Here is a 72089-nt window from a genome sequence, read left to right as displayed (position 1 = left end):
AAAATACGACCGTTTGAAGATGGCAACCGCCAAAATACTCTGACCTGTGCAAGGCTGCAGCAGCAAGTGATGTCATAGACAAAGCCTTTTACACCTGCTAATTTTTTATAACTGTATGTTTTAATGTAACTGTGAAGCACTTTGGGCAACAACATTGCAATTAAATGTGCTATATAAATAAATACTAACAGTTACTCCGCCCACTCTAGTTGTAGACTACTGATGGAGGCAAGAACACTTCACACAATTTCCCCAGAAATTGTAGCTTTTCTAGTTATTATTATTATTATAGCCAAATTTGCCACCCTAACTCCTCCCACAGTTTTTAAACTACATAGACAAAAATTTACCAAAACGTGCAGATTGTTCCCGATCGGATTGCTATTACTTTGTGGAACGTTTCGGCGAATGGTTCTCGGAATATCGTCGTTCTTGTGGCAAAATTTGTCCCATAGGAATGAATGGCAAAGCTAGAGTGGGAGCTGGCAAAAGCTGAAAAATCAGGACATGATTTCTAAACTGCCATCACTCCCTCATTTTCAGGCCCACCTACACAAATCTTATATCAAAACGTTCAGCTATCCCTGCTGCCACTAAAAATGTCCACAGCTAAGCCATAGTCCTGATCGTTTTCACAATATGACCATTTGTTTGCAACTCACGCAGTCCATTGACATTCATTGAAACTCCACTCTGCAAAGTTCACATTTGAAGGGCAATTTCTAAACTGCGACTGTGCCTTCATTGTTAATATCTCAGAGACATACTATGCATCAAAATGTAGGTCTGGGTCTTGTGATTCTCACAATATAAAGCTCTTCACTGTAGGATTTATAGTTTTTAAAATACGCAAAAATACTCTGGCAACCGCAAAAATACTCTGACCTGTGCCAGGCTGCAGCAGCAAGTGATGTCATAGACAGGGCCTTTTGCACCTGCTAATGTTTTTATAACTGTATGTTTTAATGTAACTGTGAAGCACTTTGGGCAACAACGTTGCAATTAAATGTGCTATATAAATAAATAATAACAGTTACTCCGCCCACTCCAGTTGTAGACTACTGATGGAGGCAAGAAGACTTCACACAATTTCCCCAGAAATTTTAGCTTTTCTAGTTACAATTGTATTATGTAAAAATCTTTCAAATAAAGATTGTCAAAAAACAAGACAAAAAAACAATTGGAATGCTTTGCTGCTCCATTGGTTTACGGGTGATAGGCTGCTTCTCGCACAACACTCTCACCATAGCGTGGAGGAAGTGACCGGCTTTCACTTTCTCCCAGGCTGCTGATGTGAACAAGGTCTGTTTGTTCTGTTAAATTACCTGGCCGGGGCCCTGTTCAGGAATACCCATCGGGTTGCCCTAAGTGCACCGGTGGCAGTTCCACTGCGGAGTCCTTGGCTTCTGAGGAATAGGAAGAAGTTGTAATAGGTAACATTAGGCTAACTTGGGAATTTTCACCGTGGCGCATAGGATACAAGCAGATACAAACACAGAGATGTATTTTCTAAAGATAATATGTTATAATATAGTTCTATATGGACAAAAACATTGCCCATCTTGCTTGTCTATGATTATGTTTTTTGGACTCGCTCAAATACTGAAGGTTCTTGTGGTCAGTCAAATTGGTACTGGGAACAGCAGTCCAATAAGTGTCTCCATTCTACCAAAGCTAAAATGCTAGTAATCCCTTTTTACCCACATTGTAATTGCATTCTGATTTAGAGAATTTCTTAGAAAAGAAACCACAGGTTCACAAAGGAGCCATGTGAGAGACTCATTGAGACAACACAGCCCCAACTCTAATTTCAGAAGCATCGAATTTGTGTGTGAAAAGTAAGGAGGCGTGAGGATGGGTAAGTATGAGAGCACTAGAAAAGGCTTTTTTAAGTTTCTCAAAAGGAGCGTGTGCAAGTGGAGTCCACGCTATAGTGTTGGCACCTTTCTTAGTTAAAGCTGTGAGAGGAGCTACAATCTTAAAATAAGCATGTAAGAATTTTCTATAGTAGTTCAAAAAACGTAGGAATCATTAAAATCATTTTGAAACCTTGCCTGAGTCTCAGCCGTAGACAAAGGATTATACCCTAACTTGCAGCGGCATAGTACCAGGTAATACATCTATCAGACAGTTGTAGAATCTATGAGTGGTAGTGTGCCGGATTCATTTTTTTTATCAAGTAGTCCTCCTTATATACATCAGGAATAGAAGAGATAGAAGGAAGCATATTAATGACGAGAACCTCTTTGCTGTAAGAAGAAGGTCCCAAGCTTTTATTTGTGCTGACTGCCAGTCAAAGATTGGATTGTGGAGGCTTAACCAGGGATAACCTAGAACTACAGAACAAGATGGGGAGATAATCTGTAGACTAATGGTTCCGTAGTGGAGAATCCATACTGTTAGTTCTAAATCATTGGTTTCAGTAGTGATAACAGCTGGCATGAGAGGTCTGCCATCAATAACCTCTATACCAAAAGTACTGGACAGAGCGCAAGCTACAGTCTTGGGATCAGTTCCTGCTAATAAAGTGTGCATAGCTTGAGTCAATTGATACACAAGATGGTCAAGGTCAAAGATTCTATTCTCGCAATGAGCCACTGCTTGTCCTACAGCTGTGGGATCCATAATCTGTCCAGTTTATCAATGCCAGATTAATACCTAAATGCATGGCAGAACAGTATAGATGAAATATTACCAGGCCTTAGAGTTACTGGGCTTAGAGGGACACTGTAGGCACCCAGACCACTTCAGCTAATTGAAGTTGTCTGGGTGCTGTGTCCCTATTGCAATGTTTAAATTGCACCTCTATGTCTGCCCTCGAGGGACATCGGGGCTGGATTCAGGTAAGTGGCTGAAGAGGATTTAACCCCTTCAGCCCTGCGGGAGAGGGGGCGCGAAGGAGGGGGGAACCTATTAAACCTATAGTGCCAGGAAAACAGCTTTGTTTTCCTGGCGCTTTAGGATCCCTTTAACTTTGAGAAATACAGCGAAATGTGAAAATAAATGAGGCATTATTTAAGTACATAAATTCTAAAAAAAACAAAAAATTAAAGTATTGGTACAATAAACACTGGAATGGGGGTGTTAATGAAGACAAGGAAAAGGCAGGAATTTTAAATAACTATTTCTCCTCCGTATATATTAAGGAAGAACCCATTGCAATATATGTGCAAATTATTGCTGCTAAAATCTTGCAGAAAAATTGTAATTGGTTAACTAAAGACAAGGTGCTGCAGCAACTAAAGAAAGTTAATATAAACAAAGCTCCAGGGCCTGACGGTATTCATCCACGGGTACTTAAGGAACTAAGTGTAGAAATAAGTGAACCTCTGTTTTTAATCTTTCAAGATTATTTTCTTTCTTTTGGAGGGAGGCAGATGTGGTTTCTATATTCAAAAAGGGATCAAAATCCTTGCCTGGAAATTATAGACCTGTGAGCTTAACTTCTGTGGCTGGAAAAGTATTTGAAAGATTATTAAGGGATAATATTCAAGAATTCCTTGAGAAGAACATGAGAAGAACATGGTTATAAGCAAAAATCAGCATGGTTTTATGAAGCACAGGCCATGTCAAACTAACTTGATTGCATTCTACGAAGAAGTAAGTAGAACTATAGATCAGGGTGTTGCAGTGGATGTGATCTATTTGGATTTTGCCAAGGCATTTGATACAGTTGCACACAATAGATTAGTGTTCAAACTCAAAGAAATCGGTCTAGATGAAAATGCTCCCCCCTCCCCTCTTCTTACTCTCCCCCCTCCCCTCTTCTTACTCTCCCCCCTCCCCTCTTCTTACTCTCCCCCCTCCCCTCTTCTTACTCTCCCCCTCCCCACTTCTTACTCTCCCCCTCTCCTCTTCTTACTCTCCCCCTCTCCTCTTCTTACTCTCCCCCCTCCCCTCTTCTTACTCCCCTCCCCTCTTCTTACTCCCCTCCCCTCTTCTTACTCCCCTCTTCTTACTCCCCTCCCCTCCCCTCTTCTTACTCCCCTCCCCTCCCCTCTTCTTACTCCCCCCTCCCCTCCCCTCTTCTTACTCCCCTCCCCTCTTCTTACTCCCCTCCCCTCCCCTCTTCTTACTCCCCCCTCCCCTCTTCTTCTTACCCCCTTCCCTCTTCTTACTCTCCCCCTCCCCTCTTCTTACTCTCCCTCTCCCCTCTTCTTACTCTCCCCCCTCCCCTCTTCTTACTCTCCCCCTCCCCTCTTCTTACTCCCCCCCTCCCCTCTTCTTACTCTCCCCCTCCCCTCTTCTTACTCTCCCCCTCTCCTCTTCTTACTCTCCCCCTCCCCTCTTCTTACTCTCCCCCTCTCCTCTTCTTACTCTCCCCCTCTCCTCTTCTTACTCTCCCCCCTCCCCTCTTCTTACGCTCCCCCCTCCCCTCTTCTTACTCCCCCCCTCTCCTCTTCTTACTCTCCCCCTCTCCTCTTCTTACTCTCCCCCCTCCCCTCTTCTTACTCTCCCCCTCCCCTCTTCTTACTCTCCCCCCTCCCCTCTTCTTACTCCCCTCCCCCCCCTCTTCTTACTCCCCTCCCCTCTTCTTACTCCCCCCTCTCCACTCCCCCCTCTTCTTACCCCCCCCCCTCCCCTCTTCTTCTTACCTCCCCTCTTCTTCTTATTACCCCCTTCCCTCTTCTTACTCTCCTCCTCCCCTCTTCTTACTCTCCCCCTCTCCTCTTCTTACTCTCCCCCTCTCCTCTTCTTACTCTCCCCCCTCCCCTCTTCTTACTCTCCCCCTCCCCTCTTCTTACTCTCCCCCCTCCCCTCTTCTTACTCCCCTCCCCCCCCTCTTCTTACTCCCCCCTCTCCACTCCCCCCTCTTCTTACTCCCCCCTCCCCTCTTCTTCTTACCTCCCCTCTTCTTCTTATTACCCCCTTCCCTCTTCTTACTCTCCCCCTCCCCTCTTCTTACTCTCCTCCTCCCCTCTTCTTACTCTCCCCTCCCCTCTTCTTACTCTCCCCCCTCCCCTCTTCTTACTCTCCCCCCTCCCCTCTTCTTACTCTCCCCCCTCCCCTCTTCTTACTCTCCCCCCCTCCCCTCTTCTTACTCTCCCCCCCTCCCCTCTTCTTACTCTCCCCCTCCCCTCTTCTTACTCTCCCCCTCCCCTCTTCTTACTCTCCTCCTCCCCTCTTCTTACTCTCCCCTCCCCTCTTCTTACTCTCCCCCCTCCCCTCTTCTTACTCTCCCCCCTCCCCTCTTCTTACTCTCCCCCCTCCCCTCTTCTTACTCTCCCCCCTCCCCTCTTCTTACTCTCCCCCCCTCCCCTCTTCTTACTCTCCCCCCCTCCCCTCTTCTTACTCTCCCCCTCCCCTCTTCTTACTCTCCCCCCCCTCTTCTTACTCTCCCCCCTCCCCTCTTCTTACTCTCCCCCCTCCCCTCTTCTTACTCTCCCCCCCTCCCCTCTTCTTACTCTCCCCCCTCCCCTCTTCTTACTCTCCCCCCTCCCCTCTTCTTACTCTCCCCCCTCCCCTCTTCTTACTCTCCCCCTCCCCTCTTCTTACTCTCCCCCCTCCCCCTCTTCTTACTCTCCCCCCTCCCCTCTTCTTACTCTCCCCCCTCCCCTCTTCTTACTCTCCCCCCTCCCCTCTTCTTACTCTCTTCCCCTCCCCTCTTCTTACTCTCCCCCCTCCCCTCTCTTACCCTCCCCCCTCCCCTCTTCTTACCCCCCCTCCCCTCTTCTTACCCTCCCCCCTCCCCTCTTCTTACCCTCCCCCCTCCCCTCTTCTTACCCTCCCCCCCTCCCTACTCTCCCCCCTCCCCTCTTCTTACTCCCCCCTCTCCACTCCCCCCTCCCCTCTTCTTACTCCCCCCTTTCCTCTTCTTCTTACCTCCCCCTCCCCTCTTCTTTCCCCCCCCTCCCCTCTTCTTCTTACCCCCTCCCCTGTAGCGTGGCCGAGCTGCTCTCCGGTCCACGGTGCCCGGAGTGATGGGAAGGTGCACGCTCAGTGTGCACTTCCTGTCAGTCCGGCCGGTTACAGGAAACAGAAACTCCGCGCGGAACAGGAGTTTCTGTTTCCTGTAACCGGCCGGACTGAAAGGAAGGTGCACACGGAGCGTGCACCTTTCCATCACTCCGGCCGGGCACCGCGGACCGGAGAGCAGCTCGGCCACGCTACAGGGGAGGGGAGAATCTGTTCTGCAGCCGCCTGAGCGCTCTTTATAGAGCGCTCAGGCGGCTGCAGCATTTAAAGGGCCGGCCTGCCGCGGCCGCTCTTAATGGGATTTAGGGCGGCCTGGGGGGCAATTGCCTCCCTGCCCCCCGGCCCAGTGCGCCCCTGTTTGGCAGTAAGTATCCTTATGCATCTTTGAGTGCAAATCTGTATGTTTGTGTGTATCATGACTGTGCCTGCGATGCATAACTGTGTATCTCTGTGTCTCTAAGCATATGTGTGGAGGGAGTTGCTTGCAGTGTGTTGTTTGTATGGGAACCTGCTTGTGGTCTTGCTGTGTGAACTGGGTTTACGATGGAGCTGTCTTGTGTGTGAGAGGGGGTACTGTGTGGGTATGAGGGTGACTGTGGCAGGGTGGTTGTGACCTTGAGTGTGAAGATGACTTTAACAGAGTGACTGTGACTGAGTGTGTGTGGGGTAGATTGTATTTGGGGAAGCTGTATTTCCATGTCGAGCCTCCATACACATTGCTGCAAGTAGTTTTTTATTATTATTTATAGGTGAGCCCTTCTCTTTTTGCAGTAATGGGGCCTCTGACAGTCTTTCCCTAGTAGTCCAGGTTTTCCGGTGGGCTGTCAGTGGAATCTGTCCCTCTGTCTGAGAGAAAACACACCAGAGAGCTGCTCAGAGCCAGAGAGGCAGTCTGCAGAATGCGTAGCACAGCAGAGATCTGTAGATCTCCCTACCAGCCGGAAGCTCAACAGAGCCAGTGCTTACATGGTATCGCAGGCTCTGGAATCAGCACAGCCATTGCAAACAAAATGTTTGCAATGAATTTATTTTATTTTCAAAGTTATAATTGTGTATACATGATTGCATGGTATGGGTGTATACATCATTGCTGACATGAAGGGGATGGAAATGTAAGCAACATAACCACAACAACAGTGGCGTACTAAGGGGGGGGGTGCGGTCCGCCCCGGGTGCCACCAGTTAGGGGGGTGCCACCAGGTAAGGGGGTGCCTCCAGGGCTTGTGACTCTGTGAGCTGTGTGGCTGCACAGGGCGCCGGGAGCCACACAGCTCACACACGCAGGGGCTGGGAATTCAGCAGTACAGTGTACTGCATGGAGAAATGGGGGCGGAGCCAAACCGGATGCGGGGGCGGAGCTACAGCCAGCCTCCATTTGCTGCCTTTCACTGCAGCACACTGAGGGGAAGCAGGAAGGAGGCCCTGCTCCCCCAACTCCAACACACCAGGGACTCACTGACTCCACTCCTCCACCAGTAAGTAAGAGAGAGAGAGAGAGAGAGAGAGAGAGAGAGAGAGAGAGAGAGAGAGAAAGAAAGAGTGTGTGTGTGTGTGTGTGTGTGTGTGTGAAACTGCTTGTGACTGTGTGCGTGAATCCCTGCCTTTGACTGTCTGTGACTGTGTGTGTGAATGTCTGCCTGTGACTATCTGTGACTGTGTGTGAATGTCTGCCTGTGACCAGTGGCGTACACACACTCCATGGGGCCCCGGTGCGAATCTGATCTGTGCCCCCCCCCCCCGACCCTCTCCCCCCTGACTGTGGGTCCTTACCCCCCGACACATACAGACACAAACACATTCACACCCCCGACAGACACATACATACAGAGACACAGACACATACATACATACACAGCCATACATACAGATACACACATACAGAGACAGACACACACATACAGAGACACACACATACACACATACAGAGACACAGACATACAATCATACACACATACAGAGACACAGACACAAACATACATAAACACACACACACACACACACACACACACACAGAGACAAAGACACAGACAAACATACACACAGAGACACACACATACATACAAACACAGTCACAGACATACATACGGATACACACGACAGACACATACATACACACATGCAGACACATACATACAGAGACACAGATACACACATACATACACAGCCATACATACAGAGACAGACACACACATACACACATACAGAGACACACACATACATAGACACACACATACACACATACAGAGACACAGACACAAACATACATAAACACATACACACACACACATACAGAGACAAAGACACAGACAAACATACACACAGAGACACACACATACATACAAACACAGAGTCACAAAATGTTTCCTACCATGTGTGACTTCCCTGGGGTCCAGTGGTGGCTCAGCCTGATGGGAGTCAGAGTTCTCACTCTGACTCCCTCCTCCTTTCTGTTTCCTCCCGCGCGGGCTCTCAGTATGCTGGGAGGAGTGACAATCCATGTCCCCCTTACAATCCATGTCCATCGGGTGGCCCTGACAGCATAGGCCACCTGATGGACCCCTTAACATGCGGCCCCGGCGGTTTGCCGCACGGGCCGGGACGCAAAGCATGGCAGCTGCTACCCGGTCGCAGGGGGGCCGCAGGGCGGCCGGGCCCCCTGGAGTGCCGGGCCCGGTCGCAGCTGCGACCCCTGCGACCGCGGTACGTACGCCACTGCCTGTGACTATCTGTGACTGTGTGTGAATGTCTGCCTGTGACTATCTGTGACTGTGTGTGAATGTCTGCCTTTGACTGTCTGTGACTGTGTGTGAATGTCTGCCTGTGACTGTTTCTGTGAATGTGTGTGAATGTCTGCCTGTGACTGTTTCTGTGAATGTGTGTGAATGTCTGCCTGTGACTGTTTCTGTGAATGTGTGTGAATGTCTGCCTGTGACTGTGAATGTCTGCCTGTGACTGTGTGTGTGAATGTCTGCCTGTGACTATCTGTGACTGTGTGTGTGAATGTCTGCCTGTGACTATCTGTGACTGTGTGTGTGAATGTCTGCCTGTGACTATCTGTGACTGTGTGTGTGAATGTCTGCCTGTGACTATCTGTGACTGTGTGTGTGAATGTCTGCCTGTGACTATCTGTGACTGTGTGTGAATGTCTGCCTGTGGCTATCTGTGACTGTGCGTGAATGTCTGCCTGTGGCTATCTGTGACTGTGCGTGAATGTCTACCTGTGACTGCGTCTGTGACTGTCTGCCTGTGCCTGTGTGTGTGAATGTCTGCCTGTGACAGTTTACCTGGGACTGAGTGTGACTGTCTGCCTGTGACTGTGCATGAGACTGACTTTTGGTGACTGTGTGTGTGACTGTCTGCCTGTGCCTGTATGTATGAATGCCTGCCTGGGACTGTCTGCATGTCACTGAGTGTGTGTGACTGTGTGCTGCCTGTAACTATGTTATAGTCTGCCTGTAATTGTGTGTGTGTGAGAGAGACTGTGTGTGTGTGACTGTCTGCCTGTAGCTGTGTGTGTGACTGTCGGTCTGTAACTGTGTGTGTTACGTTCTGCCTGCAGCTGTGCATTTGACAGTGTGCAAGTGACTATGTGTTTGGTACGGTGTGCATGTGGCTGTATTTGACAGTATATGCGTATAACTGTGTACATCTGACTGTATCTGACTGTCTTCGCCCTGCAGTGAGTCGGCACATAACATCATCCAAGCATCGGCGTCATATTACAAGATGTGCAAGGGACGTGTGCATGAAGAGCACAGATATCCCAGCAGCAACCACTGACTACCAGGGACTGAGGATCCACTCTAGCCCTCCCAGAGCAAGGTAGGGAGGCTGGGTGGACCTCTTAATTATTAAATGTGTGTATGTATGTGATGTTTGCGTGTGTATATCTAATTATGTGTGTTTGTAATTGTATGTGTGTGGGTCTGTGATTGTGTATGTCTGTGTTTATGTGTGTGGATCTCTGTAGTTAAGTATGTGTGTGTGTGTATATATATATATATATATATACACACACACACACTTAACTACAGAGACACACACACAACCACACACATACACAATCACAGACCCACACACATACAATCACAAACACACATAATTAGATATACACACGCAAACATCACATACATACACACACACACACACAATCACAGATATACACACACAGACATACACCTATTGTGTTATTGTGTGTGTATATACATGTGTATGTGTTTGGTACATAGCTCCCTTATTTGATGTCCTTAAATATTGCAATCCCACATAAGGATAACAAATAAGGGCGTTATCTACTAAACAACTGAAATTAGGAAAAGTTTTTTTTTTTTTTTAAATTCATCTTTTAGCTGTTTAGTTGATAATTCTCTAAATTGGTGTCCTTATGTGAGATTTCCATATTTAAAGATACCAAATTAGGGTTCTGTTTAGCAGATAGCTCCCTTATCCTTATTTGGTGTCCCTAAATATGGCAATCCCACATAAGGATAGCAAATAAGGGAGTTATCTGATAAACAAAGATCGACTTTAAGAGGTGTCAGCTAGCCCACGAACAAGAAATCTGTGTGGCTAATGTGAATTATATGCAAATTTGTTGACTGATGCCAACGTGCACTGCATGTTGCCAATGGAAGCACATTACCCCATCCCTTAGTGAAAAGTTTTAGTGCCCCCCCCCAGTTTGGATTGTGGTATCTTACCCCCTATATATTGTTCCTATGTGTCTATGTATCTGCATGTGTGTCAGTGTGTATTTAGGTGTGTGTATGTGTATATGTGCATACATCTCAGAATCTCGCCAACACTACACACAAATACACCCCTGCATTTCAACGTCACCATTATATATAACCACACCACTGCCTTCAAAAACCACACTACATAAAAATGCATGCCTGCATTCAAATGCCAACACCACATACAGACACACATCCTACATTCACTCAAACATACTCCATACAAAAACATGCTTACATTTAAAAGCATAAACACTGCTTAGGGCTAAATACATAAAAAAAAAATTGTGGTTGCTTTTTACATTTTAAAGTTGAGGGGGGGGGGGGCAAAAATAGGACCCGCCCCGGGTGCCAAATGCTCTAGGTACGCCCCTGCACAACAACTAACTGTTTTTTGTTTTATTTTGCTTACAGCATCCTGGTAATGCCCATCAGTTGAATGTCAACTATTTAGAAACAGTTTAAAATAACAGGTAGTGTTCTGTTCCAGACTTCCTGTAGTTCAGCTCTTGCAGGAATTTGCTTTAATTCATTTTTTCTTCCACTTTGAAATTTGAGGATCTTTTTGTGACTACCCTGGAGCTCTTCAAGATAACAGAATGAGGACATTTAACAGTGATTGACAGAATAAATCTATATTGCACTGCAATTAAAGGATTATATAAATTTCTTTAATCCATTTTAACCAAGATGAAAGGAAGAAGTGTCAGGCGTTACATATAAATCTTAGAACCAAATCTATATTTGCTATATGGACTTCAAGAACTTGTTTATTAAAAAACCTGAATTTCAAAATACTCTAATATATATATATATATATATATAGCGTCTTGCGAATTAAGTCCTATAGGATCATATAAAACAAGCATGTCAAACTCAAAGTCTAGCATGGGCCACATAAACAATGTTTAAGTTTATGTGGGCGGCAAAAAAAAAAATCCTTACATTTTCATAGAAACGTAGGTTTATTTTGAAAAGTACAGTATATATATAAAAAAAAAACAGCAGACCCCGCTACTAAATCCCAGTCCACCCCCCACTACTAAATCCCAGTCCCCCCGATATACGAAATCCCAGTACCTCCCTCTAGCCAACAAGCAGACTACACTCACATTGCCGCTGCCAGTATGCGACTCCGGAGTCCGGCCTCTGGTATACCCCAAATGGCGCTGTCCGCACCCTGTGCCAAATCTGATCCTCCCACAACTTCTTGAAACCCTGTGAAAGTGGAGCACGTCGATGTCAAGTCGGAATGTGATGTGCCTCCTTGCACCTCCAGGTACTCCACTGTCCAGTCACAGCCAATGCAAAACTGACCAACACACACACATACTCACTGACAGACAAACACACACACACATTTACACATCATTTTATTTATTGCTCCCTACCTTTGGGAGCTGGTGTGTGCCCTCTTCTATCTGGAGATCTACTTCCTGCTCTTCACTGCTCCCTCGCACGCAGTTTAGTGATGCCAGAATATGACGTCATATTCCAGCGCCCGGCATCACTACAGACTGTGCACAAGGGAGCAGTTAAAGGGGTATTCCAGACGTGGACCCCTTGCTCACAGTGCCTAACAAGGCTGAAACGATTGTCTGGGGTTGCTGTGTCTCTCGTGCAGACCAGTGGGACCAGTCTGATATGCTTCAGATATGTTCTCTCTGTAATGGCAAAAGATGAACTAAAACCAGCATGGGATCTGACCGGTGGACCCACCGAAGGGCAGGCTATTTCAGCTGCTGTCTGTTCTCAGTATACTCTTGCGCCTTGTTATTTTTGCTCTCCATATGTGTAAACATATTCACTTTTGTCCACTTGCAACAACTTACTGAATGAACCTCAAACTTTTAATAACTGAGCCGGAGGAAAAACACAAAAGTGACCTATGTATTCAGCTTACCATATGAAAAACAAAAACAATATCACTAGGTTTTGAATCCAAACATTATAGTTTAAAGGTTAAAATACTGATTTGTTTTTAACCTATAGTACCATATTTAGAGGGCAATTTGATAAGATGTGGTGATAAATCCCATTGTTATGGGGAATGCTTCAGTACAGCCATCAGCACTCAGGAGTCTGTCTACAATGATTAAATACAGGGAGTACATTCAATAACATGCTCAGACTATAGAGTTTATGTACGAAAGAACGGACAAGGAAACTGTACCTTTTTATACAAAAGTAACCGGACTTTAAAAACTTTCTACTCTAAGCTATTTTTTTAGTTTACACACATGTTCAAATTATATTCAGTCCGTGAAATAGTTTCAATAACTGTGCCCTAATATACAAACAGTGAAATTTGCCTGGTGTTCTATTGTGTGCCAATGAATTCCTCCCCTAAAGAACACACCAAAAACAAAATATGATCAAAATGTTTTATTTCAGTCAAAAACAGAAAAACAGCTCCAGGCTGAAAAGTATTAATACAAATCAGGCTTTTTATTTATTTTCCAGGTCTAAACATCATAATAAAAACACATCACACATTATAATGAAACAGTATTAGTACTTCTTGTGCAGTTTACAGACGTTCTACACCTCCATGTGTTCACTAATACTAGGCTGTTTAAAGCCTAAATGTACCGATCGTCTACATTTTATGGGAATCGCTACAGCTAAAACTATACAAACAGGTGACCGAATAAAGAGTTTGCACTGTCAAGCAATATTGGTCCCCATTTACCAACCCGCTGAATTTTGCATTTCTTTAAGTGTGCCCAGGTAAGTATGGCATGAAAGTGGCCCTCTAACAGTCAGAGTGGATCTCTGCTAAACCTAGGGTTAGGAAAACTGGTAACAGGTCCATAAATTAAAAGTATTTTTTAGCAGGACCAGAAATCTAAGTATTTAAGGTGCATAGTCCTCATACGTCTTGCTGCTGTTGGCCACTCCTCTGTAAGTGAACTAGGATTAGCAACAAATAGAGATGTCGCAAACATAAAAATTTCCGTTCGCGAACGGCGAACGCGAATTTCCGCAAATGTTCGCGAATGGGGAACCGCCATAGACTTCAATAGGCAGGCAAATTTTAAAACCCACAGGGACTCTTTCTGGCCACAATAGTGATGGAAAAGTTGTTTCAAGGGGACTAACACCTGGACTGTGGCATGTCGGAGGGGGATCCATGGCAAATTACATAGTTGATGCAGAGTCTGGTTTTAATCCATAAAGGGCATAAATCACCTAACATTCCTAAATTGTTTGGAATAACGTGCTTTAAAACATCAGGTATGATGTTGTATCGATCAGGTAGTGTAAGGGTTATGCCCGCTTCACAGTGACAGACCAAACTCCCTGTTTAACGCACCGCAAACAGTCCATTTGCACAACCGCAAACTCCCCATTTGCACAAGGTTGGATACCAAACTAGCCATGTCCCGTTCCTTGTCCTCACTGATGTCATTGAAGGTCTCTTCCTCCACCCAGCCACGTACAACACCAAGGGTCCCCGAAAGGTGACAACAAGCCCCCTGGGACGCCTGCTGTGTTTGGTCTTCCACCTCCTCAAAGCCACCTTCCTCCTCTGATTCAGACTCCTCTCTCTGCGTTATTATAAGGTGTGTTAAGTAGTACTATTCCTATCAGTTTAATCCCTGTTACGTCCCCTATCAGGGGACGTGTATATGGCATCGATTTTAGGAACCGGGAGATGGAAAAAGATGTTTGGTCGTTCCTCCTACTTCAAATTTGGGGCACTGCGCGTGCAATCTAATGTGCCACCAGATAGGAGTGGTGTGTTAAGTAGTACTATTCTTATCAGTTTAATCCCTGTTACGTCCCCTATTAGGGGACGTGTATATGGCATCGATTTTAGGAACCGGGAGATGGAAAAAGATGTTTGGTCGGTCCTCCTACTTCAAATTTGGGGCACTGCGCGTGCAATCTAATGTGCCACCAGATAGGAGTGGTGTGTTAAGTAGTACTATTCTTATCAGTTTAATCCCTGTTACGTCCCCTATCAGGGGACGGGTATATGGCATCAATTTTAGGAACCGGGAGATGGAAAAAGATGCTTGGTCAGTCCTCCTACTTCAAATTTGGGGCACTGCGCGTGCAATCTAATGTGCCACCAGATAGGAGTGGTGTGTTAAGTAGTACTATTCTTATCAGTTTAATCCCTATTACGTCCCCTGAAACGCACACGTGTGAAGGAAACTGACTGCTATTATTTCAGTCAAAAAAGTGTTGTTTTTTTTAAATGTACACTACTGTTACACCAGATGTGAGTTGCACTGGTGTGACACTGTGCCCTGGCAGGCCCTGAAACGCACACGTGTGAAGGAAACTGACTGCTATTATTTCAGTCAAATGTCTATTTTTTTTTTAAATGTACACTACTGTTACACCAGATATGAGTTGCACTGGTGTGACACTGTGCCCTGGCAGGCCCTGAAACGCACACGTGTGAAGGAAACTGACTGCAATTATATTACAGTCAAAAAAGTTTTTTAATTTTTAAACGCAAGCTATTGTGACACCAGATATGAGTGGTGGCACTGGGCAAGTGGGCACAGTATACGCTGTGAGCCTGACACACACGCTGGCAGGCAGGCAACTGCAATTAGATTGCACACAAAAAAAAGCAGACTGATGTTCTAGCCCTAAAAAGGGCTTTTTGGGGTGCTGTCCTTACAGCACAGATCAGATGAGTCCTTCAGGACTGTAGTGGACACTGAATACACTAGCCTAGCTATCGATTTCCCTATTAAATCAGCAGTCCCTCCTCTCACTAAGAATGCAGCTTCCGAATGAATCTAAAATGGATGCTGTCCAGGAGGTGGGAGGGTCTGCTGCTGATTGGCTGGAATGTGTCTGCTGACTGTGAGGCACAGGGTCAAAGTTTACTCAATAATGACGAATAGGGGGCGGACCGAATATCGTATATGTTCGCCCACGTGGCGAACGCGAACAAGCTATGTTCGCCAGCGAACTATTCGGGACATCTCTAGGAACAAATGATGCAACAACATTTTATACCCACCTTATTATTCAGGTGAACAAGAGTCAGTTATGACAACATATTGCATATTCAGTACACCTTAACTGAGCTCACTTGCAGGAGATGCCAGTAATGGGAGAATGACACCTTTGACAGTGTAAAAACAATAAAATGTATTTCACAGTATAAAACCACAGTACATTTACAGGCAATACACAGACAGAAGTCCAGCAATGAAAGGCTTCCTTCAACTACAATGATGCAGTAGTTCAAGGGATAGCATTGGGCTGGTACTCATGAATACATATAAAGTTCACAGCAGCATGAAAGCTGATAGTTATCTACCCAATAATATTTCCCATATCATGTATTAAAGGGGCACTCCAAGCAACAAAACCACTACAGCTGAAGTGTTTTTTTTTTTTTTTTTGCCTACAGTAGCGTGACATCAACCCACAGTTTTATATCAAATAGTAACTGATTGAAAAACAAAAAAAAACAAGGGTCAGTGCAGGACTTGATAATGGAGATTTATTAATTTCTCATTAACATTAATTTCATCCAACCTGAATGACGATAATTGGTGGAGAGGGCTAAAGGCAGGTTAGCCCAGCTCTCTTAGATAATAAATACTATTCAGGTTTGAATATAAGCAGTGTCAAAAAGAGCATTGGTTTATATATAAAAGGTACACTATAATTCCATATTTCATTTTTTTTTGTAGCAGCCCCCCCCTCCACGCTCCCATTTTTAATAAAAAATAAAAACAAACACCTTACTTACCGGGGATCCAGCATTAAGATAGCCTCTCCTGCACAGTCTGGTCTGCCTATCTGATGTCACCTAGCTTGATGACATTTTGTCCAATAAACGCTTCTCATAGAGAAGCATTTTGGACAAAAGGTGCATGGGTGGCAATCACAGTGTTCAGCTAATCAAATACTTCTCATACGGAGGCATGGAACCCACTGCTTCAGAGGACGTTCGACATCCTCATGCAATGCTTGAGGATGTTGAACGTCATAGGACAGAGTCTGACTGTGTTGTGGTTCAGGAAGCTCTCCTAGTTGTATCTCTAAAACGTCAGCTGGTCTGAGCATAGCAAGGAGCCCATTTATTCACAGCGTTACTTCTGTTTCAGAAAATATTTTATTACAACTGCATTTTGAAAAAGCAAATATATTGTGTAGTTTTAATCAGTTTCTACCAAAGACATTGGCAGGGCCACTGTGGTAACTTTTTCTCAGGTCTAGTGTTATAGACAGGAGAAGCCATGGTGCAGGTGTGCCAGTAATATGCAGGAGTATAACCATAAACAAAAGTGGCAGCCTGCCCCACACTTGGCAGACATACAATGTGGCCAGCCAACTAGGCATGTGCATGAGAAGATTGCTGCACAGGAGGTCTTCTGTGGGTTGAAACACCCATTTGTAGTTTACCCAGCCCTTTCTAGTGTTCACGGAATCAGCACTGGGAAAAATTTCCACGGACACATTTCCAAAATCAAGACATATCTACCTGCCCAGGACCACTGGGAGATATGTTTGTAAAATCAGCAAACATTGTAACAGTCTATATTGGTTAAAACCTGACCCTGGCATTGGATAGGCTGACACCCACATAAAAAGCAAAAATAAATGTTATCTAATTAATTACAAAAAAAGTGATTATGAAAATAATAGTCAGCTGCAGCCCAACAACATATGATAAACTAATTAATTTAGTGGCGGTGCTTGAAGTGTTTCCTTAACCATTGCTTTTGTCCTACAATTGAACAACTAACACATTCTATATTTTTGGATGTTATGCAAAGAGTCATTAAGACGCTTTGTTATCTGCGTGCCACAGTGAAAGTCAGAACATAACCAAGTCTGCTCTTGTAACAAAATAAATAAATGTGAAGGACATATGCTTTAATTCCTAAAGTTATTTTCCTTACCAGTTACATTTTAATTATTTAACACCAATAAAGGTCTACACCATTACAATCTGTTGTTCAAAATGAAATAAACCAACTACGGTAGGGTTGTACAGAAGGCAAAAATAAGTGGATTATTCCATTTTGGCATAGGAAACATGATTGTAATTAGAGAACTACTTGGGTTTTAAGCAAAATACTAAAATTGTATTTTTCCACATAATTATGAAAGAAAACCTAAGGTGCCTATGTACAGCGTGGTTTTAAAAAGTCCATTTGATTTCACATTTACCCCTTGGGTAAAAAAATAAAAAAAAATAATTATATATATATAAATAAATGAAACCAAAGATGGCTAGGGCTGCACTCACCTGAACATAGGGTGCACCCTGTAAATATTTGCATGTTTAGGTGAGTGCAGCCCTAGCCATCTTTGGTTTCATTTATTTATATATTTGATAGTCTAAGCCTTGGTTTTGCATCCCTCCCTGTCACAGGTGCCTCATTCAAAGGCCCTATTTAGCCTTGACCTGCAGATAGTCCCAGTAAGGAAGAATTTCCCAAATAAGTGGATTCATCTTATAAGAGCAGGCATTAGGCTGCTAGGATAGGGCCTGCCAAGAATGGGGAACATTGACGTTGTGGCAGGCTTATGCAATGTATGATCATATACTGTAACTAAACCCCCATTATTTTTGCCTAGGTGAGGTGTTTTTAAATAAAACTATTACAATCTGTGAGTCTTGAAATCGCTCTTTAGTGAATGAGCGAGTGCGCTAGGTTGTGTATTTTGTTTATATACTGAATTCAATATATCTCATCTGTCCTGGGCCAGGCGATAGTTTATCCACAACTTTGTGTTTTGAACGGAGAAGCTCAAACCATATACCTGTATGTGTGAAATGCTTCCAGTTCTCGTACACAGGTAGTACAAGGACTAAATGCTCTGCTGTTTAACTGTCTGAACTTTTTTTGTACACACACAAATTTAAAACACCGACAAAAAAGTAAAAAAAAATTATATATGTTCCTCCCCCCAAACATTATCATCTTGGGGAGACAATGATACAAAACAATAAATGGGATATGCAATGCAAACTTCTTGCACAATTCCCCATTTTTTATACTAAAGTATGTTGACATTTTTGTTGCCGACCAAAAAAGTTTGAGTGAAATCCAGGATATGATATGATCAGTATTGAATGTATGGAATAAAAATAACACAAACAAAAATGTCAATTTAATATAAAATGACCCATTTTGTTCCGTATGGGAATCCAGTGATGTTTACAAACCACTATTCTCAGTGGCGTAACATCTTTGACTGTGCTGTGAAAACTCTTAAGAAGGGATTTATTTTCTGGTTCTAGTACAGTCATATGCCATCTGGGCCATCATCCAGTGATGAATCTGCAAAAAATATATAAAAAAAATACAACATTAGAGCTAAAAAAACTGAATACAATAAGTTGTGTCCTCTTTTTGAGGGAATCAAGGAACATACCTCCAAAATACACCATGGCACATCATTTAAATAAAAACAGATAAAAATCCCACAAACATACAGAAATGCATAGTCCCAAATGTCTACCAGACAAGCATTCAAAAATGAATGTCACCATATATCACATGGTTTATAGGTTTTACTGTGCCACCAATAATACTGAGGCAATATTGAAATCTCTGATATGGACATAAATACCAAGATTCTAACTGGTAGCACTGTGTAATTAAGCCCAGTTTTAAAGGGACACTCTAGGCACCACAACCACTACAACACATTTTGTGGCTATGATGCCACAGTCCTTCCTGTCAGTAACTAGTCAAACAGTTTGCCTTACTGTATCTAGTGCCCACAGTCCAAATTGGCCTGATAAAGTTCAATCCTCCAAGTCATCATACCAACTAATTTTAGGTTAAATCTGCAGTCACTGATTAAGATTGACAGCTAATTGTGCTCTGCCAATAAATACTGATTAAACCTGGAAGGATTTGGTATTATAATGAAGATAAATGATCTTCTGCTTTATAAGGCAAACTCAAACCAGAAGGATTATAGAGACCCAACACAGCACGGTAAGGGTCACACTATTTGTAAACAGTTTGACAGATAACCAGCACAGTGCCTTGGAACTCCTGGCACTAACAACTAAATCATTTGACATCTCTTCTCTCTAATGTGCTATGTCCTGCAAACTTAATATTAGACTATGGTACATTAGAGGTGTCTGATCATATCTGTGACAAGTGTGTGCGAGTGGCTTCTCTGGAAGCTCAGATTGGAGATCGTGAGAAGCAAATTGCAACATTGAGGGAGGGCGACAATCTTGAGAGGAGTATGTTGCTCACTGAGCAGAGTTTAGTGGGGACAGGTAGTGGAGTGAAGGGGATAAGACAGATGGGGAGCAGGTACGTAGCTGGGTGACAGTGGGGCGAGGAAGCAGGGGGGGAGGGAAGAGGAAAGGGCTAGCTAGTCCTGATTTTGTGCAACCTAGCTGATTTGCCCATTTGAGTGAAGATGTTGGGAGCATCAGCTCAGGAGTAGCTGAATTAGAGGAAGCTGTTCCTTCTAACAGCCGAGGGAACTGCCCCTCTAATACGGGTGGGAATGAAAATATAAGGAAGGCTAGACCGGTTGTGGGGGTAGCGGACCCTATCATTAGGAGGGCAGATAGGGCAATCTGCTGCTCTGATTGGCTCAACCAGACAGTTTGCTGTCTCCCAGGTGCTCGGGTCCAACATTTTGCTGACAGAGTGGATGGATTATTGGGAGGGGCTGGGAATGACCCAGCGGTCATGGTCCATGTTGGTACCAATGACAAAGTAAGAGGAAGATTTCAGGGAATTAGGTAGCAAACTTAAGAAAAGGACCTCCAAGGTGGTATTCTATGAGATATAACCTGTGCCACGCACTACAGTGGAAAGGCAGCTGGAGATAAGAGAGGTCAATGCGTGGCTGAACTCTTGGTGCAGGAAGGAGGGTTTGGGGTTTTTAGAGCACTGGGTCGACTTTGCACTTGGGTACAACCTTTATAGCAGTGATGGGTTGCACCTAAACGGGAGAGGGTCTGCAGTGCTGGGGGTTAGGATGGCTAGAAGGTTGGATGAGATTTTAAACTAGTAATAGCAATCTAGGGTCATAGCAAACTACAAAATGGAGATAGGACAGAAAAGAGATGGGCTTTAGCTCAGTATAAAGGGGGAGGGGGTGATGGGGGAAGGGGAAAGCTCAGAACAGAGGAGGTATGTAATATTGATAAAAATTCACAAAACGTACAAGTGACTCATGATATTATTAAATGTATGCTTACTAATGCAAGATGCATAAATAACAAAATGGGGGAAATTATGGCAATAGCATACACTAAACAATAGGACATAATAGGCATAACTGAAACATGGTGGGATGAGACACAAATTGGTCATAAAATGTGATCTGATCATCATCTAAGTCACAACAATAGACAATCACAGTCTGCTTAAACTAATAACACACAAAGAATGAAATGTTGCCATGTTTTTATTGAACACACCATGTAAACATTCACAGTGCAGGTGGAAAAAGTATGTGAACCCTTGGATTTAATAACTGGTTGAACCTCCTTTGGCAGCAATAACTTCAACCAAACGTTTCCTGTAGTTGCAGATCAGACGTGCACAACGGTCAGGAGTAATTCTTGACCATTCCTCTTTACAGAACTGTTTCAGTTCAGCAATATTCTTGGGATGTCTGGTGTCACATACTTTTTCTTGCAACTGTATGTATATATTAATATAAAAATACACTAAGTATGACATATATATATATATATGATATATAGACGTATATTATATAGATACAATATATGTCTATATATCATATATATATATATTTGTGTACGGGATTATGGAAAGGGGCGTACATTCCCAATAGGTTTAGTTTTAACAAATAATAGTCGGTTGAGGTGTGCCGAAACCGACGAGAGGCTAGGCCTGCAAAAAAGAGGGCCCGCCTGGTTATGGTGAACTGATAAGAGGGTGTGGTGGGAGGGGAACTTCCGGATCGACGAAGACAGGTAAGTGGGGACTAGTTGGCTTATATAGGGCTATAAATCCCTCCCACAATTTCAGGCATAAGCCTTCTATTTGTGTACGGGATTATGGAAAGGGGCGTACATTCCCAATAGGTTTAGTTTTAACAAATAATAGTCGGTTGAGGTGTGCCGAAACCGACGAGAGGCTAGGCCTGCAAAAAAGAGGCCAAAAAGTATGTAACGATTATGTCTTTATTAACATCACAGTGGTAACATTATTTAGTCATTCTGTGGAAAGCGAGTCTGATCTCTTCCTCTGGGTTTGGAATGTACCGGTTATACACTGCAGATTTCCAGCGTCCCATTCTCTTTATTATTTGTGACGGGACATGGCTACTTGAAGCCGTGGTGGCTGCTCCGATCCGAAAAGAATGTCCTGAGAAGGAATTAGGATTGAGGCCAAGTCTAAGTAGTAATGCACGTATGTACAGCATAAAGTGTTTTGTAGTGAGTGGTTTTCCTCGTAGGGACAAAAGCAGCAGTTCTGGATTCCTATTCGGTTGACTTAACAATTTATCCAGCACCTGAACTGGGCAAAGTTTAGAACCCGTGGGGAAATACTTAATCTCCACGGGGGGGCCTGTTTGATTAGTTTTTGTACGGGGAATTGTTAATATATAATAATCATTTATTTTGTACAAGTTTCTCTGTTTAAGGCAAGTGTCTGTGTCAGTTATCTTTTCTACTGAAAACTCCTTGGGCCGTAGGAACCCGAAAAAGGCCAAGTAAGCTGCGGATTTAATTAACAGATTAGTAGAATTTTCAAAGGGGTTTTTATCTAACAGCGTAGAGATTTTTTCGAAGATGTTACCATCTATTGGGAGTCTTACGAGGGTTTTATGGTTATTTAGTCTCTGTATACCCTTAAGAATGTTTTTAATTGGGTATGTGGACAAGACAGGGGTCTTGTCTGGATAGAGAGTAAGCATTAAGTGTTGTATGCCTGTTAAGTATAGTTTGATGGTATTGTATGCAAGTTTTAATGAGATGTGGCAAAAAGTTGAAAATGCCACCATAGTTTCAACAGAAAATCGATTTATTATGTTGAAGTTGCGTACAAAGTTATTAAATATCTCAAATGCCCTATTGTATGCCTTTTTAGTGTTAGCTGATAACCCGGCCTGAGCTAGAATTCTACTGTGGGCCAACAATTGATCTAAAGCATGACTAGATCTCTGAACTGCGGGGGAGTTTTGGGTTGTCTGTTCGCCGTAGGGTGAAGTCGGAAAATGGAAGTTTCCTGCAAATGGAAACGTGACAAAGCGTCAGCTGCGTTGTTGAACATACCGGGAACATGTATACAACAAATGAAAAACTGCAAGTTCGCTGCCAACCAAGTGAGCTTTCTTACCAAGTTCATTATAGACAGGGACTGAGATCGGCCTTTGTTAATTATATTGCAGGCTGCTAAGTTATCTGAATAACACCTAACTGCTTTACCCCTCCAAACCTCACCCCAAATGTTTGCTGCTGCCACTATGGGAAAAATTTCGAACAACGCAGAGGTTTTGTCGAAGTTATGTAGTGAACTAGTCTCAGGCGGCCAACTATCATATACCCATTCATCCCCAAATATTGCTGCATACCCAACTGAAGCAGCAGCGTCAGTCCAAACCACTGGAGAATCATCGGAGATGGGAGGAATGAATAACGACCTGCCGTTCCACGAGGATAAGAAAAGATCCCACATAGCTAGGTCAGCCCTTGCAGAACTGTCTAAACTGATCTTAGTATCATCGTCAGGGAGGCCGTGGAGTAGCGAGAGCAACCTGGAGATGAAAGATCTGCCTTGCGGGATAATACTCATGGCAAAGTTAAGAGAGCCCAAGAGAGACTGTAACTCTTTCCTGGTGCACGACCCGAGGTTGGTGCAGGTGTGAATGTAATCTAGAATCCTATCTACTTTGACCTGAGGGAGGCTGGCTTGCATGGTTACCGAATTGATCGTGATACCTAAGAAGGTGATTTCAGTTTTAGGACCTTCTGTCTTATTAGAGGCTACCGGAACACCCAGTTCCTCAAATAAGGAGAGTGCCTTTTGCAGGCTGAGTGGTGCGCAGTAGTGAGGTTCGACGTACAGAAAATCGTCGAGGTAGTGGATTACTACTGGGCACCTGCACTCGTTGAGTAAAAGCCAATTCAGGGTCTCCGCGAACATGTCGAAAAGTTTTGGGCTACTTTTGGAGCCAAAGGTCAGCCTGGTTGCAAAATAGTATTCCCCTTGCTACTTAACTCCGTGAAGGTGCCAGAGCGACTGCTTGATGGGTAGCAATTTGAAAGCATTAGAGATGTCCGATTTGCTTAACCAGGCTGCCTTACCGAGGTTAATGATGGCCTGAATGGCATTGTCTATCCTAGCGTAATGTAGTGAGAATTCCTCTGATGGAATAAGGGAATTTAAACTTGGGGAGGTGGAAGAGTGCGGTGCCGAGAAGTCAATTATTAACCTCTTCTTGTCGTTAAATTTACCCGTGGCTATACCCAACTGACTTGTTCTCCAGGACGTGAAAGGAGGTGTGGTGAAAGGACCTATCATGAAGCCGCTACCCACCTCCTTATCGAGGAGATCCTTCAGAGTGGCTGGGTCGGACAACGCTGAATGCAGGTTGGGGCATTCTAGTGTGCCTTGAGGGAGTGCTACAAAACCTGTGTGAAAGCCTTTGGTGAAACCGGAGATGAGAAAGTCCGACAAGTGTGAGGAAGGATGTGTAGACAGGTAACGTTGCAAATTAGGTACGTTTATTGGTGTAATTGCCTTTTTCGGAAACAGTTTGTTCGGGCACATTGTTTTTGCGTGAGCCCTGAAACAGACAGAACAAACATGGAGCAATCTACAGGCGCTATAAGTACACCCCCCGTCATTAAAGTTATTGCATACTTGCACTTTCCCGAGAAACACTATAGGTCTGCCTAATTTGTCTTTAATATCCCTCTGACCAGAGTAGTCTGAGTTAGCAAAACTAGTAGACGGAGCTACTGCAGTACTGGGACAAAAATTGGATGTGTGAGAAGCTGAAGCGCATATTGTACATGCTGGTGTCCTAAGCCCGGCGAAATGCCTACAAAATAATTCAGTGTCCAACTGACTCCAATCAGTGGGAGTGTTGAACTGTGCCAGTGATGCGGCTGATCTGGCTGAGAAAGACTTATGGTAGTCGTAGAACGCATAACCACCGTACTTGTAGGCAAGGTCCACCAGTTTGTGCAAGTATAAGTCCAGCTCTTCCCTGCGGTGTGGAAAAGAAGAGCAAATTACGTCCCTATATAACCCAAAGGCTAACACGAACTCGGGAATATTGAGTTTTTTATTGAGCCTAGAGTCTCTAGCCTTCATCACTACGGAGATATCTTCAAAAGTGTAAGACCTGTTCTCGATGATATCCTGTGATGCGATGAGGAGGGAAGCTAAATTAACATCTTTCCCTTCTAGTATGTCCCGTTTAAGGTTCTGAGGGATCAAATGCACCGGATTAATTATGCTAGATTTTTTGGCGGGAATAGTAGTGGGGTTACCTCCGGAGCCGGGCTCTGGTTGTACCAGCGGAACCGGGACTTCAGTAATGTTGGTCTGACCGGAGGCTTCCAGGGTATCTAACCTGTCGCTTATGTTGGCTACGGAAGCCACCAAAGAGGTCATCATGCCTCGTAGTTCTGCTAGACTACTCTGGATAGTACCGTCAGAACTAGGGCCTGGCAAAACCTCCGCATTTTGGGGATTAAGCAAACGGAAGAGTTCTGCTTTCCTGGCAGTAGCCGGGAAGGGAATGTTCCTTCTGTTCAGCTCGGCCGTGATCTTTGAAATGGTCCAGGATCTGTAGCTGGATGAGGCACCAGGCTCTCCTGGCTGGATGCTAGACCTGGACGGGGTGCTTGCAATTGACGGTTCATCGTCTTGCGCTGAAGCGGTGGACATGCTATGGGCATGAGAGAAAACGTAGCGTTAGAGGGAGAGAGAAGGGGGAGAAAAAAAAAAAAGAAACGCTTAATTTATTTTTTATTTATTTATTTTTGATTTGTGAGCTGGTTGGCTAGCTAGTGCCGCCGTGGCGAAGCAATTAGACTAGGTTGATGACAGGTGAGGCCCTACTAAGTGCCAAGCGGCTTGAGAGGCTCTATCTATGAGTTGGCGCGAGGGGATGTCGTGGCCACTGAGCGTAGTGGCGGGGCGTTGGCCTCTCGGTGAATTGTAAACATAAGACAGACTGGGGGTGACAGGTGAGGCCCTCTCTATGCCACAATGCAAGGCGGCTAACTATGATTTGGCCCGAGGGGCGTGGAACCTCCGAATTGAGGATGGGTGATGGCCTCGCGGGACCACTAACCTAAGGCGAAGAAGCCGGGGGAAAACTACCGCTATTGGGCTCCTAAAACCCTGAAACCAGCCACAACTAAACTGGATGGAGAAAATAGCCACGAGACTGAACGTATTCGAATAGAAACGCCATCCTTACCTGAACGATTGAGTTAGCGACAAGTAGTAGCCCAGACGACCCACAGAGTCAAATACACTCTGATAGCTTGTACTGTAGATGCCCCGAATTGTAGAGAAGGGACCCGGGTGACGTTAGAAAATATAAAAATAAAAAGCAAATTTCAGGTTAGAAGCCCCCCCGCTTTCCTCTTTTTTTTTTTTTATTTCTTTTTTTTTTTTTTATATGGAAGATGAGTGAGTCTACCAATTCACACTAGAAACAAGTGAAGCATGCAACTTGTAACGGCAGAATTACCCCCGGAAATAGAAACGGAGAGAAAGCAGAGGAGACCCATGAAGTCAGTAACCACGTGAAAAATTAAAGTCCATAAGGCCAGCCATTAGGAAAACCAATTTAAATGACCAATAGCATCTATGTAAATTCATGGCAAACAAATCAAACATTTCAGGTATCATAGCAGTGTTCCCCATGCTCCCCACACTTGTACCCTACACATAAGAAAAAACGCATCAACACAGGAGTTTAACAACAAGCGATAAGAAAACAGTCCCTGAACCCATTTAACGTAAAACTGCATTCAGCCATACAAAGCCATAGGGGGTAAAGAACTGTTCAGGTACACGTATATATACATAGTGTATCATTTAATTATGCAAAGCGCTTTTAACAAAATCGGGAAGGAAACAGCCGAACCGGCATGTACACGTGAGGATGGAAAGGCATGCGTTTGAAACGAAACAAATGCGACGAACTGGGAAAGCGAGATGATTTCCGAATAGTGATCGTTAAGGGTGAGTAAAACATGAAAGGGTGAGACGACGTACGGACTGAAAAGACTTACGGTTTGATGAACGAAAGTTGCTAAGTCCGCGTGGGACAGCCAGGAACCAGCGGGCTGCGTGGCGCACGTAGCGGAAGAATGACGTCAGAGGTCTGCGAGGCGGAATGAAAGCGGGAACTTCCGGATCGACGAAGACAGGTAAGTGGGGACTAGTTGGCTTATATAGGGCTATAAATCCCTCCCACAATTTCAGGCATAAGCCTTCTATATATATATATATATATATATATATATACCGTATATACTCGAGTATAAGCCGAGTTTTTTAGCACATTCAGCGTCCATTCAGCACCTCGGTCAGCTCCCAGTGTAAGTCTCGCGAGAGCCACGGCTCTCGCGAGACTTACACTGGGAGCTGACAGAGGGAGCTGCACAGACCGCGCGGAGGAGGAGAGAGCTGACAGGAGCTGCAGGAAAGGTAAGTTACAGCTCTGCCAGCCCCCTCTCCCCCCCACTGAACTGCCAATGCTGTATCAAGCAGGGAGGGGGGACGAAAAAAAAATAATTAATAATAATAATTAAATAATACTAAAATAAATAATAATTAAATTAAATAAAAAAAATAATAAATAAGAATACTAAAATAATAATAATAAAATTAAATAAAAAAATAATAAATAATAATAATAAAAAAAATTAAAATAATAAAAAAAATTAAAAAACCATTGCCCACCCCCCACCAAGGCTCTGCAACACACACACACACACACACTGCATTCATACACACACACACTGCACTCATACACACACACTGCATTCATACACACACACTGCACTCATAAGCACACTGCACTCATACGCACACTGCACTCATACGCACACTGCACTCATAAGCACACTGCACTCATACACACACACTGCACTCATACACACACACACTGCACTCATACATACACACACACTGCACTCATACATACACACACACTGCACTCATTATACACACACTGTAAATAAATATTCAATTAATATATTTTTTTTAGGATCTAATTTTATTTAGAAATTTACCAGTAGCTGCTGCATTTCTCACCCTAGTCTTATACTCGAGTCAATAAGTTTTCCCAGTTTTTTGGGGTAAAATTAGGGGCCTCGGCTTATATTCGGGTCGGCTTATACTCGAGTATATACGGTATATATATATATATATATATATACACACATATGAAATCTGCACTTTATAAAATAGTTGGGTGGGGAGAGAGAATACACTCTTCACACAAAGTATATATACAAAAAAAAAGAGAACCAGCTGATGACCTAAAAATAAGGAAATATACAAAACATAGCGTAAATCCACATTAATTGAATTAACTCACACAAAGCAAGTCATTGATTCATTAGGGATGTAGAGAGTTCCTTTTTAAAAAAAATGCACTGTTCCAAGCAAAATTATGCCAAGCAGTTCTGAACTTTATGGTCTGGACAAAACTAAAATATCTATTTTTTTATTAGTTGTCAAGAGGTTTTTAAACAGTTTCACTACTTACTCCTGATATCATAAACACCATCACTACAGCTTCAGGTGTTCCTTTTTTAAAAACTGAGCCTTTGTTCAACCTTCATTGCATATGGGATAATGTATATATACACACACAAACACACACATATATTAATTGATTAATCCTATGCAGTGATGGTTGAACAAAGGCTCAATCTAATAAAAGGACCATAACCACTACAGGCAGCTGTAGTGGTGGTGTTTAGGAGGCCAGGACTGCCCTGGCACCGTCCAGAGTAAGTAGTCAAACAGTTTAAAAACATTTTGACAAGGGGCGGGGCTTGCAACCCGACACGAACAGATGATATTTTCATCAGCTCCCAAATAATGTGGACAAAATCAATCAACTATCGGTCTCTCACTGACCCATCCAGCATCGCCACATACACGACCGGCATCAGCGCAACGAGCCGCGTCTCCCGATGCCTTTTTTTCCAACCACAAAGGCTGCAGAAACGGAGACGCAAGACCGGGGCCTACTATACCCCAACGATCCTGGGCCTGACACAACCCTGCAGCCGAGAGCTGCTACACTACACCATGTCCCATCTCAAACACAAAGAAGCACAAAACATCATAACATCCATGTACTGATCACTAAGTTTTGTTTTAACATGTTACTGTTGTTTTAGACCCAAAAAGGTGCAAACCACAAACGACACAGAACCTTGACTTTATTGGTGCACCTACGTGCACGACTGTCTTTAAAAATCCAAATGTTGCACCACACTAAACTTCCCTCTTCTATGAGGAGATGCTGATTGGCCAGGGCTGTGTTTGATTTGTGCTGGCTCTGCCCCCGATTTGCCTCCTTGACAGTCTCAGCTAATCCTATCTGGAAGCATTGTGATTGGTTCAGACCACCACTTCTGATGATGTCAGCCGACAGCAGACAGTTTGGAGGCAGACAGGGGCAGAGCCAGCAGCTGCAGACTTGAATACAAGTAGGATTTTGTTATATATTGGGAGGCAAAGGGGGGGGGGAGAAAGGAGGTCGGAGGGGGGCTAGATGGTAGTTTTAACACTATAGGGTCAGGAATACATGGTTGTCTATAGAGCATAACTATGTAACAATATGAAAACAGACAGACACACATTTAACAGGTGTGAATGGATCTTAAAAAAAATAGAACAGAATAGTATTTCGTACCAGGTATAATTTGTTTTGTAATCAACACATTGACAGTATTAACATGTCTGTCACATATCAACAGTCTTGTCATTTAATATAATTGCAAAACTAGAATGTGCTACATGTAGGGTGGATTTAAAAAAAACAACTAAAAAACTCTAAAAGTTAGTTTTATGCTTAAGATACATTATAGTCAAAGGTTATTCAACATAAAATATGGATAATTTATGCAATATGAGGCTGTCAATAGGTGAAAAATTTACATATTTGGTAAATGAAGCATTATAAACACTGCCACAAAGAAAAGCCTGCAGGGACACGCTGTAGCCACCAGAACCATTACATTAAGATTTGTTGGCTTAAAAGCCCCGCAGGCTAGAGTTCACTCACCACTAGGACAACCAGGGATTGCAGCAACGCACCCCCTCCCACGCTAAAGGTAAGAAGGGAGGGGGGACACAATGTTTGCTTTTTTTTTTATAAACAAAAAAGAAAAACATATATATTGACATTAACCTGGCTCCCTCAGCACACAATCCCTCCAAACATATTCACACACAGCACCCTTACACACACACACAACTCTCTCTCTCACACACACACACAGCGCACCCCTCTCACACACACACACACTACAACCTTCACACCTCACAAACACACACAATACTTCCAAACATATATGTATTTATACTACAGAACCCCTCCCACACATACTGCACCCCTAAACACATTACATTCCAGACACTAGATCCCCTACTCAACTCTGGATCATCTACACACATACACACACTAGATCCCTATATACACTGTGAATCCTCTACACACACACACACACACTAGATCTCCTATACACACTCTGAGTCCTTCAAACACACACTAGATCCCCCCCCACACACACTACATTTCTGACATACAAACATATTACTACATTCCCTAAAAACACACTCTCTACAACACCTAAATACACTACATCCCCTATACACATTATGCCCCCTATACACACACACTCTCTACAGCACCTAAACACCCTGTGGAATAATTACATTACACATCAAACACAACACGACTGAAACCAACCTATCAACACAAGCTGTAGCCACACCACAATCAGCTCACTGTAAACACATGCAGTCCCACAAGCAGACTCCAAACATATGCACAATATGCTTTCCTGGCATTTCTGTCTCCTCGTATCCCATTTATGTAGACACCAGAGACAAATTTCAAGCAAACAAAGCGCAACCATATTATTATATTTGCTTGCGCTGTGCAGAACGTATACTGGGCCTTTTTCTCATGCAAGAGCTTTTTAGCAGAGCTCTGCACATGATCTGCCCTGGAAGATCATTGAACCAACATGCTTACTTTGGGATGGGGTGTGCTTGTCATTGGTGATGACAAAACACACCCAAACTGGCCCTGCCCCCTTTTCAGTGGGCCGCTGTGATTTTTAAAAAAAAAACCAGGATAAATAATAGAAGGAAAAAGGGTGCTAAACTTAAAAAATAATAGAACTGGTGCAGCTTGAAATCACCTCAGTGAAAGTAAAAGAAAAAATAATAATTTAGATTTAGATAAAAAATTAAGCTTACAAGAAACATTGATTTTTGAAATGCGTACCTTAACACCAAGAGGACTTAACATTGATTTTGATAAATTTGATTTTATGATCCTCAATCCACTTGTTCAATCCCATTCATTTTTATGTGATTATATATATTTAAAATTCATTTTTTAAATTTTTTATGCATTTTAATACGTTCTCTTTTTAAAAAACTGTTGTATTATGATTAAATATATTTTTATTATTTATTTATTAGGAATGCTGCTTTATGGTTTTAATCTGCAACATGCACTTTTATTTTTCCATCTTTTATCCTATATACATTTGGGCGGTCTGCCCTCATCCAAAATGGAGATTTGGGGACTAATAATGACGTTTACATCGTCAAATATAATGTGCCCCACTCTGGACAATATAAGGACCTTCCTTTGAGAACATCACGATCGAGGTCTGAAGGTGGGCGGAGCTTTCCAGCTCAACTGGAGGAGAAGAGGGAGTGATCGTTGCAAAATAGAACGGAAGTGTGTCACCGGAAGCTAACGCACCACCATCTTGAAATCCCGGAAATATCAACTATAAGGACATGGTTATGAAGTGTGCCGAAACCGGAAGTACAATCCTTAGTGGTGGCGGGTTATTTCCAAATTTGGGAAATGGCAGCTACACCTGTTTCCCATATCTGTAGGGGGGACATATATAGGTGTGCCGGCTAGAGGTAAGACATACTGCACCTGAAGAAGACCAAAGAAGATTCAAACATGTTGTGCCAGCTGTCAGATTATATTTTAATTTGTTGTTTTACGTACTTGAATAAATTCCTGTTTCAACTAATTCCATCTGGCTCCTGAATTCCTGATAAAGACTCCAAACCAGAGAACACCTAGGGGGAGTAACCAGATCATGTTTATCCCACTAGTGGATGAAATGCCTCTATAGTTCAGAGCCGAACTTATTTGGCTCTGGAAATTGTGAGTGTGACTTTCTTTTCATAATATTGTATATTTGTTACAACAGTATACACTATGTTGTATTTTATATTTATTGTATACAGGGTCCACAGTTAAATATCATTACTGGGAATAGGACCTATATGTGAACATTTAACAAAAAGGTAAAATACAGTGTTTACACTGATTGATAGGAATACCTCCAGTGGCCGTCACTCTAACGGCCACCAGAGGGACTTCCTATCATGTATGGCCCTAAAAAGGCCATGTACACGTCAGACGTATTAAAATACGTCTGACGTGTGCAGGAGAGAGAAGGCACTGTGTGCGCGCCTTCTCTCTCCTGACTGTCAGCAGAGGAGAGGGGGCAGGCAAAGACCGCGAGCAGAGCTGAGCATGCGCGGTAATGCGCTTAGGACTTCATAGGGCGGCATTCATGAAGTATGTGCGCATGTGCGGCGAAGCCGCGCATGCGCACAAGGGAGCAATGACGCTTCCGAATGGAAGCGTCTAATTGCTCCCTGCTTGTGCCCGCCTTTCTAATCATTTTGACTAAATAGGGGGCGCGGCTTCATGAGGCTCCCGGCGCTGGAATGAGGTGAGTAAAAAGGGCTGCCTGGAGTGTCCCTTTAAACTGCAATTGGATAAATACTTGCAAAAACATAACATACAGGGATATAATTTCTAATTAGTGGGATAATAGCTGCTTGATCCAAGGAGACATCTGACTGCAATTTTGGGGTCAATAAGGATTTTTTTTCCTAGTTTATTGCAAAATTGGAAGCGCTTCAGACTAGGTTTTTTGTCTTCTTTTCGGTCAACAGCAAAAACATATGTGAGGAAGGGTGAACTTGATGGACACAATTCTCTTTTCAGCTATGTAACTGTGTAACTTAAAGGGACACTATAGTCACCAGAACAACTACAGCTTATTGTATTTGTTCTGGTGAGTAGAATCATTACCTTAAGGCTTTTTGCTGTAAGCACTGTCTTTTGAGATTTTTTTTTTCAGATTTTTAAATCTGCCTGGAGAACAATCACAGTGAGTGCCTGGGATTTTTTCTATTTGCATATATTCCTTGGGGTTCTTTGCTGACCTATGCTCAGTAGCACCCTGTGTTTAATTGTTGTGACTGAGTGCGACCCCATACTTTTTTTCTACTTTACAACCTAGTGATAACTTCACTGGCCACTCCTCAGATGAGATCCTTCCTGGGTCATTGCTGCCTAAAATGCATCCAAACAATTAGTATATCTGCCCTCTGCATTCAGACACTGAACTTTCCTCATATAAATTAATTGATTCAATTCATACCTATGAGGAGATGCTGATTGGCCAGGGCTGTGTTTGAATTGTGCTGGCTCTGCCCCTGATCTGCCTCCTTGTTAGTCTCAGCCAATCCTATGGAGAAGCATTGTGATTGGATTAGGGCACCACTTCTGATGATGCCAGTAGGTACTTTAACCCCTTAAGGACGGAGGACGGTTCAGGACCGTCATCGGCATTTTTGCATTGCCGACCGGTGACGGTCCTGAACCGTCCTAACGGTCCAATGTACTTACCCGATCGCCGTCGTTCCCCCGGCGGCGATCGGCGTTGGTCCCGGTGTGGGGAGACTGCCTGCAGCCCAGACAGTCTCCCCATGGCGGATTAGGACCCCTGGGGCCATGTGATCGCTCAACAGGGCGACCACATGGTCACAATAGGTGTCCATGTGTCTGCCAGCAGGAGGACTGTCTGTGCTGACAGGCAGTCTCCCTGCTAGTGTAAAATCATAAAAAAAAATTAAGTTAAAGTTAATAAAAAAAATTATTATTATATATGTGTATATATATATATATATATATATGATATATATATGATATATAGACATATATTATACCTATATAATATATGTCTATATATCATATATATAATGTCATGCTAAGTGTATTTTTATATTAATATGTACATATATTAATATAAAAATACACTTATAATTAAATTACACACGTATATATATATATATAATATATATATAATAACTATATATATTGTATATATATATATTATAAAATACAAATAATAAGTAAATTAAATTAAACGTGTAAAAATAATAATAAATATTTTAAAAAAATGATATATCTATACGAAATGTTATTCTAACTGTATTTTGATATTAATATATATATATTTATATCAAAATACACTTAGAATGACATTGTATATATATCTATGTATATATAAATAAATAAAAAGAATACGAACTATTCATAAGTCCATATACAAAATTACATAAATAATTATATAAATATACACGTAGACTTCAAATATATAAATATGCATATATATTTAAATTCTACGTGCGTATTTATGTAATATTTTTACATAATTAAGTTATTTTATTGATTGCAATTTAAGGGACCTGCCTGCCAACCCAGGCCGAAAGTCCAGAGAATTTAATTTGCTATCACTGTATTTTACCCTGTAACGTTCTATGACACCCTAAAACCTGTACATGGGGGGTACTGTTTTACTCGGGAGTCTTCGCTGAACACAAATATTAGTGATTCAAAACAGTAAAACATATCAAAGCGATGATATTATCAGTGAAAGTGACTTTTTTTGCATTTTTCACACACAAACAGCACTTTTACTGATATAATTGTTGTGATACATTTTCCAGTTTTGAAACACTAATATTTGTGTTCAGCAAAGTCTCCTGAGTATAACAGTACCCCCCATGTACAGGTTTTATAGCGTTTTTGAAAGTTACAGGGTCAAATATATGGGTCAAATATTTTTACATTGAAAATGGCCAGGTTGGTTACGTTGCCTTTGAGAGCGTATGGTAGCCCAGGAATGAGAATTACCCCCATGATACCATTTGCAAAAGAAGACAACCCAAGGTATTGCAAATGGGGTATGTCCAGTCTTTTTTAGTAACCACTTAGTCACAAACACTGGCCAAAATTAGCATTCAATTTAGTTTTTTACTTTTTTCACACACAAACAAATATGAACGCTAACTTTGGCCAGTGTTTGCGACTAAGTGGCTACTAAAAAAGTCTGGACATACCCCATATTGAATACCCTGGGCTGTCTACTTTAAAAAAAAATATGTAGGGGCGGGGCCTGACCGTGGAACGGAGCAGTCGCATGTCGCTGCTGCTCCAGCTTCTAACTGTGCTCACCGCCGATTACCAGCAAACTGAGGCGATAACCCACATTCTAGCGACTCCCAAACGACTGGGGCCACCGAGACCGACGTGTAGACACCGAGCAGGTTGATCTCTGCACCGGTCCCGACCCGCACGAGGTTGCGGCCTTCGAGCATGGCGGCGGTGAGGGAGACGGACGCTCTCTCGCCGCTGAAGCAAGCCACGAGACAAGGTCTGTGCCTCCGTTCCCCCCCCCTATGGACCGGTGGGGGTTATCCCGGTCCCCACCAACGGGACATACATAAACTCAGACACTGCAGCTACCCACTCAAGGCTGGACTCCGGACGTTCCGGGCCCAGCCACATGGCGGGAACAACACAGTACACACTTCTTAAGCCACCCAAGGACGCCCTGGAGTTCCTACACCTGCTATGCACACGCTTGTGGAGGGGGCACAATACCAGAAGACAGCCTTACAAACGGGAAATAAGAGAACTGGCGGCCTGGATCCGCCCGGCTACCCGGCGCCAAATGTGGGTGATCCCCCCACGAATAGCAAAGGCGGCCTCCCAACAGAAACATAGCCAGAAATCGTCTAGACCAGAGAGAACACTTAGTTCACCGGAATCTGGCACTCACACCCCCACACCCAGGAATTACTCCCGCCAGATTGCCCGATCTGTCTGCAAACCGGCGGCACCAGCGGACCCAGGCGGAGCACTACGGATGGGTCCCACGTGGAACCTAAGCGAGGCCCCACCAAATGTCGGCGAACCCGGGGCGGAGGCAGGACCCGACCCAAACAAGCTCCTAAGCTCATTCCGGTCAAGCCGCCAAACGCACCTAGCCACCAAAGGGGCCACACGCTCTTCTTCCGAGCTGGGGGTTCGTCAAGAGGTAACCCTCCTACGCCACCCATACGCCCGAGGGGACAGCCGAACACTGGCAAATCCTCGGGCCCACGACCCTGTTGATGGGGTCAATGGACTTGTGGCAAGAACCCCTACAAAGGCCTCGGGCCGAAGACACACGGTCCTCACACACCAAACACCCAGACAAGGCGGGCGGAGAGCAGAGAATCAGGAGAAACCGGGCAGGCATGATGCTGAGAGCAAGCAATCACCGACAACATGGTATCAGGCGCAGGACAAGCAGCTGGAAGCCCAGCATGAACTTTCCCCACATGGCAACCCACAACCCAGCAGGGGTATAGGATGAATGGCCGCCTGACTGTGCTGACATTCAAGGCTGACTCCCAGGACAGTCCACCCCATCATTACCAATGATATATGGCTGAGTTGCATAGTCTTTTTAGTTTTACCCACAGAGGCTTACCTGCCTCTGCAAGTTCAAATGTGTACTTTGGTGCTATAGTGGGATTATGTGGTGGGAGGGGAGCACTGTAAACCTGTAGTACCTACCAGCCACGCAGTGATTTCATGTGTATGCTCTAGTGGTCATTATTTAGTTTGCCTATATATTCATAAGCCTTAAAACTGTTCCTAGCTTGTTTTATCTTTTCAAAAAACTATTAATTTTATTTTATGCCTACGAGAAGTGACAAATGTAACCTACTAAATGAATAGGCGACCAATGTTTAAGCGACAATTATTTCAGCGACAAATGTTTAAGCGACAAATGTTTAAGTGACCAAGGTTTAAGCGACAAATGTTTAAGTGACCAAGGTTTAAGCGACGACTGATTAAGCGACGACTGATTAGGCGACAAATGTTTAAGCGACAACTGTTTAAGCGACAACTGTCTATTATTCTAATTTTTATTTTATTAACCACGCTTGTATAAACCTGTTTACATGACGTTCTAAAAAACAAAAAAATATGGCAGTCTTTCTCAGAGGTGTATTGCCCACCACCTTGTTACCACCAACCTGTGTTACCCCACAATGCCTCCTCTTTTTCTTCTGTACCCCATAACGTATATGCCATAATAAAAGAAAGATTTACAAAAAAAAATATATATGTACATGTGGGGTGTTATTCAGCGATTTATGACAGATAATAGTGTTACAATGTCACTATTGATACATTTTAAAAATGTATGTTTTGAAACCGCAATATCCTACTTGTACTTATAGCCCTATAACATGCAAAAAAATAGCAAAAAGCATGTAAACACCGGGTATTTTTGAACTCAGGACAAAATTTTGAATCTATTTAGCAGTTTTTTTCATTCGCTTTTGCAGATGAGTAAAAGATTTTTCACATAAAAGTAAAAAAACATGTATTTTTTTCAATTTTTCATCATATTTTTTCTTTTTTTTTTAAATTAAATTACATGAGATTATATAAATAATGGTATGTAAAGAAAGCCCCTTTTGTCCTGAAAAAAACAATATATAATTTGTATGGGAACAGTAAATGAGAGAGCGGAAAATTACAGCTAAACACAAACACCACAAAAGTGTCAAAAGATGCCTGGTTGCAAATGTATAACATCGCAAAAACAGTCCGGTCCTTAAGGGGTTAATGTTCTGTCAGCATGCAGAGATACAGCTGCAGACTTGAATACAAGTAATAGTTTACTATATTTAGGGAGGCAGGGGGGTGAGGGGGAGGGTAGATTATGGTTTTAACACTATAGGGTCAAGAATACATGTTTGTATTCCTGACACTATAGTGTTTCTTTAAAAAAAAAATGTTCAGGCAGTCCCCATTATGGTGAAAAAAATGAACATTTTGGCAGCACTGTGGATACCTATTGTGACCGCTCACATGGCCCCTGGGGCCCAGACAGTCCCCCCTAAGAAGAAGACCGATCACCGGCGGAGGAACGGCAGTGATTGGTAAGTACATGGGAGAGGGAGGGTAGGGGTTACATTTATTTTATAACTCAGTACTCTTTGCCAGGCTCCACGTGTAGCAACCTGGAAGTGATCGCTCTGGGGGGGAGCGATCACCCAGTGTTCTCCGGCAGTGAGGGGGGTATTGCAGCGATGCCTCAACATTGAGGCATCGCTGCAATACCATTAGAGCTGATGTAAGTGATCATGATCGCTTCCAGCGCTCTAATTCCCTGCGGACCGTTTTTCGGACGTACTGGATATGGAAAGGGGTTAAGCAGAGTGAGTTTATGTGTAAACTACAAAGTCACTCTGTGATTGAAATTGCCATTTGTTCCCGGTCTGTTTTTCTAGCTCCCCACTAGAAAACCACAAAGTATTTAACCAGGAGTACTCTCGTTTTCAAGTATTTTTTTCAGGGATGTTACCTTAGCCCAACATCCAGGGGTTGTTACAATTTAACGGCACTCATATTATCCAGGATGGGATTTGAGCCTGCAACCCAAGGGTTGAACAGATTCTACTGATGATGCATTAGCCACTGAGCTATCTTTACATCATGGTCATTTACATCATGATATTAATTTAGATTTTTCACATAAATGCTCATTCTTGATCGTTTCATTCTTAAGCACTGCCAAAGTTATCAACATGGGAGTAGCAGTATCAATGTTTTTTTTTTTTTTAAATAGACGTTATATGGGAGGTGAAATGCGATTTACCTGTACATGGTCTTATGTTGAAAGATACTTCCAGGTGCTCACAAAGGCTGTTGGGATCAGGGAGTAGGGTACTGTGGTTACACTGCTCCAAGTGTCACTTGATGGGTCATAACAGTCCAGGGTCTTGCATCGCTGGGTACCGCAGTACCCACCCACCACATACATTCTGTTCCCAGAGGCCACTGCCCGGCAGCTAATCCTCTTGGAAGAAACATCTCCAAACCTGCACCACTGATAAGTCTCACTATTGAAGCGGTAAGCAGAACTGGCAGAAAACTCTGTGTCACCCCCTACTACAATGACGTTGTTCCCTAGAACTGCAGCACCAGTGTAACGCCAAGCCTGAGGGCAAGTGGTAGGAACTGTCCACCTATTTTGAAGAGGGTCAAAGCATTGGACTTTAGGAAGTTTTTCACGGTTAACACTGGTGCCACCAAACACAAAGAGTTTCATCTTGGCTCCCACCACAGCAGCATTGCTGACACCTTCCCGGAGGGGAGCCACTAATGTCCATTTGTCAATATGAGGATCATAATGTTCCACTTGTTTTAGTGAGACAGAAGGGGAAGCTGGGAAAGCCCCTGTTATGGCTGTATGACCTCCAACCACATACAAACAATTATCCAGTTCTGCAGACCCATGTCCAAATCTGGCCACCAACATGGGTCCTGCTTTCGACCACTCGTCATGAAGTGTATCATAAACCCAGACATCCTTGGAGGATCCATTCTCTGCACCCTTACCTCCAGTAACATACACTTTGCAGCCGATTGCACATGCACTGCATTCCTTGCGTGGGCTAGGGATGTCAGTCTTGGGGATAATCTCTGTGGTCTTTTGGTCCATCACATAGATCTTGTCACACATGAAAGTCTGCCCTCCTAAAAGAAGCAAGGCTTGGCTAACTTTCCGAGGACGGGCACAAAAGCCAGTCACCAGTCCATCATTCTGTAGAATCTTTGTTCTGCAGCGAATTGCTTCTTCTACAATTTCCTTGGCCAGCTTATTCTGCACCACAAGCTCATTCATGGCTAAACTTCTCAAGTACTGCTCAGACAAAAGTGCTAGGCGAACACAGCGCAGGAGATCTGGCAGGTCATCAAGCCGAGTATGCAGCTCATATTTAATCCATCCCATCACCGCCTCATAAACCAAACTCTCATCTTCAACCTCCAGCTCCTCACTGAGAACTAATTCCATAAGCTTTATTTTTGGCAATCTGCAAAAGTCTTCTGTTGTTGATAACTCCACAAAGTTAGCAAGGCACATTCTCCAAGAGAGTTCCAACAGCCTTTCACAGAAGTGTGCATCAGAAATCAACATCATGTTCAAGCAGTTGGCTGGATGAAGATTTTTCTCCAGGAACTCTGCCGCTGCATCCCGAATGTCATGAAACTGTAACATGTCTCCTGCTTCTAGAAGGGACTCAGCATTTTCCTCATTGAAGATAATACGGGCAGAATATGCATAATCTAGTAGCAGTTCCAAGACCTCAGGATGCAGGGCATCTTGAAAGTTGACTTCTCCATCTTTGCTCTCCTTCAGACCACCACTGAACATTGCCTCAAAATAGCGGCTGCTGGATGCTAGCACAGCTCTGTGGCATGGAAAAGCACGATTCCCAGCCAGCAGCACCACATCTGTGAACAGACATCTCTTGCGCAGCAGGTTAAGCTGTGTTAAAAGGCTGTCGGCATGGCCTGGCTTGTGGAAGAGATGAATATTCATGGAGCCTGTACTAGAACGAGACTTGCGGTTTTCGTGGCTGCTGACAGACATGTTTATGGCAACGGATCTGAAAAGTACAGAATTGTTAATAAAATACTGTTGAATAAATTACATCTTAAGACAGGAATAATTCATATTTTAATTATTCACAATTCTAAAATCATGAAGGATAAGCAAAATGTGAACTACAACTACTCTCATTTACATATTCCGACTGTGATAAGGGTAGCAGACAATTCTGAAAATTATTAAATGCTACATATCACTGGAGCATATAGTTTAAATTTATACTATTTAAACTCAAAATTGTGCTAGGGGACCCCCAATCTTTCAATCCTACTTTTATTATAGAGACACGCCACTGCCCAAATATATAAATATCTTTATTTAGTAGATATACTCCAAATGAAAAAAATGCATGCATTTTATTATGCATTGTTCCACTGGGGATTAAATAATAACAAATAAAAAAAACAATTGCAAAAGCTGCAGTCCTCTTGTCTGCTGACTTTGTAAGCTCTCCCCTTCTTCACCACCCGTAACTTTTTATAATTGTCCAATCAGACTTTCCAACCAAAGTATTTGTACGGCAATTGCCTGCCTCTTCAGTTTAGCTCCACAGATGAAGTAACAGGATCTGTTGTCTGCTTAAGAACTAGGGGGTGTCCACATGTGGGTACCAAAAGAGCCCATCATACGCACAACCTGCCCGGCGATTCTAAATTCCCTGAGAATATGGGATGCCACAGCCCACAAATTTAAACTAGTTTCGTCTCATCACCGCTCACCCCACTGTTCAGAAACAGAGCCTTCCCCCTGGGAATGACAGCAAGAGACTTCGCTAACCTTGAAAAAGCGGGTCTCCAAAGGATATGCCAAATGTATAAGAATAACACGCTAGTTACATTCGATCACCTGCAACAGGTGACACACCTCACCCCGCTTGACTTCTTCCGATACATACAACTTAAAGACTATATGAAACTGATACCGGAGAAACTGACGGAAGCCAAGCACAGAGAGATGGACACAGGTTTCTTCAGGAAGGAAGAGATTCTTTATTGGATCACCGATCGGGACTCAGAGGGACTAATGTCACCAAAATACAGCAAGTTTTGAGCCCCGGACAATAGTGCAGGCTCCTTATATAGGCACATAACTCCTCCCATATTAAGCTCCACCCGCACATTCTCTTGACCAATCAATACAAATAAGAATTAACTTCCTGCTTGACCGCATGGCCTGTCCAGCACAATGGAGGAGGGGAATACTACATCCTGTATTCTTGCACATGCTCCGTACACTACTGATCATATCTTGCCTCGTGCAACCAACTGATCGATACGTCAGCATATGCACGTACACATGCCACGTGGTAATCTCGGCCTACTAAATTTATTTTTACCGAGATTCCACCACAAAACGACCACACTTACAACAAGCAGCAACAGGGCACATGTCTTTCTTTGAAAGAATGTGTCTAAACGAATGCATACCACCGGTTCTTATTTCAAAGCTATATGCGCACATTAGCTCAGAGACTGAGGAATGGGGCACACTCACCTACACGGACACGTGGGAGAGGAAACTGGGGGAGGTACTGGAGGGAGTAGAATGGAGGGAGATCTGGGAGGTGAACACTTCAGTATCCATATGTGTGTCTCTCCAAGAACAAGTGTTAAAGACACTGTTCAGGTGGTACACCACACCAGTTAAATTACGTCAAATGGGGAAAACTCCTACCAACGACTGCTGGAGGGGATGGGCCTTAAAGGCACGTACCTTCATATGTGGTGGGAATGCCCTCAGGTACAAATCTTCTGGAAGGAGATACATAACTTGATATTGCACATTTTTCATAGAGCTCCAAACTTAAGCCCATGGACATACTTACTTAACAGACCCCTAGAGAACTGGACAAAAAGAGAGCAAAAATTAATACACAAGGTGACGTTAGCGGCCAGGAGAGCACTAGCCCAAACATGGCTGAAAGTAGAAATACCCCCAGTGAGAACCGTTCTGTCAAACATAAAAGATGTATACCTTATGGACAGCTTAACAGATAGGGTTCGAGGGTCTATGTCACGATTTGAGAAAATGTGGGAACCCTGGACTTCTAGCGATCTAACCTAAGTGAGCATCAGCACAGATAGGGCGCAACCGACCCCACCCGATAGCCCCCGATAGGGTCCCAATTAACATGGGATCATACAAAACATACACTATGGCACCGACATTCTCCAGCCTGATGAACCCTCTCTAATACTTTTATCTCTCTCTTTCTTCCTCCCCTTTGCTTTCTATCTCTCTCTGTTGCTTGTCCGGTGGGTAACTTGGCCCGATAGTCAACTCCGAAAGTTATGAATAAATATAGGGCGGGACCTATCCCGGCTTAGAGGCAACCTTAGAGGAGACAGGTGCCATGAGCCCTACCGGAAAAGTAGACGGATACATAGGCTTTTATGAGCACTGTTGAAACGATTAGTTACTTAGTCTACGGACTATCGTTACAGTTGTATATTACAATATATAAAAATAAAAAGCAAAATGAAGGTATCTTGACAAACCGGAACGCTACGCCACACGTGACTGAGATGGACCGTGGCATGTATCAACACCAATAAATCTGACTGTAATAACATAACTTTGGCAATGTTTATTGTTCATTATGTATATGTCAAGTGCTTCATTCACAAATAAAGTATTTAAAAAAAAAAAAAGAACTAGGGGGTGTAACCAGGTTAATTAAGAAAAGTGCCAATTTCTGTTGAAATCTGCACTTTTTGTAAAATGAAACTAGGAGGACACCCTCTTCACACATAAATCATTTACACAGTAAAGTAAATAAGGGCCCAGCACTTTTGTTATTTGTCACACACCCATTGAAATGTTAACAGAGGGTGGAGGTAGACCTTTCTGCTTTTTAATTTTGGTGAACTTGAACAATGGTGAACCATTTAGGTGTTATATTATTCTTTATGAAAAAGGCAGAACAAATTATAAGCCATAGTGCCGAAGAGATCAAGGGGCCCATATGAAGTCTGTTTAGTGATTTTATTGTAATTATTGGAAAAATAGTAAAGTTTGCCTGCCAGATGGTGACTAAACACTAAAGTGAGAATTCAAAGTGAATTTCAAATTTGAGGAAAAATTCTGTAAGTCAGCTATGCTTTCACTTCAGTAACTCTAGCCTTCAAAGGCACACTATAGTCACTAGAACCACTACAGCTTAACGTAGTGGTTCTGGTGTCTATAGCATATCCAAACGCTGAGTTTTCAGACAGAAGGCACTGTCTACATTGCTGACACCTAGACGTCCACTAGAGGTGCCTCATATTTCAGTGCTGCACTCTGCTCTGCATGGAGACGCTGACCACTTCCCGTAGAGATGCTAATTGGCAAAACACAGCAAAGTGTCGGACTAAATTTACAATAGCCTTTTCTTATGGGAAAGCATTGGATTGGCTGAGGTAGTCAAGATTGATGATCTCAGTCACGGAGACGGGGCTAGCCACGGCATGTCCAGCGAGGTGATGGAGAAAAAGGCAAGTAAAATACCTTTTTACTCCATTCTGCGGGGGGTTGGGGACCTACTCCAGCACCATATTGTTAGGAATACATGTTTGTATATCTAACACTATAGTTATCTTTTAAATTTGGAATCCACTTTGAACTCTCACTTTAGTAAGTAAAGTTAAAATTTACAGAGACCAGTAAGACAATAGAATTAACTGTTGTATGAATGAATAAAGTCAATGGAAGAATAATCTCTATATTGTACAAAATCCTCAGACATCTTCATGGTTAGAAATTCCTCCGGCCTAACAAACATTATCCACTTCAAAGCCCTTTTAACCGATTAGTATATTACTTTCAAATGATTTCCCACAGACCATGGCCCACAACTACAAACAATGCTGATTTTCTACATATCTTCAGATGAATAAACAAATGGTTCATTTTGTTCTCATCAAGTACAGAGTTGCAAGGAGTAATGCTCAAGGTTAGTTGGCCGTTTCTTAAATACTTTATTTTATTAAATTTTTTTAAACAGAGGCAGCAAAGTAGCAATACACAGGAGTTGTTTATTTCAGAAAAAAAATCCTTAGCCAGAAAAAATAAAGACTGACTTCCATGGATCCGAAACCTTACCCTACGCAGAGGACAGTATCAGCACTCGGCAAGGGCAGTTGTTCTTGTAATCTCTTCTTCTCATACATAATGTGTGACAAGTGGAAGTACCATTAATTTGGGTAATAGTAACATCACCAGAATGTTGGGCAAAAGTAACATTCCCAGGATGTACCTTTCCTGATTGAATACTTTGTCATTATTATATATAAAAAATAAAAAAACATCTAGCATGAACGTCTATTAATTTGAACGGAGTTTGGCAGGATTTAGGGAGGCCACTATTTCCAAATAGTGGGCAGCAGTGTTATGATAGGGTCCAAAATCCAGCCTCTGTATGCCCCAATCAAATAGAGTTTCCAGTTGGTGCTCAGCCTTCCAGTCTTAACTGACCTAATCCTTCTCAAATATTCTATGTGGTAAATACCATGCCTGACAATAACAGTACCCAGCAGAGGACTTTGTGTATTCTATTAGCATGCTACTGTGGCATTGACAATTTCATGACTCCTCCTGTACGGCTCAAAACTCCCCTCTTCTCTGCAAAGTCAGTTACGAAAATGGTCAGGAGTTGTAAGGACCTAGGGAAGATAGCCAATTTTCTTTCAACTCTTAGATGTCTCCTGACTGGCAAATTTCTGGGCACAAATTCGGTTCTCTCATTGCAAACTGGTGCCCTGAATCTCCAGATTCCTGTCCCAAATCTACTCACCTATTGCACCAGGCATAGTGTATATTCCCTCTCTGACTGACTTTGGAAGCAAACTCCTACGACTAGTTATCATGCTCAAACAGTGTCATTCTACTTCCCACCAAGGTAATTGAATGCCACGTTTCCCTGGTACGATTATATAATTAACATTTTCCCTGTGATCTTAGAAATGGAGAATATTAGGGGTTCTGTTTGTGAGGCACAACTTGCTAATGTCCAACTGCTGAAATGATCCAAACCCAATGTATGAGTACTACAAGAAGTCCTGGGGATGCAGCTTGAGATAGGTAGAAGGCTGTGGCTCTGCTCTGTTAATTATGTGATCTAAGGGAACCCTAAATTCGTTATATATTCCACAACCAACCACACGTGCTGCATGCACCTTTGTCTGTTTCATTCTCACACTGTTGGTATGTAGGAAGAGAGAATTATGGGTCTTTCCAGTTAATATGGGATCCCGACACTATTGTATAAAGGCCTGCGCCTCTACCACGACACACACAGGGGAGTGGGAAACGACAGGAAAGCATTGTAGCACGTAACATGCAGCACATGAGCTGAGCAAAGAGGAGAGTCTATTTTGGTTCCAATCTAAGGACTATAGCATGTTTAATGCTATATATTTAAGAGTAATTCCTGTATATTTAACGCTTCACCTCTAACAGCAATCTGGATTATTTTTCAGTAAAAAAGTACTGAATGAATTTAAAATCTTGGGATCACTGCCAAAACTACATCTGAATTAATATTTGTAAATACAGATTATTGTTATTTGCTTTCTCAAAATCTCAAAATATAATTTGGGTGCTAATCCAGAATCTACAAAATAACCTCCCCCTCCCACCCCCCCGTCCCAAAAAAATATATTCACATTTTAAACAAAAAGATAAAGGGGCAAATGAACTTAAGACTGACAGAGGGTACATTTTAAAGTAAACCAGCAGAATGCTCAAAAACATTTGCAAAGTCAATAAACCTGGCATTACAGTTAGCAGAGTTTGTGCTTCAACGTTAATACATGTTATTAACCTCTAAGTGTTAATAAATGTGGCAACAGGAAATTCTTATTTTGAAAAATAAACATGACATTTTAAAACAGATCATTGACATCTTATTTTGGGTTCTACACATGTAAATACCGTTCTGGATTTTACCAAGCATCTGACCTACCTGCAAATTTCTGAAACCATCAGGCCTTCAAAGTGCTGATTAGATTTAAATCTGGGCATAGTTCCTCTCCCATTAATAATTAAACCATATTAAAGGTACCAGCCATAGTGCTATACAAGCTAAACTCCTCTGTAACCAAACACACACACAACAACACCCTTTGTCACTTCCGCAGGCACATTAAACACCAGCCAAGAAAAAAAAAAAAAAAAAAAGCTTTAACTCTCTCACCACCAGAAAACAGGAACAGAATTTTGCAGGTCCCTCAGGCAAAGTCATGTGGGAAACCAGATGACATAAAGATAATAGAAATGTTTTATGTTCGTAATACAGATGTTAGACATGTTTAGACAAAGAATACATGCAAGCCTTACTCAACAACCTACAAGAAGCGGATATGGATAGATTCCATGACTAAACTGGAAGCTCTGAAATTAAAGTTAAGCACCAAAGAAAGTATTTGTTGTTTGTGCCACTATTTTATTTTTTTATGGAGTCCGTCCATGAGTTCTTATAAAAAGAATAGGGAGTAAGCATACACATCTACATCAGTGGTGCTTTATAAGTGTGGCTCAATAGCTTGCATCTTGAAATGAAACACCACTACAGAGTGCCCAACCCAACTATTGTCATTTAATCTGTTCAGTACTAGAGCACACACATATGCATGTGTGAATCCAAATAAATTAATGTGCTCCCAGACAGTAGTTACTCACTTTTACTCTGCCTAGAAGGGCTTGATGGCATGCTCTAGTGGTCAGCTCGTCATGCCCCGCAGGCGAATCAGTGGCAGGAGAAGATACAAGAAGCTGCAAAATAATACAGTGAAAGAATGACTTAAGTGTCAGAATTACAGAAAATGGGAGCAATATTGCCATATTTATTAATAACCTACAATTTCCTATTACAATAGATTGCATGAATGTGATAAAAAAAAATACAGACAGTAGACAGCATTGTTATATTTTCAGATATAGCTAAAACTACAAAAAAAAATTAACTTTTATGAATATATCAAAATAGAGGAAGCCCTTCCATATCCAGGTTAACATGGAAGAGACTAATGGGAGAGCTTCACTCACGTACAGAAGAACAATTTACCTGAACAGCATACCCTTTCTCTTCTATTCCCTTTCCTCCCTCGGACTGGAACCAAGAGTTGGGACAAAGCCTATTTACTATTCAAAAATGGAAACCACACCCACATCTAACCAGCCAATCCGAATCCGAATATGCCAGCCTGGTTTGTAGCCTGCTTTTCACAAGCCACGGAACTGTTGAAACGCTCTAGGTCCTAGCGCCAGTCCTCACCAGTTAACGTAAACACGTGCCTGGTACTGTGTCTGTACAGACAGAAGAGGAATTATCGTAGTCTGTTATTACATTACCCTACAAGCGTTACGTTATATTATGTTAAATCATTTTAGTGAAAGACTGTTGCTCATTGCCACTAGAACGCTGATATAAATTAGACCACATAGATCAACTGTGCCACTGGCCTTACAGGGCATTTGTGCTAAATCGCATATATTTGTTAGATGCCATGAATTGGGTTGCCGTTGGATTTTGCATTCTAAAACATTGGTATACAACACGCATTCTTAAAAAAAAATCTTATGCCAAAATTTTGACTAAAATATATGATTACGTTTTTTTTTTTTTTTAAATCTTCGCTGCTGTAGTCAGTCACAGCTTGGCTATTTTAGCCATTATTTTGGCATTTGGACTTCAGTTCGCCAATATTTGTAGTTTAATTAATAAACCCTGGTGTTCGTGAATAGAGCCCTCTACAGAGTTATTCATAAAAGTGCGGAATTTAAAGTGAATTCAAAACGTTAGACCAAAACTTCACTGACTCAGATTTTTTTTTTTTTTTTTTTACAAATGCAGATTCCTCATAATTCATAACAAGTTCATTACCTTATTGGTGATTTGCATATATTACTTTTTTTTTTTTTTTAAACTGCGGGTGCAAAACTTCAAATCTTATGCTATGCAGGTCTAAAACGTATTCACCACTATATAGGTCTGGAGTGTCTATGGCACAATTACTGGGGTTAATTTCTAGTTATTAGTGCTGGATTTTCAAATGCCAATTGTTAGTGGCTAGTGGAAATTTTGAACCCTGCCAGAATTATCTACCGTTTTTGCTTCTGGTATGTCTGTTAATATGTCATATTCTCTAAAATGTGCTATTATGAGTGTAGTTATTTGTGTTATAAACATTTTTTTCAAAGCCATAGAAAAAACAAACAAACCAAAAAATCCCTTTTACCAAGTATGGTAATTCAAGCAACATAACCACTACAGGCTAAGGTGTCAGGAGTGGCCTGGCACTCTCGCAGTAAGTAGTCAAACTGCAGAACGACAATGTTTTCAGATTCCTCTGAAAAAGCTAATTAGAAATTTGCTATTTTCATTAGATGGTCTTACAGAGACCATTTGCAGTGAATGTGCACTAGCTTCCCAAAGCCTTTTTTATGAGAATGAATGATTTTAAAATCAATCTCGATAACCTCAGCCAAGGAGGCAGAACAGATACGGGGGCGGTCCGCACCGGGTGCCATCAGGCAGGGGGCAGGGCCGGACTGGGGATACAAAGCAGCCCTGGAAAAAAAAAATCTATGCCAGCCCCATAAGTCATTGCGCCATATATTGTCGCATGTAATATGTAAGGATATGTCTTGCCACTCCAGATAATAGAGTAATATATATATATATATATATATATATATATATATATATTGATTTTTCTAATATAATATATTGGTCCTTTCAGAGTAAAACATTTAATTATACAGTAAGCATACTCACATGCAGACACAGACAATCTCACTGACACACACAAGCTCATTGATACACAGCCTCATAGACAAACAATTTCACTAATATACATAAGCTCATTGACATAAAAACACAAGCTCACTCACTAGCAGGCACACACACACACACACACACACATGCAAGCAAGCAAGCTCACTAGCAGGCGCGCACACACACACAGCTTAATGTAGTGGTTCTGGTGTCTATAGCCTGTCCCTGCAGGCTTTTGAATGTAAACACTGACTTTGCAGAGAAAAGGCAGTGTTTACATTGCTTCCTAGTGACACCTCTAGTGACAGACACTCAGACGGTCACTAGAGGCGCTTCCTGTGTCAGTGCGGATTGGCTGAGATCATCAAGCTTGATGATCTCAGTCATAGAGGCAGAGACCAGCACGACGTTGGGAAAAAAAAAAAAAGGTGAGTAAAACACTATTTTTAAAAACACACACAGACACCACGACTGACACACACACACACACACACCATGACACAGACACACCGTGACACAGACGACACAGACAGACACACAGCATGACACATACAGACACACACACACAGCGTAACACAGACAGACACACACACAGCATAACACAGACAGACACACGCACAGCATGACACAGAGACACACAGCATAACACAGCCACACACACACACTGCATGACACAGACAGATACACAGCATGACACAGACACACCGCATGACACAGACAGACACACACACACCGCATGACACAGACAGACACACACACCATGACAAACACACACACTGTGACACAGACACACACGACACAGACAGACACACACACACAGCATGACACAAACAGACACACACACACAGCATGACACAGACAGACACACACACACACACAGCATGACACAGACAGACACACACACACACAGCATGACACAGACAGACACACACACACACACACACAGCATGACACAGACAGACACACACACACACCGCATGACACAGACACACAGCATGACACAGACAGGCACACATACACACACACACCATGATACAGACACACCATGACACACGACACAGACAGACAGACACACACACACACAGCATGACACAAACAGACATACACACAGCATGACACATACAGACACACACACACAGCATGACAGACACACACACAGCATGACAGACACACACACAGCATGACAGACACACACACACAGCATGACACAGACAGACACACACACAGCATGACACAGACAGACACACAGCATGACACAGACACACACACACACAGCATGATACAGACACACACACAGCATGACACAGACAGACACACAGCATGATACAGACACACACACAGCATGACACAGACAGACACACACACATCATGACACAGACACACACACACACACACAGCATGACACAGGCAGACACACACACAGCATGACACAGACACACACACAGCATGACAGACAGACACACACACAGCATGACAGACAGACACACACACAGCATGACAGACAGACACACACACACTTTTTGGTACCTGTGGGTGGGCCTCTGTGCTGGCGGCCGCAGGAAGAACTTGAAAGGCGGCCGCAGGGGAAGCTTTTCATGAGGCCGCTGGGGGAGCAGGCTGTTCTGTCTCTGCTCCCCCTCCCTCGCGCGCAGCTTAATGAGACCGGAGCCGGAATATGACGTCATATTCCGGCCCCGGTCTCTTTCTAGCGCGCAAGGGAGGGGGAGCAGAGACAGAACAGCCTGTTCCCCCAGAAGAGCCTGCTCCCCCAGCGGCCTCATGAAAAGCTTCCAGCTTCCCCTGCGGCCGCCTTTCAAGTTCTCCCTGCGGCCGCAGGTCACCCCGGCCCCAGGTGCCGACGGCCCACCGGGAAATTTCCCGGTATCCCGGTGGGCCAGTCCGGCCCTGGCAGGGGGTGCCACCATGGTTGGCCAGGCGTGAGAGTCTGTGAGCTGTGTGGCTGCACCGGGCGCCATAGCAGCAGGGGCACGGGGCAGCCGACACAGCTCACACGCAGGGGCTGGGAGCAGGAGACCTGGCTCAGCTGGCTACACGGAGAGTTGGGGGCGGAGCTAGAACGGCCGTGGGGGCGGAGCAAAGCCGGATGCGGGGGCGGAGCTAAATGCAGACTCTTTCTGATCACACAGAGGGGAAGCAGGTACAGCACAGGAGGGACTGAATCCACTCTTCCTCCAGCCCAAGCTTACTGTAAGTGAGAGAGAGAGAGAGAGTGTGTGCTGTGTGTAACTGTGATTGTGACTGTCTTTGACTGTGTGTGTGAGTGAGTGACTGTCTGCCTGTGATTGTCTGTGCGACTCTGTGTGTGTGTGTGACTGTCTGCCTGTAATTGTGTGTGTGTAACTGTCTGCTTGTGATTGTGTGTGTGTGTATGTGTGACTGCCTGCCTATGACTGTGTTTGTGTATATCTGTGATTATGTGAGTGATTGTGTGCATCTCTGTGTATGTGTTTAGTAGATAGCTCCATTATTTGGTGACTGTGTGTGCGACTGTCTGCCTGTGTGTGTGTGTGTGTGTGTGTGAGAGACCGACTGCCTGTGATGGTGTATGTGTGACTGTCTGCCTGTGATTCTGTGTGTGTGTGTGACTGTGTGTGTGTATGTGTGACTGTTTGCCTGTGTGACTATCTGCCTGTGACTGCGTGCGTATGTGTGTGTGTGTGTGTGTGACTGTGTGTGTGTATGTGTGACTGTCTGCCCGTGACTGCGTGTTTGACTGTCTGCCTGTAACTGTGTGTGAGGGACTGTGTGTGGGACTGTGTGCATCTGACTGTGTCTGACAGTCTTCGCCCTGCAGTGAGACGGCAGCCGGGATATGGTGTCATCGCAGCCTCGGCGTCATTACAGGGCGTGCACAGAGATCCCATCAGCAACCACTGACCACCAGGGACTGAGGATCCACTCCAGCCCTTCTAGAGCAAGGTAGAGCAAGGTAGGGAGGCTGGGTGGACCTCTTATTAAATGTGTGTATGTATGTAATGATTGTGTGTCTGTGATTGCATGTGTGTGGGTCTGTGATTGTGTTTGTGTATATCTGTGATTATGTGTATCTCTGTGTATGTGTTTAGTAGATAGCTCCCTTATTTGGTGTCCTTAAATATTGCAATCTAATATAAGGATAACAAATAAGGGATTTATCTACTAAACAACTGAAAATAAGAAAAGGGCTTTTTTAGATTTTGATCCTTTAGCTGTTTAGTAGATAATTCCCTGAATTGGTGACCGTATGCGAGATTTCCATATTTAAAGATACCAAATAAGGGTGCTGTTTAGCAGATAGTTCCCTTATTTGGTGTCCTTAAATATAACAAGTCCACATAAGGATAGCAAATAGGGGAGTTATCTGCTAAACAAAGATCGAAGTTAAGAGGTATCAGCCAGCCCACAACAAGAAATCTGGGTGGCTAATGTGAATTATATGCAAATGTGTTGTCAGATGCCAGCATGCAGAGCACAGTGTTTCTGCATGTGTGTATGTCCGTGTATGTGTGTATGTGTAGACATCTCAAAATCTAGCCAACACTACACACAAAAACAGTCATGCATTTCAACGTCAACACTACATACAAACCCCACCATTGTATATAACCACATCACTGCATTCAAATACCACACAATACACAAATGCATGCTTGCATTCAAACACCAACACTACATACAAACACACCCCTACATTCACTCACACATACTCCATACATTCACACACAAACACTGCTCAGTGCTAAATATATTTAAAAAAAAATTTGGTTGTTTTATACATTTAAAGTTGAGGGGGGTGCCAAAAATAGGACCCGCCCCAGGTGCCAAATGATCCAGGTACGCCCCTGCAGATATCTAAATTACTAACTGGGCACTATAGGGTTAGGAATACACATTTGTATTTATAACACTATAGATTTCCTTTACTAATTTACTTGGGACCCCAGGAGAATCTGTATGTCCTAAAGCACAGCTGGACCACACTCATTTGCTGACAGAACTAAGCCGCCGCAATGACAGCCGTCCCTGCTTAGTTCTGTAGAGTTAACCAGATTCTTTTGCAGAAGTAGAGCTCAAGCATATGTCCATGAAGACATGGCTTGACACATTTGTTGTCGAGGAATCTTTGTGGCCTGCAACCCCACTGAACACAATTATAATAAATTGTAATGCCCATTCTAAGCCACACCTTCTTGTCCAAAATTATTGCCTGACCTCACAAATGCTCTTATGGCTGAAGAGGCACACATTACCACAGACACAATCAGGGATGTAAGAAGGAATTGGTCCACTCCAAGCAATAGACTTGAATGAGCTGTGTCTGATTGTGCCAGGGTTAGTTGAGAATATTTGTGTGTGGGACTTGGCTGAGTGTGATTGTGGGAATTGTACAATATAAATATAGAATTATAACTATAAAAGAAACACAATGGTGCACACACAAGTATGTACACACAGTAACTGACACAAGCACACTGGCACAAACACACAGGCATGTACAAATATACACAGACACACATATACACAGACAGGATACACAGGCATAAACAGAAGGTCATACAGAGATGCAAGTGCACACACAGACACAGGCATAACAAGCCAGGCATACACAGTCAATAAACAGGCAGACATACACAGTCACAGCAGGGCTGGATTAAGAGCCCCGCTGACAATTATGATGGGCCTAATTACAGAATCTTATCGACAGAAAACACAAAAACAGTTATAACTCCCAAGCAGAGGTGTAACTAGAAACCACCGGGCCTTGGTGCGAAAACTGCACTGGGCCCCCCATGTGTCTCACCCCTTCCGCCAGCACCGCCACACATATCATTTCCCTCTGCTAGCCCCTCCACACGTCTCATTCTCCTCCCCCCCAGTCCCTCCATGTTTTTTACCCACTCCCCAGACCTTCAATGTGTCTCTCCCACCTACCCCCCCACGTGTCTCTCCCACCCACCCCCTCCACGTGTCTCTCCCACCCCCATACATTTGTGCCCATCACACATGCACTGACAGACACACACACTGACAGGCAGACGGACGCTCACACTGACAGTCAGACAGACGCTCACACTGACAGTCAGACACAAACACACTGACAGTCAGACACAAACACACTGACAGACTGTAATATAAATCTAATATCTGGCTGTGTGTTTATTTAGTTGAATAAGTCTTTTATATAAAGATATTTCTTCTTTGGTTCAGAGGCTCGCCACACTAATATATGTCTATATTAATTAAAAGTACCAATACGCAATCTGACGTTCTTTATAAAAAATATGCATTTATTCTACTTCAACAGCAAACAATAATATACTTAACAGATGGTATTTCTTAACGACGTTACAGAGAGTCGTCTTTGTATCAGCAACTCAGGACAGAGGAGAGCAAAACGGATCGTAGAAGGAAGAGCACGTGGTCCTTTGTCCTCTGCCCTTTATAGCCCAAATTACGTCATAACGTTTAGTTTAGACTCTGGCCATATAAGGAAATTCCCCATATAAAGACCATCCCCAAATCTCTCTAAGCAAATTCCAGAGACCTCATGGTACAGCATAGTAAGGGCCATCTGTTCTTTTTAACCCATTAGACAGCCACACCTTAAAGCGGCACTGTCATGCCGAATCCCGTTTTTTTTAACCCCCCTCCCGCCTCGACTACATCCAATTGACCCCCTAGTCACCCCCAAATGCCCCTAAGCCCCCCACATTACCTATTTTTTATTCTTTATTTTCTGCCCCGATCTTTATTCAGGGCGCGGCCATCTTTGTGTGGGTAGATGAAGTCCCTGTGGGACACGTCATCTGCCCACACTAGATAGACTGTGAGATTCCCGCACATGCCCAGTGAAACACCTGGACATGCGAACGGGAATTTCACCTATTCATTCATTCATCAGACAGACGAATGAATAGAAAAAAATCAAACGAACAAACACCGAATATCAGTGTTCGTTTGCTCGTTCGGTTTATTACAAGGAGGGAGCTACCGGTGTGCAGCTCCCTCCTTGTAATATGTAAAGACAGAAATGGCAGGGAGCTGTGCTCCCCACCACTTCATAAGCCCCCCAGGTCCCCCCCTCACTCTATGGGGGTCAATATGACCCCCATAATAGCATAAGGGAGATTAAAATCTCCCCAATGCCACTACTCGCTATACCGCGAGTAGGGGCATGTCCACTAAACAGTGAGCAGCCTGAGGCTGCTCACCGTAAAAAAAATGGTAATAAGGGGGAGGGAGGGGACACCTACTGTCCTCCCCCCCTGGCCCCCACCCCTGGGCGGTGGGTGGGGGCCATAATGGTAATAAGGGGGGGGGACCTACTGTCCTCCCCCCCCCGGCCCCCACCCCTGGGCGGCGGGTGGGGCCATAATGGTAATAAGGGGGGACGGACCTACTGTCCTCCCCCCCGGCCCCCACCCCTGGGCGGCGAGTGGAGGCCATAATGGTAATAAGGGGGGGGACACACCTACTGTCCTCCCCTCCCGGCCCCCACCCCTGGGCGGCGGGTTGGGGCCATAATGATAATGGGGGGGGACCTACTGTCCTGCCCCCACCCCTGGGCGGCGGGTGGGGGCACTAAGTCAATTCCCCCCCCATCAAGGTGACTAGGGGTCCCCAAGCCCCTAGTCACCCACCCCCCACCCAAATAAAAATGCCCCTACCTACCCCCCTCACCCTAAAAAATAGTGAGGGGGGAATAAAATTGCTAACCTGTAAAGTAAAATTAAACTTACCATTCAACGTCTTTTTTTTTCTAAAATCTTAATTTTTCAGCCCCAAAAAAGGGCAAATAAAAAACCATCATACCCGTCGAACTAAAAATAAAATAAAAAACCCGAGCGCAAAAAAAAAACCTGACGAAAAAGAAAAAACCCGAGCGCAAAAAAAATAATCAATCTTCACCCATGGAGGGCTCCGTGCAGGTTGAGCTCCGCAGGGCGGGGGAAGGCTTATAAAGCCTTGCCCCGCCCTGCAATTAGGCTAAGAACACTCTGATTGGTGGGTTTAAGCCAATCAGAGTGCTCTTTGTCATTTTACACAGCGTGGGAAAATTCCAAAGAACTTTCCCACGCTGTGTAAAATGACACAAGCACTGTGATTGGATGGATTTCAAGACATCCAATCACAGTGCTCTGTGTCATTTTACAAGCGTGGGAAAATTCCAAAGAACTTTCCCATGCTTGTAAAATTACACAGAGCACTGTGATTGAATGGCTTGAAATCCATCCAATCACAGTGATCTGTGTCATTTTACACAGCGTGGGAAAACTCCAAAGAACTTGGAATCCATCCAATCACAGTGCTCTGTGTCATTTTACACAGCGTGGGAAAGTTCTTTGGAATTTTCCCACGCTGTGTAAAATGACACAGAGCACTCTGATTGGCTTAAACCAACCAATCAGAGTGTTCTAAGCCTAATTGCAGGGCGGGGCAAGGCTTTATAAGCCTTGACCCGCCCTGCGGAGCTCAGTACGCGGCGTGCCCTCGAAGGGCGAACAAGGATTAATTTTTTTTTGCGCTCGTTTTTTCTTGTTTTTTTTTTAAATGCGACGGGTATGATGGATTTTTATTTGGCCTTTTTGGGGGCTGAAGAAAGAAGATTTTAGAAAAAAGAAGACGTCAAATGGTAAGTTTAATTTTTTTTTTTTACAGGTTAGTTATTTTATTCCCCCCTCACTATTTTTAGGGTGAGGGGGGTAGGTAGGGGATAGTTTGTTTTGGGTGGGGGGGGGGGGGGTGACTAGGGTCTTGGGACCCCTAGTCACCTTGATTGGGGGGGGGTTCATTTAGGGCCCCCACCCACCGCTCAGGGGTGGGGGCCGGGGGGGAGGACAGTAGGTCCCCCCCTTTCTTTATTTAGGGCCCCCACCCACCGCTCAGGGATGGGGGCCAGGGGGGAGGACAGTAGGTCCCCCCCTTATTGTTTTATTAGGGCCCCCACCCACCGCGCAGGGGTGGGGGCCAGGGGGGGAGGACAGTAGGTCCCCCCCATCTTTATTTAGGGCCCCCACCCACCACGCAGGGGTGGGGGCAGGACACCAGCCGCGCGGGGGGGGGGGGGGGGTTATTAGGTTGTTTTTTACAGTGAGCAGCTATAGGCTGCTCACTGCTTACTAGACATGCCCCTACTCGCGGTATAGCGAGTAGGGGCATATTATTTACTAATACTAAGTAATATTTACTTACTATTAGTAAATTTGTCTGAAAGATCTAGGTCTTTCAGCCTTTTAGTAGATAGCTCCCTGATACCGTGGGAATTAGGGAGTTATCTACTAAGCGGCTGCAAGATGAATAGGATCGGAGTTTCATTCATTAGAATGAAATTCCGATACGAACAAAGTACCGAATTGCATCCTAACACCAATGGAGAAACTCTTCTCATTCTGTTAGGATGCAATTCGGCAGTTTTGCCGGCGTTCTGCCTAAGTGACAGGACGTTCGGCAATACTGACAGGAAGCATTGTGGGAACAGGGAGGAAAGCTAGGGATCATGGGAAAATTGCTCTGACCAGCGGAAATGAAGCACACTTTGCTCCTCCGCTGGTCAGAGCTGGTCAAGCGGAGGAATCCTCCATAAGGCAAAGAGTCCCTACTTTGTCTTATGATTTTAAAGAAAACTAAAGAAGACAGGAAGAAAAGAATAACAGATCCCGAGAGAGGGGGAGAAGAGGAAGAGATTAAGGAAAGGTAAGTTCGGCATGACAGTGCTGCTTTAATATGTATTTGAATAGGAACATACAGAATATGCTATATTTTACACCTTCCCAAAGCGTGGGGTGGACTAGCACTACCAGACTGTGGCGAAACCGACCTCGCCACGTGTCCTTGGAGGGGGCTGATTGCCCGCCTCTTGCCTTTGGACTATGGACCAGACTTTATGGGAATGTGATACCCCAGATAGCCATACCATGGAGCCTATTCATATAATGAAAGACTATGGGAAAGACTTTAGCTCCATGGCAATTGTACTGTGTGAGTAGGATCTGCGCACTATTCAGTAGTTTTGTGCGTGCTGATCCCAGCTATCTGGGGATAGGTGAAATGTCTGTGTGTTATGTGTAAATGTGACTTTATGTATTTTAAAGTGTTTTATGTTGTTTTGCAACCATGTGGTTAATGGAGTCTGCCTTTAGTCCTGGGTAATTGGATTACTTCTCCAATTAACTCCAGGGCAGAAGGGAGGAAACCAGGGTGCATTGTGGGGATGTTTTTCTGCCAGCCAGAAAGGAACAAAAGATACGTTTAGTAACTTTTGAACCCCTGGTCGGATTCATGCCATTTTTTAATATGTTGTTCCCCTGAATGGATTGATTGTGGATATGTATTTTTACGTGAATGTGATGTATGGTTTTAAAGTTATGAAAGTTGTGTAAAAGTATATTTTACACTGTATGCATAATGGGATTATGTGTCACACTAAGGGGAGGGGATGTGTGGGAGGTAACATCTATGTCATTGGTTCTTTTATGCCTCCCCCTGGGTGTGGCCTGTATGTGTGAGTTGGAAATAAAAGCCAGGCTGGATGAGCCAGTCCAGAGTTCCTGTTTTACCCTCAAAGTGATGTGTCGTCTCATTATTGGGGGAAGGATTTATTGCATGCTGTTCCAGTTGACTGCTAGGAGTACAAGCCTATTCGTATGGTTCCTATTCAATGGTCTACAGCATTCATATGCTTGGGAGAATTTAAAGGTTTCTCGGATTCGGTGATTGTGGTGTCTGCCAGAGTGCTTGGAGTCCTCAGGAAGCACTAGGAGCATCCATTAACGGAGGTACCAAGTCGGGGTGCCAGGTGATCCGTTACATTGGTGGCAGCGGTGGGATGGCGTCCTAGTGCGAGGTAAAGCAGCTCAGAGACACTGTTTGGATTTACAAATTGAGGGCAACGCTAGCACTCGTGCAGCGCCCCTGGGAGCAGACTAGTATGGAAGGTTCTGGCTCTGGAGATGATTGGCTGGCCGAGGTGAGGCAGCGAGTGGCCGAGTATGGGGATGATATACCCATGGAGACACGCCGAGTGATCTGGAACCAGGTCATGGCCGAGCGAAACACAAGGCTGGACCGAGAATTCCGGTTGGCGAAAGAGAGGAAGTATGCTCAGCAGCAGGAGCGTTACAGCAGCCGAGTAGAGGCTGCATCCGAGGAGGTTAGCCGTCTTTCCCTGAGGCGGCGGGAGGAACCCGAAGTGGGGGTCCTCATAGACTGGTCCTGTGAGGAACCACAACAGGCAGGTAGAGATGGGACCAAGGTCTCTCCACCGGGATGCTGGGCAGCCGGCCCAGATCCCCAGCAGCAGCCAGAGTTGCCAGGTGGGGAAGCAGGTGGCCCTTACTCACAAATGTTGAGGGGCCTCACGGATTGGTCCTGGGAAGACCCACAGATGGCAGGTGGAGATGGGACTGCGGTCTCTCTACCGGCCCTACAGGGATGCTGGGCAGTCGGCCCAGATCCCCAGCGGCAGTGTGCGTTACAGGGAGCTGAAGGTGCCGTTCTTGCTCCTCAGCGGCAGTCTACGGTGCAGGGAGAGGAGCCTGTTATCCCCTCTCACCAGCGGCTGAAAGTGTGTAAGGGAGAGGAGTTTGTTACCCCCTCTCCCCAGCGGCAGCTTAGCACACCAAGGGGAGACAGTAAGCCCCACACCAGCGCAGATGGGACCGTGGTCTCTGCGCCCAAGTTACAGGGAGCTGAAGGGGCCGTCCTCCCTCCCCAGCGGCAGTGTGATTTGTTGGGAATTGGGAGCCCAGTCTCCATTCCCCAGCGGCAGAGTATCCAGCAGGGAATGGAGAGCCCAGCCCCCTTTCCCCCACAGCAGGACTCTGTGCTGGGAGGAGAGACAGTCGGTCTCCCTCCGCAGAGACGGGAAGTATGCATGGGAGAGGAGATTGTTACCACCTCTCCCCAGCGGCGGATCATTAATGTACAAGGAATAGAGAGCCCAGTCTCCATTCCCCAGCGGCAGAGTGTTCTAATGGGAGAGGAGCTGGTTACCACCTCTCCCCAGCGGCAGCTTAATGTACCAGGGGGAGACTGTAAGCCCCACACCTGTGCAGATGGGACCGTGGTCTCTGCACTTCCAGCACAGGGGGTAGGGACGGTCGGTCCTGCCCCCCCACAACAGGGCTGTTTAGCCAAAGGGGAGACAGTCTGTCTCCAGCAGCAGAGCTGTGTAACTAAAGGGGAGACAGTCGGTCTCCAGCAGCAGAGCGGTGTATTTAAAGGGGAGACAGTCGGTCTCCAGCAACCAGGCTCCAACCAGACTACTCCCGTGGTAGTGCTGGCAACAGGACAGAGTACCGCTGGTCTCTGCCCCCTCAGCAACCTACCAAGGCAGCCTACCAGTCCCCCACACAGCCGTGGTGAGGCACCTGAACCTGGACAAGATTCTCCCTCACCCAGGTGTAGTAACTGTTTATTGTGGGTGGGCTGCTCTGCTGTTTCTGTCTTGTGGGTGGGCTGCTGGACTAACAAGGGCACTGACCAGCAGGAGGTCAAGTACCCTGTTAGTCTGGGGGGTAAAGGGGAGAAGTGTGGCGAAACCGACCTCGCCACGTGTCCTTGGAGGGGGCTGATTGCCCGCCTCTTGCCTTTGGACTATGGACCAGACTTTATGGGAATGTGATACCCCAGATAGCCATACCATGGAGCCTATTCATATAATGAAAGACTATGGGAAAGACTTTAGCTCCATGGCAATTGTACTGTGTGAGTAGGATCTGCGCACTATTCGGTAGTTTTGTGCGTGCAGATCCCAGCTATCTGGGGATAGGTGAAATGTCTGTGTGTTATGTGTAAATGTGACTTTATGTATTTTAAAGTGTTTTATGTTGTTTTGCAACCATGTGGTTAATGGAGTCTGCCTTTAGTCCTGGGTAATTGGATTACTTCTCCAATTAACTCCAGGGCAGAAGGGAGGAAACCAGGGTGCATTGTGGGGATGTTTTTCTGCCAGCCAGAAAGGAACAAAAGATACGTTTAGTAACTTTTGAACCCCTGGTCGGATTCATGCCATTTTTTAATATGTTGTTCCCCTGAATGGATTGATTGTGGATATGTATTTTTATGTGAATGTGATGTATGGTTTTAAAGTTATGAAAGTTGTGTAAAAGTATATTTTACACTGTATGCATAATGGGATTATGTGTCACACTAAGGGGAGGGGATGTGTGGGAGGTAACATCTATGTCATTGGTTCTTTTATGCCTCCCCCTGGGTGTGGCCTGTATGTGTGAGTTGGAAATAAAAGCCAGGCTGGATGAGCCAGTCCAGAGTTCCTGTTTTACCCTCAAAGTGATGTGTCGTCTCATTATTGGGGGAAGGATTTATTGCATGCTGTTCCAGTTGACTGCTAGGAGTACAAGCCTATTCGTATGGTTCCTATTCAATGGTCTACAGCATTCATATGCTTGGGAGAATTTAAAGGTTTCTCGGATTCGGTGATTGTGGTGTCTGCCAGAGTGCTTGGAGTCCTCAGGAAGCACTAGGAGCATCCATTAACGGAGGTACCAAGTCGGGGTGCCAGGTGATCCGTTACACAGACTTCCGCAAATATTACCAAGCAACGGTGCTCCAGCGGCTTCGTGATTGGCATACGGCACCAGCAAACAAACTATGGGCAGCCCTGGCTAGAGAGAGCACGAACAAGGCCCTTCACGCGTATATCTGGCAAGGCTCGGCCGACGCCAAACTACACCTAGGCAGCGAATCGCCCATCATCCAGAAGCTGAAGACGTGGACAACCCTGAGAAGGAACCAACACATATCTCCTCAACCGTGCCCCCTGATCCCGATAACATTCAACAGTGCGCTAGGTGGGGGACAACACCCGTCCACCTGGCCCATAGAAGGTGACGGTGACTGCATACCGCTGAGCGGAGCCTTGAGCAACACAGGACTGCGAAACTTACGAGAGTGGTGCACCGCAGCACAGCAGACGTTGATGCACACATTCCACTACGCACAACTGAGGCACTTTAGCCACAACATGCACAACAGGGAAGCGGTACACAGGGAGAAGACGTGGTTCGAACAATTATGTGTGACCGACACAGAAGGCAGAGTGTCAATCATCTACCAACAACTGATCACAGGAGATCACACGAGGAAAAACGCCTTTAAATGACAATGGGAGGAACTGACAGATAGGACCTACACAGAAGCACAGTGGGAACAGATACTCATCCTACAACACAAAAGCTCAATAAGCACAAGGTATCAAGAAGTCAATTTTAAGCTGATATCACAATGGTACAGAACTCCCTCCTCATTACATAGAATATTCCAGGGGGTCACCGACTCATGCTGGAGATGCGAAACTCAAACAGGCACCCTACGGCACATCTGGTGGGACTGCACACTGAATAAGCCATATTGGGAAGACATAAAAAGGGTAGTGACGGCAATCCTGGGAGATATACCCAAATTTAACATAGAAATGGTGCTTCTACACTACACTGAAAGCTCGATAACCCAATATAAAAGATTGATACTAAGACACCTGCTCAACACAGCAAGGGCATTAACCCCTTAATGACAGAGCTTCAGAAGCTTGTCTTTCACTTAATGACAACGGTATTTTTTGCTATTTGCGTTCAACTGCAATTTGCATTTTACTAATTTATTGCACCGACACATATTATATACCGTTTTTTAAAGGACAGAAAGGGCTTTAATTTGATGTAACACATATATATATAAATGCTTATTTATTATAAAAAAAATACAGAAATATGCAAAAAAAATAATTTGTGTGTGTTTTTTTACAGTTTTTGCAATAATAATGTGTACATAATTAGTGCAGGTTAAGAAAAGTAATTAAAAATAAATTCATTTAGTTGTTCTGAATTACAGAATATATAATGTGTCTGGGATTTTAAGTTTTTTTTGGTAGTTACAGGTCACAAAGCACAAGGAGTAAAATAAACTTTTTATGTGGAGCGATTTTAGAATTTGGTATGTTTGTCTTGTAAGCCTAATAGCCATAAAAGAAAACAAAATTGCCACACAAAAGTATATATTTATATAAAATAGACACCACAGGCTATTTACCTAAGGTTGTTTTGACACTTTCTACGTAGCCATTTTACCGCCAACCTCTGCTAAATATTGGAGTAAAATTATTATTTTTTTGTAAAGTTGGTGTGTGCTATTCCTGTACAAAGTTTTATTATGTGTTCAGTTACTTCTGCTGAGTACAACGGTACCCCCATTGTATGTCTTTGGCACTATTTCGTGAAGCTACAGTGCCATATAGGAGACCTGTCCTTTTCAGTATTCACGGTAGAATTTTGAGAGACGGATTTAATGAGCCTATGCTTCCATTTGGGGTATTATAACAGTTTGACTGTTCAAAAACACCCCACAAAGGCCTACCATTTGTAAAAGTAGACACTCCAGGGTATCTCATAAGGTGCATATTGTGCCTTAACATGCCCCCATTTTTTTTTACCATTACATGCCAAAGTATGTGGTAAAAAATAATTTTGTGCATTTTTTACATACGGATTGCATTTTTGCTGGGCATTTTGTATACCGTATATACTCGAGTATAAGCCGACCCGAATATAAGCCGAGGCCCCTAATTTTACCCCAAAAAACTGGGAAAACTTATTGACTCGAGTATAAGACTAGGGTGAGAAATGCAGCAGCTACTGGTAAATTTCTAAATAAAATTAGATCCTAAAAAAAATATATTAATTGAATATTTATTTACAGTGTGTGTATAATGAATGCAGTGTGTGTGTATGAATGCAGTGTGAGTGTATGAATGCAGTGTGTGTGTATGAGTGCAGCGTGTGTATGAGTGCAGCGTGTGTATGAATGCAGTGTGTGTATGAGTGCAGTGTGTGTGTATGAATGCAGTGTGTGTGTATGAATGCAGTGTGAGTGTATGAATGCAGTGTGAGTGTATGAATGCAGTGTGAGTGTATGAATGCAGCGTGTGTATGAGTGCAGCGTGTGGGTATGAAGTGCAGCGTGTGTATGAATGCAGTGTGTGTGTATGAATGCAGTGTGTGTGTATGAGTGCAGTGTGTGTATATGAGTGCAGTGTGTGTATGAGTGCAGTGTGTGTGTATGAATGCAGTGTGTGTGTATGAATGCAGTGTGAGTGTATGAATGCAGTGTGTGTGTATGAGTGCAGCGTGTGTATGAATGCAGTGTGTGTATGAATGCAGTGTGTGTATGAGTGCAGTGTGTGTGTATGAGTGCAGTGTGAGTGTATGAATGCAGTGTGAGTGTATGAATGCAGCGTGAGTGTATGAGTGCAGCGTGTGTATGAGTGCAGTGTGTGTGTATGAGTGCAGTGTGTGTGTGTATGAGTGCAGTGTGTGTGTATGAGTGCAGTGTGTGTGTATGAGTGGTGTGTGTGTGTGTGTGTGTGTATGAGTGGTGTGTGTGTGTATGAGTGGTGTGTGTGTGTGTTGCAGAGCCTTGGTGGGGGGTGGGAATTTTTTCAGCTCTTCTGTCAGCTCACACTGTAAGTCTCGCGAGAGCCGCGGCTCTCGCGAGACTTACACTGGGAGCTGACCGAGGTGCTGAACGGACGGCGCGGAGGAGAGAGCTGACAGGAGCTGCAGGAGAGGTAAGTAAGATCTCTGCAGCCCCCACAGCCCCCAGTCTGTATTATGGCAATGCAAATTGCCATAATTCAGACTATGACTCGAGTATAAGCCGAGTTGGGGTTTTTTAGCACAAAAAATGTGCTAAAAAACTCGGCTTATACTCGAGTATATACGGTATTTCATATGTGCCACTAAGTTCAAACCCCCCAAATTATGCTCAGCTAAGTCTTCTGAGTAAAAGGACACCCCCATTGTATGTCTATGACACTATTTCGTGAAGCTAAAGTGCCATACAGGAGACCTGTCCTATTCAGTATTCACAGTAGAATTTTGAGAGACGGATTTAATGAGCCTATGCTTCCATTTGGGGTATTATAACAGTTTGACTGTTCAAAAACACCCCACAAAGGCCTACCATTTGTAAAAGTAGACACTCCAGGGTATCTCATAAGGTGCATATTGTGCCTTAACATGCCCCCATTTTTTTTACCATTACATGCCAAAGTATGTGGTAAAAAATAATTTTGTGCATTTTTTACATACGGATTGCATTTTTGCTGGGCATTTTGTATATTTCATGTGTGCCACTAAGTTCATACCCCCCAAATTATGCTCAGCTAAGTCTTCTGAGTAAAAGGACACCCCATTGTATGTCTATGGCACTATTTTGTGAAGCTACAGTGCCATATAGGAGACCAAGCCATATCAGTTTTGACTGAACTTTCAATTTTGACGCAGGGCCTATGTGCAATTTCCAAGCATCTTTGCAGGTTTTAAATTCAAACTACCCCACAAAGGCCTACCATTTCTTAAAGTAGACACCCCAGGGTATTTCAAAAGGCATATTTTGAACCTTAGCGTGGGATCATTTTTCCGCTAGCGTGTACCAGGTGTAGTGGTTATAAGCGTTTTTTTCTGCCTTTTTGACACACAAAGTGAGTTTGCACAGTATATTTTGCAAACCATATGTGTACTACCACTGTATAATACTTCATATTTTGCTCAGCTATGTCTGCTGAGTACAAAAATACCCCCGTATGTACCTTTGCCAGGTATATGTGGACATCGGAGGGGCACATTTGGGACACAGCCATTCCATTTTTTTTCAAACTTTACATTTTTACGCTGTGCCCATGTCCCATTTTAGAGTATTTTACCAGGCTATATAATCCAAATACCCCATAAAGCCATACCATTTCTTAAAGAAGACATCCCAGGGTATTTCAAAAGGCATATTTTGAACCTTAGCGTGGGATCATTTTTCCGCTAGCTTGTACCAGGTGTAGTGGTAATGAGCGTTATTAAATGTATTTTTTTACTTTTTAAAACTTTTTTTACTTTTTAAAACTATTTTTTAAACTTTTGTTTTGCTTATTAATTTTTGTAAAGTTTCCTAAACTTTCGTAAAACTTTTTTTTACAGATTTAAATTTTCTAAGCTTTTTTTTTTACGTTAACCCCTAACTAGCAGTAAGCAGCACTAACAGTAAATTCCCCATTTTCCCATAACTCCCACCCACCCCAGCTAGCAAAATATTTAATTATACAATATTTAAATTAGTTAATTAAATAAATTTAACTCCTGAGGGTTAAAAAATAAATAAAAGTTAATCGTCAGGGGTTAAAAAAAAATTCGATCACAGTATAATACTGTGATCTGTATTTTGATCACTGTAGGCAGTGATCGACTGGCAGGGAAGGGGTTAATTTTTATTTGGACTGGGTAAAGGGTTTATTTTTTTTAATTTTTTACTTAAACGTTATTAAAACTTTTTTTTAAACTTAATTTTTTAACGTTTTAAAGCTTATTTTTAAACTTTTTTTAACGTTAACCCCTAGTTAGCCTAATACTAAATCCCCCAATTCCCCACTAACTTCCACCCTCCCCAGCTAGCTAAATTTATAATTTTTAAATATTTAAATTAATTAATAAAATAAATTGAATTGGGTTAAAAAAAAAAATCAGATCATAGTCAAATGTAATCCCTGCCAATTGATCACTGTAGTCAGTGATCAATTGGCAGGGAAGGGGTTAATTTTTTTATTAAAATGGGTAAAGGGGGGTAGGATTTTAATTTAACTTTATTTTTTTGTCACCAGGGGGCAGGATCAACACTGATCCGTCTCCCTGCACTTCACACTGAACCCGGAAGTGCAGGGAGGCGGAGGCGAGTATACACAGCACATGTGCCCGCTCTGGCATGCTGTCAGAGCGGGCACATGTACTGGGACAGCCCGATCCGGTGCTCCCGGTCTGCCTCTAATGCAGAGGCAGACCGGAGCACCATTAACCCCACGATCGCCGCGATTGCGGCGATCTGGGGTTAATTTTAACGGGTGACGGACGAGGTCCGTCACTCGTCATTAACGCATTCCCCTGAGTGACGGACATCGTCCGTCACTCGTCGTTAAGGGGTTAATACCGGCCAGATGGAAACCAACCCAACCACCCACCAAAGCAGAATGGCTACAGAGAAATGAAGAGATACACACAGCAGAGGCGAGATATGCAGAATTACTGGGGAGAAGCACTAAACATGTCGAGCTACCTTTCACAACACAGAACTTTGAGAGGCACACAACACTGATCCTAGGGATTCGGAGGGCCCACGCGCGCCCCGAAACATATAAACCCCAACCCTCCCACCCAATATACTCAACTAACCGAGGGATTCCGCAAACAACAGCATAATTTACATCCGGGACGGCCGAAGCCGGGAGGAACCGAGTACTGAGATTCACAACACCTGGACATGACACGAACCAACACTGACACGCTACAATAACACAAGCAAATGCCGAAAAGAAGAGACGCAGTGACAGTAAAAGGCCCACAGAGGACTACTCCCCAAGACACGACCTACAAAGAGACTGATAAGAGGACAGGAGATTTGCCGCCTCCAACGGGCAAACAAGGGCAACTAGATGCGAATGCAACTCACATATAGAAAGTGGGATACACACACACTAGGACAGGCTCACTAAGAGATGAAAGACAGGTAAACAGGCAAGACAAAACCAGAAAGAGGCTTATCTCGCAAATTGGAATGATGCATAGTCCGCCCGCTGAACCTAAGCACACAAATTCAGATAAAATAGCTATAGACCACAACATAGCACATAAACCAACCAGCTAACCACACTAACCAGAGGCTCATTGTCTACTGGACGAATACGGATTTGACCGATAAAGATTAGAGGATAAACTAAGGGTGGAGAAACATTGCAGTCGGCAACACCCTTAAGCAGTACTGCACACGATCTAGATATATAGCTAGGGGAAACAGAGCACATCCAACCCAAACTTGACCATCAACGACTACCCACAAGACGCACAGATACTAACCACACAAAACAGACCTTGCCCCGGCTAACTGACACAAGACAAGCAACACAAAGCTCAAACAAAATCTATTGAGAAACACCCAGCCACCTACAGTGACCGACTCAATCCAGACATATGAGATAAGTAAATTCCAAAAATATAAAGCACTATGCGTAAGTTCGCAAAGCTAACCCTTACAGTCAACCCCAACACCTCCCTTGTTGCACACCACAATAATTGCGAAACTTCTTGTATTAATGAAAGTAATTACAGATGTTAGAACTAAGTTGTAAATTGAATGTATACATAACAATTTTTCCTCATAACCTCCTTCCCCCCATCCCTCCTTTTTTCTGCACCCGAATTGAAATGAAATAAAAATTGTCACATTGAAAAATAAAAATATCTGCTTGGGGAAAAAGAAGGGAAATCAGCTATTGGTTGGGACATGTTATAAACTACCAAATGTTAATTTTGACGAGGAACAATAGCGGTTTGAGCAAATTGAGAAAGCTGCGAATCTGGGTAACACTTTAATTATTGGAGATTTTAATTACCCGGACATACATTGGGACAGAGGAACTAGTAGCTCAGCAAACGGAATTAGATTTTTGAACTTGTTAAATTACACCTTCATGTCACAACTTGTACAAGCACCAACTAGAAAGGACGCTTGTCTGGACCTGGTTCTAACAAACAACGTTGATCTTTTGACCAACATTCAAGTAGGTGAGCACTTGGGAAATAGTGATCACAATATAGTGTCCTTTAAAATAAACTCAGAAAAACAGAAGCACATGGGGTATACGAAAACATAATTTTAAAAAGGCCAATTTCTATAAGTTAAGGGCAGCTTTACAATATTTTGACTGGCATAAACTCTTTAGTGAAAAGAACACTGAGGAGAAATGGAAAATCTTCCAACAAATATTAGAAAGGTACATTTCTCAGTATGTACCATTGGGAAATAAATATAAAATAAACAAATTGAAACCAATGTGGCTTAGTAGAAAAGTAAAACGAGAATAAAAATAAGAAAAGGGCATTTAAAGCATTTAAAATCGGACAAATCAGATGCATCCTATAAAAGATATCAATAATGCGTGCAAAAAGGCGATTAGATTTGTTAAACTTAAAAATAAAAAAAATATAGCCAAAGAAAGCAAAACCAATTCCAAAGCATTCTTTAAGTACATGAATTCTAAAAAACAAAACAAAAATGAAAGTGTAGGTACACTACATTAACTGTTAGTTAATGAAGACCAGGAAAAGGCAGGAATTTTAAGTAACTATTTCTCCTTTGTATACAGGTGATACTCGAAAAATTAGAATATCGTGCAAAAGTTCGTTTATTTCAGTAATGCAACGTAAAAGGGAAAACTAATATATGAGATAGACGCATTACATGCAAAGCAAGATAGTTCAAGCCGTGATTTGTCATAAGTGCGATGATTATGGCTTACAGCTCATGAAAACCCCATATCAACAATCTCAGTAAATTAGAATATTATATGCAAACAATAAAACAAGGAGTGTACATAGAACAATATCGGACCTCTGAAAAGTATAAGCATGCATATGGACTCTGTACTTGGTTTGGGCCCCTTTTGCAGCAATAACTGCCTCAATGCTGGGTGGCATGGAAGCTATTAGCCTGTGGCACTGCTGAGGTTTTATGGAAAACTAGGATGCTTCAATAGCAGCCTTCAGCTCTTCTGCATTGTTCAGTCTCATGTCTCTCATCTTTCTCTTGGCAATGCCCCATAGATTCTCCATGAGGTTCAGGTCAGGTGAGTTTGCTGGCCAATCAAGCACAGTAATCCCACGGTCATTGAACCAGGCATTGGTGCTTTTGGCAGTGTGGGCAGGTGCCAAGTCCTGCTGAAAAATGAAGTCAGCATCCCCATAAACCTTGTCTGTAGAAGGAAGCATGAAGTGCTCCAAAATCTCCTGGTAGACGGCTGCGTTGACCCTGGACTTAATGAAGCACAGTGGACCAACACCAACAGATGACATGGCTTCCCAAATCAACACAGACTGTGGAAACTTCACACTGGACTTCAAGCATCTTGCAGTGTGTACCTCTCCATTCTTCCCCCAGACTCTGGGTCCTTGGTTTCCAAATGAGATGCAAAAGTTACTCTGATCAGAAAAGATGACTTTGGACCACTGAGCAACAGACCAGGTCTGTTTTTCTTTAGCCCAGTTAAGACGCTTCTGACGTTGTTTGTTGTTCAGGAGCGGCTTGACAAGAGGAATACGACATCTGAAGCCCATGTCCAGGATCCGTCTGTGTGTGGTGGCTTTTGATGCACTGACTCCAGCCTCAGTCCACTCCTTGTGAAAGTCCCCAACACATTTGAATGGCCTTTTCCTGACAATCCTCTCCAGGCTGCGGTCACCCCTGCTGCTTGTGCACAATTCTTCCACACTTTTCCCTTCCACATAACTTTCTATTAATGTGCTTTGATACAGCACTTTGGGAACATCCAACTTCCTTCACAATTACCTTTTGAGGCTTTCCCTCCTTATTCATGGTGTCAATGATGGTTTTCTGCACAACTGTCGGGTCAGCAGTCTTCCCCATGATTGTGATTCCTTTTGAACCAGACTGAGAGACCATTTAAAGGCTCAGAAACCATTACTGTCCCTAGGTGTTATGGCTTACTTAGCTGATTAGAGTGGGACACTGTGAGCCTAGAATTTTGCACCTTTTCACAATATTCTAATTTACTGAGATTGTGGATTTGGGGTTCTTATGAGCTGTAAGCCATAATCATCGCACTTATGACAAATCGCGGCTTGAACTATCTTGCTTTGCATGTAATGCGTCTCTCATATATTAGTTTACCCTTTTACGTTGCATTACTGAAATAAACTTTTGTACAATATTCAAATTTTTCGAGTATCACCTGTATATTAAGGAAGAACCCATGGCATTAGATGTGCAAATGATTGCTGCTAAAACCTTGCAGAACAATTGTTATTGGTTAACTCAAGACAAGGTGCTGCAGCAACTAAAGAAAGTTAATGTAAACAAAGCTCCAGGGTCTGACGGTATTTATCCACGAGTACTTAAGGAACTAACTGTAGAAATAAGTGAACCTCTGTTTTTAATCTTTCAAGATTCTTTTATTTCAGGAAGTGTTCCGGAGGAAGGCGGATGTGGTTCCTATATTCAAAAAGGGTTCAAAATCCTTGCCTGGAAATTCTAGACCTGTGAGCTTAACTTCTGTGGCTGGAAAAGTATTAAAAAGGTTATTAAGGGATAATATTCAAGAATTCCTTGAGAAGAACATGGTTATCAGCAAAAATCAGCATGGTTTTACGAAGCACAGGTCATGTCTAACTAACTTGATTGCATTCTACGAAGAAGTAAGAGTAAGTAGAAGTATAAATCAGGGTGTTGCAGTGGATGTGATGTATTTGGATTTTGCCAAGGCATTTGATACAGTTCCACACAATAGATTAGTGTTCAAACTCAGAGAAATCGGTCTAGATAAAAATGCTTGTTCTTGGGTAGAACATTGGCTTAAAAATAGAGTACAAAGAGTTGCCATTAAAGGGACACTCTAGTCACCCAGACCACTTCAGCTCAATGAAGTGGTCTGGGTGCCAGGTCCCTCAGGTTTTAACCCTTCACATGTAAACATAACAGTTTCAGAGAAACTGCTAGGTTTACATTTGGGGTTTATCCAGCCTCTAGTGGCTGTCTTCCGGTCAGCCACTAGAGGCGCATCTGCGATTTCGCATTCGGCTCCAGTGATTTCGGACGGGGAGGAGAGGTCACCAGCGCCGAGGAAGCCCAGCGCCGGATTAAGGTAAGTGGCTGAATTTAACTCCTTCAGCGCCACTGGAGGGGGACCCTTAGGCGGGGGTGGGGGCACCCTCAGGGCACTGTAGTGTCAGGAAAACCGCTTTGTTTTCCCGACACTATAGTGATCCTTTAATGGTAAATTTTCAAGCTGGACAGAGGAGGC

The 72089-nt window shown here is 43.6% G+C and overlaps 1 protein-coding gene across 3 annotated transcripts; it reads right to left on the bottom strand.

Moving 5' to 3' along the window:
• Positions 1 to 18916: 18916 nt before the first annotated feature.
• On the bottom strand, positions 18917 to 47550 carry LOC134611539 (ectoderm-neural cortex protein 1-like). 3 transcript variants are annotated; one of them, XM_063455501.1, is made up of 4 exons: positions 47510 to 47550; positions 47125 to 47217; positions 38668 to 40462; positions 18917 to 18928 (listed from the first exon to the last, which is right to left on the bottom strand). In XM_063455501.1, exon 3 carries the CDS (start codon positions 40444 to 40446, stop codon positions 38680 to 38682), a length of 1767 nt encoding a protein of 588 aa, XP_063311571.1. In that variant the 5' UTR covers positions 40447 to 40462; positions 47125 to 47217; positions 47510 to 47550; the 3' UTR covers positions 18917 to 18928; positions 38668 to 38679. The 3 variants fall into 3 exon arrangements, with proteins under 3 accessions (XP_063311571.1, XP_063311569.1, XP_063311570.1); XM_063455499.1 differs by lacking the exon at positions 18917 to 18928 and having other exon boundaries at positions 38635 to 40462; XM_063455500.1 differs by lacking the exon at positions 18917 to 18928 and having other exon boundaries at positions 38635 to 40462; positions 47523 to 47549.
• Positions 47551 to 72089: the final 24539 nt, after the last annotated feature.

This window comes from Pelobates fuscus, chromosome 5 (assembly GCF_036172605.1).
Source record: "Pelobates fuscus isolate aPelFus1 chromosome 5, aPelFus1.pri, whole genome shotgun sequence".
NCBI classification, from domain to species: Eukaryota; Metazoa; Chordata; class Amphibia; order Anura; family Pelobatidae; genus Pelobates; species Pelobates fuscus.
Note: the sequence above shows the minus strand (reverse complement) of the source record. Positions and strands in the feature narration are given on the sequence as shown.

Coding starts and splice junctions, on each gene's coding strand:
- LOC134611539 (XM_063455501.1), bottom strand. CDS start 40,446: ATGTCTGTCAGCAGCCACGAAAACCGCAAGTCTCGTTCTAGTACAGGC.